We start from the raw sequence: 72,089 nt of genomic DNA, 5'->3' as shown, positions 1-72,089 counted from the left end.
ACAGTATGAAAGAGGTCCAGTGTGATCCTTTGTTAGGAGTAGATTTTTAAAAGATAAAAAAACTAAATCAAGCAACCTGCAAATGAGCAATTTTCAATATGGGAATAGCTCCCGGTCTTAGTTCCAAATAAAAAAGCATTAATTTTTGGAGTTAGAGGACACGCTTTTAGGATTCATATATTTATATTTCCTTGCATAAATATTTGCCTAGAAATTACTATTTATCAAATTCTGAGGACAAAACATATGTTTTGGTACTAATTTTTCCAAGCAACCCTTAACTATACACTAATTTAGTTCCATGTAATCTATCAGCTTATATTGATTATCTAGCAACATGCTGGGCACTCAGAATTAGTTATTTTCTCCTACAATTGCATGTTGCATTTTTGTAAATTCAGGCAAAAACTTGCAGGTAGTTTTCAGAATAGACTTTACTCATAAACTGAATTTGTCTTAAAGAGTGGATGTGATTAAAACAAAGATAATAGAAGGGATATTTTGTGCCTAAGGACCCCTCAATAAAATACAGAAATTCCAAAGGAACTTGTCATCAGATCATTCTTTCAGACAACAGCTTGGCCAACTGCATGGGTGGACAGCAATATGAAAATGTATCTTATAAATAGAAAACAGACATCCTAATTGTGGATGGCCTTGAGTGCTAGACAAGATATTCTGGACCTTGTTCCCTAGGTGATGGGGAACTGAAGTGTGAAGTTTTGTGACTATTCTGGCATCCATGTGAATGTGATGGTAAAGGGGTATCCGAGGGAGGGACACTGGGTACATTTTCTAAGACTAATCGGTTGAGGATAAACAGGAGTCTTGAGCTCATTAATATGCTTTGCTCTCAATTAGACTTAATGTCCTGTGGCTCATTAATTCCCTGTTGATATAGCCTCGGGCTGTGTTTCTTGCTCACTGAGTTGATGGGGTAAAGATTTTCCTCTCTTTTAAAACTATATCAATGTCCAGCTTCATTGGATACTGCAGCTTTGGCTGACTCTTTGGTGAGCACCTCTAACCCATGAGAAAGTTCAATTTCGAACATTAAATGAAACGTTGGGGATGGGGTGAACAAGTAGAGGTGATTAAATCTGGCTTAGAAATGCAGTCCATCTATTTCCGAGAATTTGCACAACCAAGCCACCAAGTCTGTGTGACATTGTTGATCGCATTTACCTACAGATGTAAAGGGTGATGTTGAACTCTGAACTTTCTTTAAACCACCATAGAGTCTGCATGTGTTTTCAATACGCACTGAGGGAAAGAGAAGTCAATAAAATCTGCAGACTGGTGTTTCGTGCAGTGACTGAAGTCAGCATTTGGAAGGCCCACATCCCTTATTGGGGTGGCTGGCTCATGTTTTGTTTCCTCTGCTTCAGCTACAGCTCCTTGTTCATACATGTCCTGGGAGGTAGAAGACAGTGGCTCAAGTAATTTAGTCCATTTCACTCACTTGGGAGGCTCAGATGGAATTGCTGCCTCTTGCTTTCAACCTACCTTCCCCCCTGGCTGTGGGTGGCACTTGGGAGAGAAAGAACAAATGGAAAACTGCCACCTTCTCTGTCAAATGAAATGCAAATTTAAAAGATTTTAAAATAGAGATAAGGTCCCACTTTGACAAAAGCCAATATGCAGAATCACATATTTGTGTTTTAGTTTCTCCAATATCCAGTGATACCCAGGAGAGTATTACAAATTGTCACAAAAGTGGTTCTTCAAAAATACTCTCATAGAAGGCCTTTCCTTATTACTTTTCCCCCCAAATTTTATTGAGTAGTGCAAGGTTGAAATATATTTACATTTAACAGAAATATTATGAGGTTGTATGGGGAAGAAGAGCACATTAATTGTATTTCAATATATAGTTTTCTATAATTTAGCAAGATCTAAGAATAAAGCATGTATTCTGCACATCAGATGACGTTGGTCTCCAGAAAAACTTAGCAAGTACATGACTGGGGTGTGATTGGAGCTAGAGCATTCTTTTATGAACAAAGCTTCTTTGTGGGTATCACTAAAGCAAACTGGATGAAAATTATGCAGTTAAGGAATCAAATAAACTGATTTGGATTTCAATAATATTAAATATTCTTGTTTACTATTGAGAAAGTTCATTAAATTATTTGGTTTAGATTTATAATAACTACTTCATTGTGCTTTTGGATTATTATTTATTAGGTAAATATAAATTGATTAGTTTTATAAATAGAGTTAAATGCCAAACATTTCTTCTGAAAGAATATGAAACAAGAAATGAAGATCTAGCATCCTGGCTGCTGCCAAAGTGGCTGACGGGTAAAAGAGACAGAACACATAGAAACCAAACTTTTGCTCCATAGCTTTGAAAGTGACTGTTGCAATTTACAAAACATGTGAATTGGATCCCATCCAATGGTAGGTAAAAAAAAAAAAAAAAGGGAGTTTTATTTCTTGTGTTCTCTCTTGAGCATTTTCAGCATCTTTGCTGTGGAAACTCACAAAGTTATTTACCACAGGTGTGTCGGTAATTATGATATATTATAAACATTTACTTTGTATAATGGTCCTCAACGTCTTCCACCTGTGACCTGGTACTTGAATACCAAGCAGTCATGCAAAGCAGATAGAAATAAAGGCTGCCAACTTTGGGTAGAATTTTTTTTTCTCTTTCTCAGATATGCTGTTCTCTTAGGGCATTAATGTTTACCCAGGATTTCTTTATGTCTAATTTGTTCCATGTAAATGCACATTTTTAACCTTAAAATGCTAGCAGTTTTAAACAGAAACACTTCTAAATGACAAACATGCTTCATTGCCCTCTTAAATCAAGTTAAAATAAGCTTACATTTATTTTGTAAACGACCCTTATCTTATTGTATCAATAATTGCACTATGAAGCAATGAGTCCCATCATTGAGTATTAATGATGCAAAAGCAGATTTTTGCTTGTGCTAAGTGTTCCCACATGTCTTTGTCTTATGTGCTTGTGACTTTCTTGACTTTATTTTATAAGGGTAATTGATGATTTTCTGGGTTGCAAATCCCATGACTTTGCTGTGATTTTGTTAGTGCTCGTTCCTGTACATGGTATCATTCCCCCAATTTGTCCCCTTATAATGGTTGTCATTTTTCACACCTCCTTTATAGTAAGAAATAGTGACATTCACCATCCAAAGTCATCATCATTGCCTGGTGGGTCTCAGTCATTCTATTAGAAACTTGTATCTAGGACTTCATTTTCCTTCACATGATCATGTGATAGCCATTATTATTATTATATGTCAAGCGAGTGTTAACAATCTAAAATTTTCAAGGGAGCTAATAATATGATTTTCACACAAATATGCACCACTCAAAGAAATTCAATGAAATATTTTTGGAAGGAAATCCATGAGAGTACCTGTCATCCAAGTAAAAGAATTAAAAGAGGTATTTCACAACAGAGAAACTCAATTTTACAAAGAATTCCCTAGAGAAATTTGCACCTTAACAAAAACACCCTGGAAAATTTTATTATTTTTAGATTTTTTCTTCTGTGAATATAATCATTGTCTTAATTCTGTTCTATATAATCTGTTACTAAAATTCCACCAAGAAGGCGATTCTGGATGTTGTGAGCCAGAAAAATGAAGGGGCCAAAATGGGAAGTAAATAAAACTGTTTTAAATGCAGAAGATATTATTACAGAGATTCAGAGATCACAAAAGAAGTTTGGGGCTTAGCGCAGTAGCCTAGCAGCTAAAGTCCTCACCTTGAACATGCCGGGATCCCATATGGATGCCTGTTCTAATCCCAGCGGCCCGCTTCTCATCCAGCACCAATTTGTTCTGTGTATACCAGTTCTGTTGGAAATTTTGGCCCTTTTTTAAATGCACAGTCATCTTGAATCTACAGGAAGACACTCTGTCCTTTTGTATTCCTTTTTAATTGCCACTAGCCCTAGAGACCCCTGCTTAAATGCAACCTTTGGCTTCTCCCCACTGCATGGCGGATGCATTTCTCACCTGGCCCAGGGTGCTACACTGTCCCCATATACACACACGAGTCTCTTGGGGTTTACAAAGGCCCCCTTGTGCCATCCATGTAAACAAGTTCCTACAGCATAGACTGATATCAGAGGCCAGCTTTATTAGGAATGTGTATAGGCCACTGGAAATCCTTAAAGCTCCTTTTTGTTAATCAAACATTCACGCTGAAGTGGCTAAAGGAGATATATTTTGTTGTTTTGGTTCATGTTTTTATCAGTACATTCAGCTATTCTTCCATTTCACAGCTGGGACTACTTAGAAAACCTATTTTTGAAAAATCATGGTTCTTATTTTATACACAGAAACTGGAATGGACATAGGTAGTTTCAGCAAAAGGAAATGCATTAAAGTGTGTAGTAAGCCTAACAGTGGAAAATTCCCACTTTTCCTTCTCCCTCCTGCTCTGTAGCTGACTTTGGTTTTGTTTCATTGTTGTGTTAGAAGCTGTCACAGCACTAGATGCAGATTGAAGCTCCAGGCAACTGCAGTTAAATCAGGAAAAAGATATGCATTCAGCAGAGTTAGCACAACTTGCAGCTTAATCAGGGTAAAATAATAAACAGATCCAGGCACCTCAAAATAAATACAATCATTTAAATCATATTCTTTTTACTTCCTTCTCCAAACCTCTTTAATAACTTGGAAAAGATGCATAACCCAAAGTAGTTTTCAAATTAATATATGTCATAGAAATTTCCAAACTACAAATCTTGCTTGCTATTTCAGTTTATCGGCCATTGATCTCAAAACAAGTCATGCTAGTTATTAAAGGCAAATTTTGATACCATTAAAATTTTTCTACAAATAAATTGTAGACACATATATAGATTTGATGTTGATATAATTAACAGAAAAATGGTTAGAATGAATTCAACTGTTTTAATTTGCATTTGAGGTTAAGTCTTCTTCCAAATACAGTTTGAGACTATAACTTTCAGTAAATACCATTTGGTGTTTTCTGTATAAGCTGACTAGTATCACATGTGAATAGAACTGCATATTAAAAATATATTGAAGATAGTTATTCAAGTATAGTAGACCATATAAACATTCACAATTGTTTCGGCATTGTGTTTATGATAATCTCTTACATTAATATTTAAATAACCTGTTTTATGTGGGTGCTTTCAGTCTTCATAGAAAAACTCTATTACTGCAAGATTCCTTACTATTCTTCAAAACAAATGAACATAATTTTTCTTAGATTTGTGCTTTCGCTCTCTTTATAATATACTGTATCATTATCTGCTTGTCTTGAATACAAAAATTATCCATGTTGTTCCCCATACCCTTGTTTTTCCTGATTAAGTCTCCTTAGGGCTGAAAGCAAAGCCTAGTTTGCACAGTCCCGATGACATCATCCTTGCTTGAATTATTTCCACAGTTGGCAACAGTATTTGTCCTGCCTCCACTAAGATCAGTCTCCTCTCTTTCTCCAAGGCTGAAGTCAGGTCCAGGTTTTCTGTGACGTCCTTCAGTACCTAGTTACTCTGGGTGCTCTATCCACTGTTCTCCAGCAGGACTTGGCTCATGCGTTTTTAAATGGCATGTATTTCTTTGCCTCAGTTTTAGTCATTTACATAGGTATCTATTGATACAAATCTTTGGGATCTCAAGGTAAAAAAATACATCATATCTGTTTTTTTTTTTTATTGTTATTGGAAAGCCGGATATACAGAGAGGAGGAGAGACAGAGAGGAAGATCTTCCATCCGATGTTTCACTCCCCAAGTGAGCCGCAACGGGCCGGTACGCGCCGATCCAATACCAGGAACCTGGAACCTCTTCCGGGTCTCCCACGCGGGTGCAGGGTCCCAAAGCTTTGGGCCATCCTCGACTGCTTTGCCAGGCCACAAGCAGGGAGCTGGATGGGAAGTGGAGCTGCCGGGATTAGAACCGGCGCCCATATGGGATCCCGGGGTGCGTTCAAGGTGAGGACTTTAGCCACTAGGCCACGCTGCCGGGCCCCATGTCTGTTTTTATATTCTGTTGGTCAGTCTTCTGTATTACTACCTGTTAAATTTATATTTATTAAATTACATTTACTTGTACATTTTTCAACAAGCTATTCAATACCTTGCACACTTAAATCCTTAGTTCTTGAATGATGTCCAGAGATAATGAAGACACAGACAATGAACAAGTACTAGCACTTGTGCTACCTGCATGGACATCCTACGCCCAAGGGCAGATTCTAGTAGGAAGTTCACATGAAATATCTGTTGAATTTTAGCTAGAATTAGACCATTAGAAAAAAGGAAGGTGGTGTAGTCTAGCAACATAAAAGTCCACTTTGATAAAGTAATAACTGATTAAAAGCTTGTTTAGGAAGTGTTCACCATTCCAAGGAGGTAAAAGGAAGAATGTGGTGCCAAGTAAGCTATCCACTATACACAAGAAAGAGAATGAAGAAATCTTTAAAGAAAGATTTGTTGTTGTTTGTTTTTAAAAGGTTTATTTATTGGAAAGGCGGATTTATAGAGAGGAGAAACAGAAACATCTTCCATCCACTAGTTTACTCTCCATGAGGCCGCAACAGCTAAAACTGAGCCCATCTGAAACCAGGAGCTTCTTGCGGGCCTCCCACGCTGGTGGAGGGTCCCCAGGCCTTAGACCATCCTCTAATGCTTTTCCTAGGCAGCAAGCAAGGAGTTGGATGGGGAGTGGAGCAACTGGGACACAAACCTGCTCCCATATGCAGTCTTGGTGCATGTAAGGCGAGGATTTAGCCACTAGGCTATCGTGCCAGGCCTAAGAAGGATGTTGTTTATAGTTATTTTCTGCAGGAGAAACGAGGAGAAAAGAATGAAAGATTAAAAATAGGAAGAAAATGGAATAAAACTTTTATGGACAAAGTACTCTTTAGGAGGTAGGAAAACCATTTAAATTCACAATACGAAGCACCATGGAGATAAATAAGGGGATTTAAAAGTATGTTAGTATATCCTGACTTCTCTAAAAAAGGATTTAAGGAAGCTGCTAAAAGATAGTCAAGTTGTAAGTAGAAAAAGTAAATAGTACCTTTCACATCTATGTTAAAAGCCGTATATGCTATTGCCAAACAAGAGTGATTGTTGCTTAATCGGCTGTCTTTAAGAAACTCTGTAAACGTACCCATATACAATTCCCATGTGTAACTACAATATGGAAAACCTAATTGATATCTATTAAGTAATTATAAATATGTAAAATTTTGCATGTCTTCCCAGATGTGTAAAGGCTGTAACACTGTCCACACTGTCTACGTATTACAAAGTCATACTCCAGCTTCCACTTTTACTTCTCTCACCTGTGTGGTACCTAATTTTGCCCTATCAACTTGCAGCTTATATTTACATCATTAAATCAGCTCTCGGGGCACTACTAAGGTGTAAGCATTTTTCTGTGTTGGACATTATTTATCTGTTTTCCTATACTGTCATGATTAGGGTATGAAATTTATCAGAAATTCCTTTAAAACGTTTTTCTTTGGAAACTTCTAGTTGCTTATATTTTGTTTCATTTATCTGAGGAGCTGGAAAGAGAGATGGGGAGAGAGAAAGAGAGGCAGAGAACGTTGTGAGCAAGGAACTCAATTTGGGTCTCCCAGGAGAGTGGCAGGGATTCAGTAACTTGAGCCATAACCTCCTGCCTTACAGGATGTATATGAGAAGGAAGCCGGACTCTGTGACCCACACACTCCAATATGGGCTGTAATCCTAAGTAACAGTAGAATTGCTTTCCCCCAACACCTGCCTCTGTTCTGAAGTTTGTTAATTTGTATAATATAACTGTAGATGTTTATATGTACTAATTCAAAATATGTGCCAAATCGTCTCTTTTAAAATGATTTCTTTAAATTGGGAATATTCAATTTTCAACTATTGGTTTACCTTATAGTCATCTTATAGACTGTGTATGGAACACAGGAAATTCCTCTGGATTGTGTTTTGTTCTATACCAAAATATGCATTTGGTCTGTGCCAATCTCCATCTGTTCTTCCTCCTCCCTCTGCTTCCTAGCTGTTGACAGCCACTTTTATACTCTCTGTATCTATAAAATCATGTGATTTTTTTGCTTTCCTTCCTTCCTATCATTTGCATAATTTTTTCACTTAAGAATTACTTTCAAGTTAGAAGCCATCACCATCAGATGTTATGCTTTGTTCCTTTTCCAGTGCATCTTAATGTGTTTTTACTTGTTTTCTACTATTGGAGGTTTTTGTTGCTTAGGAGGAGTCACAGAAATTAGCAACTTCAGTGTCCTTCCACTTAAAAGTCTTCTCTGTGATTAAGCCAACTAGTGGCCATTTTGTTCTGCTTAAGCAAATTACTGACCAGAGGCTTCCCAATCTCCCATTCATTTTGTAGAGTAATTCATTGTTACAATAACCATTACTTAATGAACTGCAATTTTCTTTTAAAAAGATTTGTTTTTATTGGAAAGTCAGAGTCATAGGTACGAAATATGGTGATAAAGATTTTCCGTTCTCTGGTTCACTCCCCAAGTGACAGCAAAGGCTGGAGCTAAGCCAATCCCAAGCTAGAATCCAGTGACTTTTTCCAGGTCTCCTGTGCAGGTGCAGGGTCCCAAGGCTTTGGGCTGTTCTTAACTGCTTTCTCAGGCCACAAGCAGGGAGCTGAATGAGAAGTAGAGCAGCTGGACTGGGAACTGGCGTGCATATGACAGTCTGGCACATTCAAGGTGAGGATTTAGCCACTAGGCTATTCCTCTGGGCCCGAGTTGTCCTCTGTTAAGATTGTAATTTTTCTCCATTTTGCTCTCTACAAACATTAGGAAAGAACTCCCATTCCTTTCTCACAGAATTCTAGTACTTTAGGATAATCCTTATAACAAGGTTTCCCTTCTAAACAAAATGCGGTACAGATGGTAGCTGCAGTTTCTTGATCCCTTGAGAGTCACATATGCCTAGGTCAACCCCCATCTTCTGTTGCATGAAGGTTTACATGAAGCATCCATATTTCAGGTATGTCATGGTCATCAACATTCTCTGGGAATACCTTTGTCTTGCTCATCTGTTTAGGTTCTCATCCAAATGCGAGAACTCAGTTGTCAGGACACACGTCATATCATGTTTCTCATTCCTTGGTTTCATTTTATGAAAAATATTTGCTAAATATTGGGAATCCAGTGGTGTGTAAGACTGGTTTAATTGTGTATTGGTATCTAGGTATACACTTCAAACCGAACACTTAGCATTCCTGCTCTTACACTTTTAACTAACTCAAGATACTTTTCTGATTCATCTCCCACATCCTCCCCTGTCTCTTTTCTTGTCCTCCCCCATCCTTTCTCCTGCTCATGTTTGTCCTTATCTTCTTTCTGTTTCTTCCTCCTCCTTTCCCTCTTCCTGTCTCAGTAACCAAATTTAGTTTACAGAATATGAGGCTCAAATAAATTAAGTGACTTGTGTAGGATATTGCCTTGTTAATTAATTTACCTTTCTATTTATAATTGTTATTACTCAAGGGGTAATAGTGCACTGCTCTTATTCTTACATTGATTCCCAAATGGTGTCAGTTGTGACCAGTGAAGATCCTTTGAGCTTATTTCTGTATCACTCACTCATCTTTCCTTTTACAATTGCTTAATTTCGTTCATATTAAGAATGTCAGGTTAAATTTTCTTGACCCAGACCTTGATTTATCTTTCTCTCAAGCTATCATAATTCATTTTGAAGAAAAGTTTAACATGAAAATACCCAGAACCTGAGTGACAGGCCTTTAGTTTAGTCTTATAGTTAAGCTGCTGGTAAAGACAATTGGGTGTGGACACATCGCGGTAGCACAGAAGCTATATCCTCAGCTTGCATGTGCTGGGATCCCATATGGGCACTGGTTTGTATCCCGGTTGCTATACATCCTATCCAGCTCCCTACTTGTGGCATGGGAAAGCAGCAGAGAATGGCCCAAAGCCTTGGGACCATGCAGCTGCGTATGAGACCCAGAAAAAGCTCCAGGTTCCTGGCTTCTGATGGGTTCAGTTTTGGTGGTTGCGGCCACCTGGGGAGTGAAACAGTGGGATATACATCTTTCTCTGTGTATCTGCATCTCATTGTGAATCTGCCTTTCCAATAAGAAAATAAATAAATATTTGGGGAAAAAAAGCAGCTTGGGTACCATATCAGAGTTCTGGATTCAGTACAGGTCTCTGTTCTCTGACTTCAACTTCCAGCCAATGCAGGCCTGGGGAGGGAGGAGACGGGACTCTGGTGTTTGAGTTCCTAGCACCCAGATGAAAGACCAGGGTTCCTGTTTCTAACTCAGGGCTTTGGTCCTGGACTAACCGAGATTGTTGCAGAAATTTGGGGAATGAACTGGTAAATGGGAGCTCTGTCCTGGGCTCCCCAACGTGCCTATTGCGACACTTCTCTAAAAAAAATAAAGCAACAGACTAGGCTCTGAATCATATGTGTGTTCTCTGCTGAGAGTGCGAAATTGATATTAAACCCTCTTGGGGTGGGAAGTACAGGACAGGGGAAAATGTGTGTGCGTGTGCATGCGTGTTCTTCCATCTACATTTTTTTTTACATTATGTCTTCATATGCCTTCTATCCTGTTCTCTGATCTCAGCTCTTCAGGTGGAAAGTTGGATATTACCCAAGAGGTCTCTGAAGCTTTATTGGCTTCTCTTCCATCTCTATTTTTTTATTCATTTATTAACTATTCTTTGATTCTGAATTCACTGACTTTTTTCTTTCTGCCTTCACTTTGCTGTGAAACCATTCTAAGGAGGTCGGCATTTCAAATATTCCTTTTTATTTTGTCATTGCTTCATCATTTCCATTTTACTGTTAAGAGCCTCTGTATGTTCATTCATCATGATAATCCTTGTAAAAACTTCATTAATGTGTTTATAATAACTACTTTAAGGTTCTTGTCTGGCGGATTCTTTTAATAATAGACTATATAATTCTTGTTCTTTGGTTTTTTTTTAAAGATTTATTTATTTATTTGAAGGGCAAAGTCACAGAGAGGGAAAGGCACAGAGACAAAATCTTCCATCTGCTTTAAGTGCTCACTGAATATTACTTTTTAGAAACGCTAGGATTATTTTTCCTCTGGAAAGCATTTAATTGGTTAATGACCAAGTTAAATCAGTTAGACTCAAGCCGTAAATTTTATGGTGGGAATAGCTGAAATTGTTCAGTTCTTCATTGTTTTTTTTTTTTTTTTGCTGTTGATTTGACTTGGATTTTCTCCATGTTTATGCACAACTGTATAATGATCAGTCCCTTGGAAATGCTTCGTCATATTTTTGTATCACTCCCTATACCCCACTTTCAAGATTGACTCTTCTTACAAAGATCTAAAATATATTCTCTTACTTTTTCAGCTGCAGCCAACATTCTCTCCCTAGAGAAAGTATTTCATGCTTATCTTCTGCTATGCCAACATAATGGTCATATATATTCCTTAAGGAAACAGTTAAGAAATTATAATTGACATTTCAAGCTGTAATCTTCCACTTGTTCTTTAAAATATGTTTTCTCTGGTAGTAAAAAGTGTTGTTTGAATCCATCTAGTAACTAGCTAGTGTATCTTCATAGATTTAGGTATGCTCCGTAGAGACAAATGAAATAATGAGATTTGCAAGGTTTCCAGGAGGTAACTTTTTTTAAAAAAAAAGAATGAGCTTTAAGTTTAAGAATACTGGAATATTTAGACTTTGATTTGAAAGTTACCCCTGCACATGTGAACTGACCCAGAAAATACACTAAAGTGTGTTTTGTTTTCTTTTTGTTTTTGTTTTGGACATTTTCTTTTACTCAAGGTAGATACATACCTCCAGTCCACCTGCAAGTGACAGAAATCAAAATATATCCCAACTTGTTGTATGTGGACATGTATAAAATGGAGACTGAAATTTCATTGAGTTTGTGCAATTCTCACTACAGTTGTCTTTCTTATTTTGTTTCATTTCCTCCTCTTGATATAAATTGCACAAATACTTCCAAAAAAAAGTTTCAGGCAAGAAATTCAAAGAGAAATATTGGTAGAGCTTCTCCTGTTGTATACGGTGAAGGCTTAATTTCCACCACATTTTTTTTTTAGTGGAAAGGAGGAGCGCTCTCAAGATAGACCCTGCTTAGTAGATCTTTAGTAGATCTTAATAGATCTTTAACTCAACAGTTATTAATTACTATAATCTCGTGCTGTGCTGGGCCCTGAAGTAAAGGTTACAGATAAAATACACAGCCTGAATTCATGGAGTTTGCAGTTTCCTGTAGCTACGCATAAGTACTATTCTAGAAACACAGATATGATACAATGGAATCATGATTATAAGAATACATTCCGATGATTATTTACAGGAGTCTCAAAAACAGTGCTGGTTAATGTGAATTTTTAGTGATTGAAATATTTATGTGGGGGATACAAAAGGGTTTGGGCTAGTTTTATGGGCAAAGGTGGACACGGGGTTGCTCTGCCAGGCTTACTTTTCACACCAAGGTGTGTGTCCACTGCCCCTCACCATGTCATCTCTTAGGTATGGACCACTGAAAGTTTATACCTGAGTCTTGTTGTGGCTTTCTTTCAGCCAAGGAAAAATTCCTCACCCAAAGTCAAGCTCCATCTTTAGAATCAGCATACATTCAGTGAAAGGTACATTTTACCAATTTATTTTCATTGAAGGCAGTATCCAAAATGTTGAGGCCCCAGAGGGTTTTAGACTTGCAATTTATTTTTCAGAATTTAAAATATTTTCATACACTTCACCAGTTCATCATCCCTAATCCAAAATTCTCTAAAGACCAAAATTTTTGAGCATATCGTTAGCCTTCTGAAAGTCTCCAATTTTGGAACATTTCAGATTCTGAATTATGGGGTTAGAGATGTTTGATCTGTATTACCACTATATTCAGCTAATGGTTTCCAATTGCATATCTAAGTGCAGAAAAGTGTGCTTTATCCATATGCAAAACTAAGTCTCATGGATGACTTGTATGATGACATGTTGTAAGTTTCTATTATAAATGTGCAATAAATCAGTAAATGCAAGAACAAGGTTTCAGACCCATTTCCTATGCCTTTTCTAGTGTATGTTCCAGAAACGCTGTGCAAAGAATGTATTCACAGTCACTGCCTTTATACACAGTTTTACTCCATTGTAAGTTTCCTCCATTTCATGAATACAAAGATTAAGATCACAAATTTATACATTAACTTTGGTGCTTCGTATTTGTCCCACTTCTTGGACTGCACATGGAAATCTAAGAATTACTTAATCCCTTTATTGCCTAATACCCAGTGAGTACATCCAAATTCAAGCAGAATGTGACACTCTTTGAAATCTCTTCAGGCAAATTTACAAGTCTAAAGGTTTTTTTCTTTAAATCTAGAATTAACATTTAATGAAACTGTAAAGTAAGAGAGAGTTTACACCATAAGAGAATTGTGTTGAGAATTTTAAGAAAGACAAAATTTTTTTATAAAGATTTATTTATTATTTTTATTGAAAAGGCAGATATACAGAGAGAAGGAGAGACAGAAAGAAAAATCTTCCATTCTCTGATTCACTTCCCAAGTGTAGCCACAATGGCTGGAGCTGAGTCATTCTGAAGGCAGGAGCCAGGTGCTTCTTCCAGGTCCTCCACACGGGTGCAGGGTCCCAAGGCTTTGGGTGGTCCCTGACTGCTTTCCCAGGCCACAGGCAGGCAGCTGGATGAAGAGTTGAACAGCTGAGATTAGAGCCGGTGGCCATATGAGATGCCGGCATGTGCAAGGTGAATACTTTAGCCACTAGGCTACTGCACCAGACCCACAGGATTATTTTGGATAAGACACTAGTTAGCAATATTTTACTTGAGAGTTGATAGATAGGATATATTTCAGTATAATCTGAATGTCTTCTCATGCATACATGCCATAGATTTCTTTTCTTCCTCTTATCAATGTTTTGTGGTACAATCTAGAAAGTTCTGACTTCTACAGTTCTGTTTTTCCACTCTGTGTATCTACTATGTGGAATGGTAATGTAAATTGAAGATTTAAAAACCATAATGGTATATTTACCATTTCTTTATATATATGAGTATATATATATATACATATATATATGTAACTTGAAAGTCAGAGATACAGTGAGAGATGGAAAATCAGAGAGAGAGAGAAAGAGAGAGAGAGAGAGAGAGAGAAAATTTTTCATCTGCTGGTTCACTCCCAGAATGGTCACAATGGCCAGAGCTGAGCTGGTACAAAGTCAAGGGCAGGAGCGTCTTCTGGGTCTACTATGTGGGTACTGTGTGGGTACAGCAAGCTAAGGACTTGGAACATGCTCCATTGCTTTCTCAGGCCATCAGCAGGTAGCAGGATCAGAAGTGGAGCGGTAAGGGCTTGAACCAGTTCTATAGGGATTGCTGGTACTGCCAGCACAGGGCTAGCTTGTTCCACCATGGCAGGAGCTGCCTCCCATGAATTCAAGAGAAATCATTTAATTTTATGAGCTTTGGTATTACTCAATAAAAAATATAAAGATAAATTCTTCTTTATGTACATCTGAGGATCAAAGGTGTTAAGAATATGACAGTCCTGCAAACTTTGTAACCTCATAGAGCCGTAAGGAATGGTAATCACAACAGTAAAGTCCCAGATAAACCAAGTAACTGATTTCACAGCGTTGGATGGCTAAGTTTTAAAGCCTTAAGCTCTGAACATACTATTCAACACTCTGAAAACATAAAGTTGAAAAAAGGGAAAAAGCAAGGAAAGGGCTACGTGTAGCCTCTGAGAACAGGACCTGAATGCCAATTAAAATGCATCAAGCAGAGGATATAAAACTGATGAGAAGAGCAATTTATTTTTACTCCTGGGGCAGGAGTCATGCAACTATTTTTACTAACTGCGGTTGTTCCCAACTCTATCGAAGTATCTAAAATAGTTATGATAGCGGTATCTGCGGAAGACACTGTCTGTCACAAGCAGAAAACTAACCTGGACTGGAATGTGTTTGTTGTCATTTTCTTGTCTGATAAGTAATGCAATGAAAAGAGAAAGCAAAATCCTCAAATAGCGCATCAAGAAAAGAAAAATGAGGGAATCGTGGCACCATGCCAGGAGCAAGAGCTTTGCCAGTTTGGCACTTTGCCTACCTAGACTTGGGGATTACCCTGTAGTATATTAAAGTATCAGCTTTTTAATTTACCGTATTATTTTCCAGATGTTTTTGATAGAAAGGGACTTCTCGGCAAACACTTGAGTGCTTGTCAGAGAATTACACATTTAATATTACACTACTCATTATTTTAATTAATGACAGGAAGAAGTTGCTGGAAGACAATTCTTAGTCACATGAAAAAAGAATGTTAATATTTTATGAAGGGAGGAAATTATCCTTAATACTGATGAACTGGAATATTCAGAAATCAGAATGGGAGGAGTATTGCTGGGGTAAATGAACTGGTTCTAGTGCCATTTAATGTTATACACCAATTTGAACAGAAGGGCATTGTAGGGAAAATTGATTTTAAGGCAACATGATGTAATCTTAAGATTAACATACGCAGGCAGCACAGTAGCCTAGTGGCTGAAGTCCTCGCCTTACAAGTGGCAGGATCTCATATGGGCATCAGTTCATATCCTAGCAACTCCACTTCCCTTCCAGCTCCCTGTCTGTGGCCTGGGAAAGCAGTCAAGACCATCTCAAAGCTTTGGGACCCTGCACTTATGTGGGAGACATGGAAGAAGCTCCTGGCTCCTGGCTTCAGATTGGCTCAGTTCTGGCCATTGTGGCCACTTGGGGAGTGAATCAGTAGATGGATGATTTTTCTTTCTATCTCTCCTTCTCTCTGTAAATCTGACTTTCCAAGAAAAAATTGGATAAATAAATCTTTTTTTAAAAAAGATTACCATATGAAATGAACTTGTACCATGCTTAAAAGGTCAATAGTAACTAGACTTTGAAAGTGAGTTTTAAAATAGCATTGTATACCTGGAACATAATTACCATCCTAAACCTCTTAAGAAAAAACAATAAAAGATTAATTTCTACATTTCTCAGATGAATTAGCTACCTTAGGAACTGCATTTAGTCCTGGGTAGTTTTGAAGTTCTCATTTTGATTGTGTTCTCCTAGGTCCTGCTGCGTGCCAGGCCCTAGGCCAAGACCTGAACTTCAGGATCAAGTACTTACCAAACCTGTGCTTACTGATGGCTGCACAATACTCCTCCTCTTGGACTGGCTAGTGTTTCTACCTAGGTGGGAAGTCCTTTCCTACACAAACATCCCCCCCCAAAATACCCAGACATTCTAGATACACAGTTCTTTTCATAGCAACTTAACCTTGAAAATTGTTCATCTTCCTGCGGATGACCCTCAGATTCTGCCGTTCTGATGGTCAGTCACTGGAATTGTCCTTCTTCCTTTTAGCAGAGCGCCTGTTTGATAGGTACCCTACCTACGCCCACATTGTCCTCCAGCAAAAAGGTCTTAACTGTATTGTTTTTTAAGATTTATTTATTTTATTGGAAAGGTGGATGTGCAGAGAGAAAGAGACACAGAGAGAAAGATTTTCCATCTCCTGGTTCACTGTCCAAGTGGATGCAATGGCTAGAACTGAGCCCATCCGAAGCCAGGAGCCAAGAGTCTTTTCCAAGTCTCCCAAGGAGATGCAGGGTCCCAAGCCTTTGGGTCATCCGCTATTGCTTTCCTAGGCCACAGGCAGGGACCTGGATGAGAGTAGAGCAGCCAGGATTAGAACCAGTGCCCATATGGGATCCTGGCACATGCAAGGCAAGGACTTTAGTCACTAGGCTTCTGCACTTGGCCGGCCTTGCTTGTATTTTGAAGGCTTATATCCTTGGTAACCCTTTATTAATGATGTGAATGTTGTGACATGTGAGTTTAAATGCTAACAGTATGAATGTTAGAAGACAGTTTCCTTTTTATAACAAATTAATACCAAAGCAAGTAGAGCCTCTAATATCATTCTTGCACAGTTAATCCTATGAAAAATTGTTGAAAAGGACAGACATGTGATACCATTATACAAATGCACATCAGTGGATAATAATGGGATATATTTTTCAGAGATGTAAAAATCAGCCATCATTTATTTTCTTTTAGGAAAAAAAATGTAAAAGTAGTGGTACTATCAAAGTATCAAGATTATGTGACATCTAACTTAGTCTTATTTAGTGTTAACCCTTCCAATCACGATAACCACTCCTAGCCTTCCTTGGAGTAGTATCCTGTACCATGCAAATAAAAATACCTCAAGTTCCACTTGATCAGTAACAGCATTATCAAATTACGTTGCGACTCAAGATCATATTTTCATCTCAGTTGCAGTTACAACCTGTGTAGATCTCAAAGTTGTGCCGTATCCCCAGCACAGCTGGTCTTGCTACCTAACCCCTAGTGCTGGCTTGTGTATCACCTTTCTTATCTTAATTACTTTGCCCTTTAAAATGAACTTTTATTCCTTTCAAAAAAATTATTTCAGCATTTGGAAAGAACAGCACGGAATATTCTGTATGGTTTAAGGGATTTCTAAGCAATAAAAGTTTACTTTGAAAACTCGATGTAAGAAAGATCACATTCCCTATTTTGCTTTTGGTGAGTCTGAAGCTCACCATGCTAACTGACTTTTCCCCAGATCAAGAGCCTAACATGGGGATACTCATTAGTATGGAAAAACAAAGAAAAATTCTTACCTTTAAAACCTTAATTTAAGTTCTTTCTAGAACTACACCTTTTATCATAAAGTGCAGGAGTGAAGGGAAATAGTATGACAACATATTACTTAAAAAGATTTTCAGATCATGTTCGAATATATTAATAAAATATTAAAAGTGCTCATTTTAAATAGTGCTCCAAACAACCCATTTGATGTTTGATATAGGTTATTCATCCAGACTTCCTCTGTTTATGCTCACATAGAATATTGACTCTCTTCCTTGTATAGATGGTAGGGGATAACAAAGCAGGTTGGGTGTCACTGTTTAAGTGCTTGCATATTCACAGATCTGAAATTGTAAAATTACTTTCTCAGGGCTCTCTTTGTATGAGAATTTCAGCTTTGCTTTTGATGTTACAAAATTCTAGTTTTCTAGTTCACTTTAATGCCAAGATTACTGATAGAAATTTAGTAGTGAATAGATCTCAGACCCTTTCAGATTGTTCATTTCATTCAATTATTTGAAGAAGGTGAGAAAACAAAATTACCAAGTGAAGGACATGGCATGACATGGTTTGCATTTTCTTTGTGCCTGACAGGAGCTAAGCAATTGTGTGATGACGAGTTTGGTTTGATATTCCATGGGGGGAAGTATGGGCACACCTCAAAAGTACTTTTCATATGTCAACATTATTAAGAACTATTCATACATTTGGAAGTTACTTTTCTGCACTTATTAGCTTCCTCTTTAATGTGTATCTCTTTTATCATTTCTTCATCAAAATAGTTCTGATACCTTAAAACCGAAACACACTGAATAAGGCTCACAATGTCTTGTTCTTGGGGGCACTGCAAATGCCTGGCATAGAAGCATGTAGATTTTTGTGTCACTGCAGAAATCTCAATGGGCATAATTATTAATAGAAAATGGGCTCCACTTCCACAACAATATTTTTCTTTCTTTCAATTGAACATATTTTTCTGATTAATAATTCTCTCTGAACAAAACTATTTCCCAATACAATCATGTTTCTTGTTATTTTTTAACCACAGACAACTAATTTATAGTGATTTTGTCAACTGGACATAGGGTTTGTTATAATTATATGCTTACCTTCTGTAAATGAAACGTAAATGATTCCTCTTGCAGCTTTGAGGAATTATTTTCCATCTTGATAAAATATTGCTTCTTTTAACATGCTTGATGCTTTATATTTGTAACTGTCACAATCGTCATTTTTCTGCAGGTGTTGTTGTTGTCACACAATAAATATGGAGATTCTGTTTGTCACTTGCTTGATTAAAATAATGGAAAACATACAGTGAAGAGAATATTTCAATGCAGTCTGCTCATTAGCTTAGCTTCTTTTTATGAGTATCATTCTTCCAGTAGCTCCACAAAGAATATTAGTCTGTGTGTTCTCAGAGGTGATTTACAAAACTCATTAGAGATACAGAAATTATTTGAGAAACTATCTCAATTGAATTTAGGAGTGATGATAAAACCCATGTATGATTTCCAATAGTATATATATCATGTGAATTAAAGCTACTCAATAAATACAAAGATATGAAATGGAATTTTCTAAGACAGAGTTTCTACTGCTTTTTATGTTTTTTTTTTAATGTTCAGAAAATATGATCATCCTACTTGGAAAAAACATGAGGCTTTCAGTTAGTGGGTCACTTCATTCATTCATTCAGAAATCCTAAATGTATCAACGCAAAGGTGATCTAGTTATTCTTGTATTTATACCAATGGCTAGCTATGACTCTGAAAATCAAGACAGTTTTCTGAGTGGTTCACTATGTGCTTTGTGTAGTTCTGCTTTTTCTTTTGCAGTGTCCATTGCTGTATTCCTTATGGCAATAGTCCCATGTGACATCAAGTGCTGCGATATCTATGCACTGAAATTTTGCAATGTCTGATCTCACTTGATAAACTCCTAATCATATTAATTCTTCATAAATCCTAGTTTCCATAGCTAATGGACTCTGAATTGTTTAAGTCCTTTCCACTTTGTATCACAAGGCTGTATCACATTACATTGTGGATCACTACTTTCTATCAAGCTCTTTTTAAACTGCACAGGAAGCATTGTGAAAATACTAGGATAGATATGAGATTCTTTAAACCTCAGTTGTTGTATAGCACACACACAGACACAAACAAAATAATCAGTGTTAATATGAACTGCTTGACAGAATCAGCAGTGAGACTTCTGGCCTCCCCGCCCATCCTCCCCCAGTGCCAGCTGCACACACTTGACGGTCCCCGCCATCACCATCATGCTGACTGTATGACCAGACAAGCAAATTCACTGAGGCTCAGGAGCAGCTCAGCCTGAGGATTCTTCCTCCCAGGGACCAAGTGAGTCCATCTGGAGAGTCATGGGCTCCACTACTGGGGAGCTTGAGGCAAGCCAACTGGCTGGCGCAAGGAGCTGTTCCTCACAGACCGTACCAGCAGAGCAGGTTCAAATCCAGATGGAGAGATATTGAGCAAGCCCTGGACCTCTTCGCGTCTCCTCTTTTGGAACACTCGCTCAATGTTTTGAGGATTAGCTTTATACATGACTATGTGTTCAATTGTAGAGCAGGACCTGCTGTGTAATGGTGTTTTCCTTTTTTATTAATTTCTTATTGATAGATATTTTATTTTTATATTAAAACCTTGTCCTAGATTCCAAAGACACCCAACTAATCCTAAACTGAAAACATCTATCTGGGCCTGGCATGGTAGCCTAGCAGCTGAAGTCCTGGGCTTGCACCAGGATCCTACCTGGGTGCTGGTTTGTGTCCTGGCTGCTCTATTTCCCTTCCAGCTCCCTGCCTGTGGCCTGGAAAAGCAGTCCAGGATAGCCCAAAACCTTGGAATAGGATCCCTACACCTGCCTGGGAGACCTGGAGGAGGCTCCTGACTTCGGATTGGCTCAGCTCCATCCACTGCAGCCACTTGGGGAGTGAATCAGCAGATGGAGGATCTTTCTATCTCTCCTTCTGTTTGTAAGTCTGACTTTTGAGTAAATAAATAAATGAATGAATAAATCTTTTAAAAATCTATTTTCTAATAGATTCATGCTTTTATTGGAGTATTAGTAGACCATTATTGATTTGACTTGATTTACGTGGTGTTTCATCAAAATTTTATTAGTGTATTTAAGCTTTGGTCACTTCTTGACTACATTAATAAGAAAGTATCCTAAAAAAACATCACCATTGGCTGATCTTGAAATTGTTCCCAGGCAGAATAGGTCCCTTCATGATGTTTATGTCTCAAATTTTTAGGAAAGAGATGTAGTGTTCCACTTGCTGTGGTAGTCACAAAAAAAACTGACATAATCATGAAGTATTTTTTTAAAAATTTCTTATCAGTTGGTTACAACAGAGTAGCCTTAAGATTGATATCTTGTTTCTGATGGTTGAGGCTTTTCCCAAGAAATACACATAGATTTTCTTTCACAACTCAAATTATCATCCTTAGTCAGTATTGATTAAGTATCTTTTTGAGCTCCGTTGCCTTTTACACACTGTGCAAAGCAAATTCATTCAGTCAATTGTTTCTTCTCTTAAAGAGCCTTAAACCTAAAAGACACACCAGTAGTCAACCTGAGGGTTTCAGGGCAGCACACTAGTACTCTGTTGCTCATCCCAGGAAAAGGGTATTAGACTGAACAGTGAGGATGTGATGGAAGGGAATGAAAGATGCAGGTGTTTCCTGACTTTGGTCTTTGTACAACTCTGAAAAGGACGAAGGCAGCCCAAATAAGTGTCCCTGTGAAGAGTGAAAGGATGTGAAGACAAGGAAATTAAAATGCTTACAGTATGACCTGATCAGTTTATGCTATGTACATTTGTTGACATGTTATATGGCCTTAAAATGTATATAAATAGTATATAATAAAATCTTAAAACATGAAAAATGTTTTAAAAACACAATTTATAGCAAATCTAAAGAGATAAAGAACAAAAATATCCTCAGTATCCATGAATATCATTGCAAGAATGTTCAAGTTACTTAAATAAAATGGCATAGTATCTACATATAACCCACAAATTACCTTTCATATGCCTTAAAGCCTTTCTAGATTATTTGCAATACTGAATACAGTATAAATTGTAGATAAATAGCTGCTTTACTGTATTCTTTAAGGAATAATTGCTAGAATAAAAGCTCACAGTGAATATGCACAGAAGTCCCCCTCTCCTAAATATTTCCCATCAATGGCTGGTTGAATTCATGATGTAGACCCCGTGGATTTGAAGAGATAAATCATAATGTTAGAACTGAAAAATATGTAAGTTCTAGGTTAAACTGGTAAGTTTGAGGCAATGTTTTGGAATTTGCTGAACACACACAAAATATTAGGTGAAGACAATTCTTTGGTTTTGCATGTGCTTGTTCATTATTTTTTTTTAACATTTTGTACTTAGGATATTCTTTCCTTATGTCAACTTCAATTAAAACATTTGTGTGGATAAGAGAGAGCAATTAAAATGTTTTCATCACACTTCTTTCAAGAAAGAAAGTCTTCACAATCTAAAACATTTAATGATGTTAATGATAGTAGCAGGGGTGTTTTCAGCACCTATTTGGGCACGTATCATATTCGATACTTTGTCAAAAATAATCTTCAATAATCTCAGAGTGGTTCTTTAATACCATTCCAGATATTCGTATCAACTCAACTATAACACATATCAGAAGCATTTTTCTCAATGTATCACTTTTTTTCGCTGTAAACCTTCAGTTGGGCAAACAGGGTCTGTAATGGTGGCAGACATGGGATGTCCTGACTTTGTTCTGTCTGCAAACAATCTAGCTGACCCTGTCAAAAATCTGTTTGTTTTGCTTGCTGATGACTTGATCCCAGAGGAGAGAATGAAATTGCAAACAAAAAATTTGTCACATTTTGTAGAATTACTTCTCATGGTAGTGAACCATAAAAATTCAATATCAATACTTAGGTTTTCAAAAGCCCAGTTTTAGGGGAAAAATTGTAATTACTTTTCTAAGCATTTATGCAAACAATTATGTACTGTGATTTCTTTACCATATTGTCTTCTTGTATCTCCCCTGGTAGATTATTGGAACCTAGGGTTTGGTATCATTTCTCATGCTTCCAGTGCAATAGTATTCAAAGTATTTTAAGTAATATTATTCACCCATGTGTTTTCATCTGCTTAATGAATAGGGAGAGTTTTGACTTAAAAACAGGAAAATCATGAAGCCTGTACACATAAGAATAATAGCTGATAAATTACAAAATGTCAGGCTATTATTGCCAGAACAGTATGAGAATATTTACTGGTTAAAATAGCTATCACTAGTGTACCACACTGACACACACAAACACACGTCAGTAATTAGAATTCATTTAAAAATAGGCACTCTTTGTCAAAAAGTGAGCAACAGTTTGCTAATCTCTAAAGATACCACCATTTATGGAGTGTTACTATTTTTGAGGGATGAACATTAGATACTGTACTTTTAAATATTTATTATTATATTAACACTTTTAGAAGCCAAACCACTTCATCGTACTTTTATTTATGTTAACTGTGCTATTTCCTTGCTGTAAGTTGTGTTCTTTTAAACTGTGTCTTTATGAGAGCACTGTAACTTTCTGAGTGTTACAAGCTCCTTTGACTTCCCTTAAGGCTAACCAGAAGCACCTGTCGGATGATCACAGTGAGCAAGTGTGCTATGCGTTATGTGATTGATGGACATGCCCCACTTTACACCAAGAAAGATGTCACTGTAAATAAAGTGTATGTTATTTTTGCCTTCCTCAATAGAGTTAAGATCCAAAATGCCAAATATTAGTGATCTAACAATTAAAAATCATTTTCTATGAGTTTCACGTGATTCACTAAAGCAGAAAAATATACCAGTTGGTTTAAATGTATAGTGTCATTTTCTACCCAACAGATATCTAATAAGTGAAACATGGCCAGTAGTGAAATTAAAAGAAATTTTGTGTGTATGAAATAACTTCATTGGATTTTGCAAAAATTTAACTGGGAGTTTAGTATAATGTATACTTTTTAAACATACATGCAAATTGGGTAATGTGTATGGTCTAGCAGTTCTGACTCCCGTATCCCAAAATAGTGTCTGGATTTCAGTACTGGCTCCACTGCTGAGTTCAGTTTCCTGCCCGTGCACACCTTGGGATGCAGTGAATAATGCCTCAGGTAGCTGCATCCGCCGTCATTTGAGGGACCTGAATTGGGTTTATGATTTCCAGCTTCAGCTGGGAATGGGAGCTATCTCAGTCTATCATTATATCTGTTAAATAAATCAATAAAAAATGCATCAGTAAGTAAAAAAATTTTCAAAAGACTGATGGAAATATACTAATTATTTGGCTATTGATTATGAAACTAGCTAGCCCCCAACATCCCTTTTCTTTTTTTCTTTTTTTTTAAGGTAAAATGGATTTTTATTTTGAACTAAATATTAACATATGTAACAAAAGTGTGACGGCAGAATGCTATGTTTTTAAAAAGAAACACGAGCATGAATCATGCTTTCCTTGTCATAAAAAAGACCAACATCCCTTTTCTTATAACCGTGTGGAATGTGATTTTTAAACTCCTATCAAGAAGTGTTATATGCACATTTCCTCACCCACTCTTATACTTACTTAGTGATTTCTGACCAACACAATGTGTCAGATGTAATGATGAGGTATGATGAGGTATGGTGAGGTGTGTGTATCCCTTTACTCCTGGGGATGCTGCTGTTGTCATGTAAATCAGCTGAAGTCAGGCTAAATAGCCATAGAGCAGCCCAGTAACCGCACTGCCCAAATCAACTGCCATCCCAGCCAGGCTCGTGTGAGCCAAACCACTGCAGACTGGTGCATTCTAGGTAGGACTGCCCCTGGTTGCTGAAACATGCCTGGATCTGCCTCCATTGTGGCCATACATTCACAAACACAGTGAATTTATGAAAGAACAGAACTTAATTCATTTAAAGGAAGATAAATATTGACTTAAATAGGTAATCTAATAGAAAAAAAAGAATAAAAAAAGTATAAGCCTCCTTGATGAAGCCTGTGTCAGTTTTCAGCAGCTGCTTTTTTGCTGTGTTATTCTCACTCCACTAATAGAAGCCACTAAGATGGAAGCGTGGCCTTAGAGCATGCATATCTGAAAACTGTGAAGCTGGCTAGGAAAGGCAAGAATTCTGATATTGACGCATTATTTTCTCAAGGTATTAAAATGAGAAACAGCTGTCTTGCTGCTTTGTTTCGTTGGATGCAAAAAGACAGCTGCTGCTCTAAACTTGGACTACCTGTTTGTGTTTATTGATCTAACAGATAATACACTGGGACAAAGAAAGTTTCACTTGCAAACCACATTACCCATCTAGGTGCTGTGAATTCCACAAGATGCTGTCAGGGGCTGATGGGCCTCTTTCTCCGTGAAGAGAAGCTGTAGTGGGAAGGGACATCATTTATCAGTATATAAGTGTGGAGGTCTAGATGGGAAGTTTCAAAGGAAGGTATTTATCATGAGATATTGTCCTATTCAGCTGGCTTTATTTTGGTTGTGTCAAATGATTGATGTGCAGTAGATGTAATCATTTTGTCGAAAAGATGTTAGCCCGGCAAAGTGTCAGCTGTTCACTGTACCATTATTAAACAGCTGTGTTCTGATTGACTTCCAGACAAGAGACTCTCAGGTTCTGTTTGTCAGAAATAGGCTATGTGAAAGCAAAAGTAAAGGCAAATGGAATGACAGAACTACTTGATAGACTTTTAAAGTGTCAAGAGAATGGACCAAATTACATTAAATTCAACTTATCATTAGGAAGAAGGTAAAAATTAATATAATGCATTAATTGGAAAATCACAAACTCTTTGGACTTTAGGCTATAAATGACATTAGTTTATGATCTCCTTGTAGGAAGATAAGTCATCTTGGGAAATTACTGGAGATTTTATATTTTTAATCTCTCTGGGAAAATTAAATAATAGGCTTCATGGGTTTTTTAAATGCTATTCTAACTTTGAATTTTTTTTTCAAACTAGATTTTGTTGATTTACTAACATTTAGAGAATGAAAAACCTCTTCCAAAAATCTCTTCCCTTTGAAGTTTGAGTAAGAATCAAGCAGAAGTTGTTTAATTTTTATATATATATTTGTTGTGGATCTTTAATTTTTTCCTTTGGGATTGTAATCTATGATCTGGTTGAATAAAGGAAGAAAAAGGAAAATTATAAAAAAATTATAAAACAGCGATGAAGAAGTTACCAAGTATACCAAAAATGGAATGATAGTCCTTACTCGTCAGTTGGAAGAATGAATGTTGTTCAAATGTCTGTTATAAGTGATACAATCTGCAAATTCATTGCAACCCTTAGCAAAATAACAATGAGATTTTTTGCAGAATTGTGGGAAAATCCTAACAAAAGTCCTAGCAAAACTGGATGTTCATATGTGGGCAAATGAAACTAGATCCTTACTTCTCACCACATATAAGAATTAACTCAAAATAGATGAAATATTTTAATGTAAAATCATAAACAATGAAATTGCTAGAAGAAAAGACCGGGGAAATAGTTCGATGCATTGGTGTAGTTATTGACTTCTTGAATAATAGTCCCTAGAATAGGCACTAGAAGCAAAACTACACAAATAAGATTCTATGAAATTCAGAACCGTCTATACAGGGAAAGAAACAACAGAGAGGAGAAACATATGACGGAAACGGAGAAAATATTTGTCAACTACTTATTGGGCAAAGGGTTTACTATCCAGAATATATTAGCAACTCAAAAATCTCAACAATAAAGAAATGGCCAGTCTGGTTAGGAAATGGGAAAAGGCAGTTTTCAAAAGAATAAACAAACAAATAATCAAACAAAATAACAATAAATATAAGCAAGAATGCTGAGTATCTGTAGCCATCTGGAAACACTGATGGAAATCATGACAAGCTATCCCCTCACTCCTCTAGACTGACTGTTATTATGTAAAAGATAAAAAGTGACCAGTGTTGGCCGGGATGTTGAGAAATAGGAACTCCTTTTTAATTTTGTTTAGTTTCTTCAAAAATATTTATTTTGGTGCCAATGTGCAGTTCCAGAAAGCATATCTTCACTGTTCTATAATGTTCTACTGCATAAATATATAATTTATTCTTCTGATGAATGTTCAAGAAACATCCAAAAGCAGCTTAAAAACATAAGGAAATTGAATACAGTAGTGTAACAACCAACCAACACAAGCACATCACAGGAAACAGAAGTGAAGCAATGGCTAGGCTGTGAGCACTTTCTTCCTTTGTCCTTCTTTTGGTAAAGCACCTCAATTTCAAATTGTGCTCAGTTTCAAATTTGTTTCTGTGTTCTAACCTGTGTTCTATCCATAAATTGCTTGAAGAGATGAAGAAAGCCAAATTATGCTTCAGTTACTTGTGTCCACAAATCTTAATGGAGGGAGGAGTTAGAAAACTACACATGGAAAAGAAGAAACAACTCACCTTAATAAACAAAGAAAAAAACAGAAAAATATAAGAATGCCAAGCTTATCCATAGGAAGGGTTCTAAAAATTCCCTTAGCCTGTGCAAGTCTACCAATACCCTGTGGACTTACGCTTTAAATGGAGTGTTCATTATGGTGGCTGACTTGGTGTCTCGGGAGGCTTTGGAAAGTGATGACCATGACTTTTGCAAATGTCTACCTAGATGTTTTATAACCTGCGTTGGTTACTGTATTTCCATGATTGTCAGCAGGATGAAAACCTTCCAGGAACAATTCGATGACTACTGTCCCCAGGCTTCCCCTCCTGGAGGGACTGTGGTATCTGAAAAGGGAGCCAAGGTCAGAGTGATTTTCCTGGTTTGGAAGGCAGTCTACACCGTGACCTGGCATGAAATGCTTGATGGTGACAGCACAGAAAACCACCCATGTCATGTTTATTTTGCTGTTCCTGAAAACTTGGGAACATTCTTGAGGCCTTAAAGAGACACACAATGTCTCTTTCTGAATTGCTTGCAAAGGAGCTGTCAATTCAATGAATCACAGAGCCACTTTTCCTTTTAGGCACCTGCAGAAAGAAATCATTGTTCTGTTGTTTTGAAAGATAAATTTTCCTATACTTTTCTCTGCCTTTGTGTTTTTAAGCCCTTAGATAACTAGTATAGCCATCATAGTTGAAACTTGTCCTATGACATAATCTAAGAAACTGTCAACAATCAACATGCATATGAAAATCACGAAAATTGTCAAATGAAAAATCATGAAAATTTTCACTATGAATCCAGTCCACTACATTCTTGTTCTTTTTGTGTCAAAGAAAAGGCAACTTGGTATAAACCATATGTGCTGGCATGGCATTTGGAAATAAATAATTCTACATTCAAAGGTAGATATCTTGTTGTCTATTTTTAAAGGCACTTTAAATGTAGCTTTGGGGGAAAAAGGGGAGTGTGGTGTCTGTTTTTCTCTACTTAAAACAGGTTGAATAATCTTGAAGCATCTGTCATCCTTCTTAAGTAATTTCAAAGCTAGTCTGCTTGCGAGGAAAGAGTAGGATGCTGACTGATTCTTAATACCATCACTTAATCTTAGCACTACAAATGAATAATGAACAAAAGTATATTAGAAGTTAATTTGGTCTCTCTAGTTACACAGTCTCTCTAGTTACATCAGGTTAGATTCACCTAGATGCTAAAAGTTTACCTCTGCAATAGAAGCAGGCAGAAGTTCCTGAGATTGTTTAACTGTAGATAAATGCAGTATTTCTATGTTTCAATGGAGGTTGAGCTCAGTTTCACTCCAAAGTATGACATGTGAGTTCAAACAGCAGTTCTGTAACTGTGTGACCTTGTGCTAGTTTGTCATTCTCACTAAGCATCTGTCTTCTTACTTGTCACTGAAAAAGAATATTGTTTGTTTTGTAGGGTGGATGTGATGATTCAGTGATACAATATATATGAAGTGAATGGAAAATAAATGAGGCTTTTTTGTGTTTTGTGTTATGTTCCCCCTGGACTCAAAAGCCCTTCATGTTCTGTTCCCTCCACTTAGCATGCCCTGAATTCTTCTCCATTTTGCTTATAGAGAACACCTGTATCAAATGATTGCAAGATGAAAGTGTGTGTTTGTAACTATTTTTTCCAAGTGTTGAAAACATTTTGAGCATCTAAATTTACAATTCTAAATTATGGCATTATTAATAGTTCTTCAGTTCCTGCAGTTACTGGTTTAATGTTACCTTCTTTTGGGTAACAAGCCATTAATCAATTTTGAGCCAACCTCATTTTAACAGCTCTTCATTAGTTCCACAATAAGCAAAAGTATTGATTGAAGTTAGTTACTTTTACATTTCCAGTTTCTCTTGCATCCCAGGAAAGATTGCTAAGTGAGAGGAAGATCATATCTCCAGGCCAGGATGGTAATACTGTGTGATGAGTGTGATACCTGATCACTAGCTCCTCAATCAATATTAGGAAAGGATGTATTTGAACAGCCAAAAAGGAAAAATTTCCATCTTCCTAGAATTTACTTTGTATTAGAGAATATAGATCTCATTTTAATTACTGTTGTATTATTTCTGGAAGAAAAAAAATAATAGAATAGAAAATAAACCTAAATTTGGAAGGGCTTTCCTCTCTCCATTTTCTTCGTTCTTAGGACAGAGATCATGGGTAGAAGTGAGTTTGTCCCCTGTGAAATGACCAGAGGTGTTAAATCTAACAGAGTGAAGGGGAAGAGTTAAAGTGGGCTGTATCACACAGTGCTTCTAAGCCTTAATTTTCTCACTTATGAATTGGGGCCAATGATAATTATTGCATAGCTTAAAACTTTGTTGGATAGCAATGATATATTCTTTCTCAAAGGCTTGTATGAATTTCAGTTCCATATATAATGTAGCAGACAACCACATTATAAAAAATATTAGTTACACAGACATGAATATGAGAATAACTTGTAGTATACCTGGGCAAATGTAAAGTGCATGTATGAGAAACTCATGTTTCACATACATGTAAATGAGTTTAAATTTTTCTAGAGCATTCGCTAAGAAGCAGCAGCTTAATGTCTGTTCCACAGCTCACAGGATGATACTTTATCAAGACTTGGAGCAGGGTTTATCTTCAGACCCAGTCTGAGCTATTGAGAATATACCAATAAGAATGAGAATGTCAGCGTTCGTTACATTGGTGCAGACAGATGGTTTGGACTGAGGCAACCAATTAATGTAAAATGTGTTCTTGTTGGCAGTTGCCACAAAAGATCTTTTTTGGAAATACCTTGTTCTTAGTTTTTATTTTACTTTCAGACTAGTATTCCTTTGTGTTGGGAATGAAAGTACTCACAGCATCTACGGGTAACATTTTATGTAATTTTTGTAACATCTAGAGAAAGTTATTTCATGTGAATTATTCTGTTTTCTTTTTTTTTTTTTTAAGATTTTATTATTATTGGAAAGCAGGATATACAGAGAGGAGGAGAGACAGAGAGGAAGATCTTCCATCCGATGTTTCACTCCCCAAGTGAACCGCAACGGGCCGGTACGCGCCGATCCGATGCCGGGACCAGGAACCTCTTCCGGGTCTCCCACGCGGGTGCAGGGTCCCAATGCATTGGGCCATCCTCAACTGCTTTCCCAGGCCACAAGCAGGGAGCTGGATGGGAAGTGGAGCTGCCGGGATTAGAACCGGCGCCCATATGGGATCCCGGGGCTTTCAAGGCGAGGACTTTAGCCACTAGGCCATGCCGCCGGGCCCAATTATTCTGTTTTCTAAAGAATGCAAAAGTAAGACATGCATTTGAAATATTCTGAATTTCCATTAATCAGAATTTTTTATTTCCTAGGAAAATAAATTCAAGTAAATTGCTTTTCAAAAATTGCTGATGAAATCATTTCTTGAGTTCCTAAGTCTAATATTAAATTATTTAGGTGTCCAAGGATATAAGAATTACATAGGGTTATTTGAAGAAAAGAAAAAACACTAACATACCTTGTATTTATGACACATACCCTTTTAGGTCCTGGCTGTTTGCTCAATCCATGGAAAACATTTTCACAGCTAAAAAGAGTTCTAAGATATCTTTGCCAAATGTCCTTTTATTTCATGGTTATTGATGCGTAGGTTCATACACACAGTATACCTTACCCCTTCAGTTGGGCCAAAGCCCAGGAATGGAAAATCTGTCTGTGTGGAATGACAAAAGGTAGAAGCACATAGGGTTAAAATGATATCTTGGGATCATGTCTTTGCATTATATATTGAAAACTAAGTCTCAGAGATTGCTTCTAAGCCAAAATGAAATGAGAATTGTAATTTGTAAGTGGAAGAGCGAGTTTAAACTTTATTTTTACATATTTTATGAACTTTAAATGGTTTCATTTTCTGTATGTTTATGCTATGCATATATATATTCATACAGAAATATCTGCAAGTTATTTATAATTAGATATGCATATATTGGTAATATATGTTTTTGTAGTTTACTAATATGTACTTGATCAAACACACTTAGATATCATTGATCTAAGCAACAGTGAGTCAGTCAAGTGTATCAGACCTGAAGTATCAGACCTTTAGGAAACAAGGAAGAAAACAGAAGAGACTGGAAAACAGGGCAAGGAAAGAAAAAGGGAAAGAAACATAAACTCATTCTCTCATCACATAAATGACATATATTAATAACAAAGAACCTCATGTATCTGAAAGCCATCAGTGGACTTCTAGCATGTGAACCACATAGATTTAAAACAAACTGCTGCCCATATCTAGGTCAAGACCCTTCTAGGTGACATGAACGATAAATAACTTCTAGGCCTCTCGATGCCAGGAATACAGACACTTGACATTGAAGTCACTGCTTTGGATGACTGCATCCTCTACCAACTGCCTGACTCAAGTCCCAGCGACTCTACCTCTGTTTCAGCTTTGGCTGATTTAAACCCTAGGAGACAGCTGATGCTCGTACAAATTCTTAGATCCTTGAAACTTAGGTAGGAGACCGAGACTGAGGTCTAGGCTCCTGGTATGAACTTGACCCTGCCTTGGTTGTTGATGATACTTGTTGAGTGAATCATCAAACAAAGGATATGATTCTCTCTGCCTTTCAAATAGAATGAAGTAAATAAATGCATTATTTTTAAAGCATTAGAAAAGAGAAGGCAGAAAAAAAGGAAGGGAAAATCATATTCTTCATATTGATTCTGTGAACTATATTGAACCTGTTATAAAAATCTAGGAAAAAATGTAAAACAGTAAAAAACATTGTTTTGTAATCTCTCATTTCTGTGCTCCTACTAATTTTTGTGGTTGTTAATGTGTGAAACTGCACATTTTCTTAGCAACACAAAAGTACTGAAATATTCGAAGTGCTAGTGAGAGTTGAGATTGACTTGAAGAAATGCAGATAGAAATAGAGATGATGAATACAATTATTAACTCAAATGGTGAGACTCATTGTGTCTATGATTGTGAAATAAATTCCTTAATGGGAAAAATGTTTAATAGAGAAGGAGCAACTTGTGAAAATTAGGAATAGATCTGAGTTGCAGAAAAAAATGTTTCTGGCAAGTAGAAATTTTTTTACAATTGTTCAATGTCAAAAGTTATCAACGAAAATTATTAAGGAGCAAGTACATTTAAGTCATGTTGTCTCCAAGAAAATGTAAATGTCAGACAGAACATTAAATTGTTATCCAAATGAAAAAGTTTCTGACTCCAAAGCTAGGCACTAGTAGCTGTTAGCTCTGGAAAAGCTACTTAACCTCTCTGATCTTTAGGCCATCATCAATTATATAAGAATAATAAAACCCAGTTAAGAGCACTCAAAATGATTCATGCAATGTCCCCAGCTTGTAGTGTGAAGGAGATCTTCAATAACTGGAAGCTGTTATTGGGAAATGTCTTCTAACCTCTAATCATAATAATCAATCACCATAGTAAAAACATTAGAGGAATATTTCACTATTCCTAAGATTTAGTAGAGGATACAAAAATTGCTAATTCTTTTGCCTCCTTTATGGCTTATTCCAGTAAGTTAGCACGAAATGTAGATGCAATTATTATAAAAGGGGTATAATAACAGTGTACATTTACTTGTTATTTTATAATTAATATATTCTGTTCATTAAATTGGTTTTTTTCAATGTTTGTTTATTTGAAAGGCAAAGTGACAGGAAGGAAGAAAAAGAGAGAGGGAGAAAGAAAGAGAGAGAGAAACCAACCTTCCATATAATGGATCACTCCACAAATGCCTGCATCCTGGAACCGAGCCAGGCCAAAGCAAAAAAGCAAGAGCCTGGGTCCCCATTTGAGTATCCCCCCTGGTCAGCAGAGACTCAAGAACTTTGGTAGCAATCTGCTGAGTTCCCATGTACGTCATCAGGAAACTGGATCAGAAACAGAGGTGGGATTTGATCCCAGTCACTCAGAGTACGCTTAATATCCTGACCCACAACAGCTGGCCTACATTTGACTTTCAAATTATAGTGTTTATGTGATTTCTTCTTCATTTTTGTTAGGATGATCTTAACAAAGTTCTACCAAAAAAAAATGTTTAAGCACACGCAAACATAATAGTGCTTCTACCCTTCTAAGCATACCTCTTGCAGATCATTTAGGATAAGCAGAAAATGCACTGAATGGAAAATGAACTTTAGGAAAATGATCTGTACCATCATCACAAGATGTTGTGGTTGTACTTAAAGAAATGGTGGAACCCTGGATACATTGTTTAAGGCATGCAAAACAAAGATACTTTGAGAGCATCTTAGGTACTCTGGTAAGAGTTAGAAAAAACATGTTTGATGGTTAGGCCAGATTGATAATCTGCATATTTGACAGCAAAGTGAAATGAGAATGAGGGATGTACCTCAAACCTTTTAAATCCCTTTCTCTGCTTGTGTCAGCTCTCATTTTATCATGATACTGTTTATTTGGAATTTTCTGAATTTAAAGTAGTGTAGTTATTTCCTAACAACAAATAAATGATTGAATAAGGAAGATAATAAAATATCCTGGCACCTGTTTTATGCATTGGAAACCTAAACTCACCGCATGCAGGAATGTGTACATGACCTGTGTATGTGTATCTCTTTCCTTCCTGAAAAGAATGGGAAATATATCTTAGTCCGTGCATGTCTATAGATGAAGAGCTACCTCAGGTGTAATGACAGCTCGAAAATGTATTTCCTTAATTTTGATCAAGGGTTTCACAATTGGTAACTGCCTGAGGAGGAGCAATAGTCTACAAAGATGGCTTCTTAAACAATCTCTTCTATTAGTCCATGGCTTTCAAGGACATAGAAAAACAAAAGCTACAAATAGGTATTTAACATAATGCTTCAAAATATTTCTATAAAGAGAGTACTGGAGTGGATTTTAAAGCTAATTGTGATTCTACATGCCAAGTAACTGAGAAAGGCATTACTACCATGAGATAAAGGATAGTGTTGTAAAAAGTGGAAGGCTGGTGTGCAGCAGGTGTGTCCCAAACAAGGATGTGGATAAGCCCCTTCACTCATCCAAATATTCTTTATTTTTCATAATCATCCAACAAGGACACCAAAACATCGTGGTGTCTAAATTCTTGTAAAAGGAGACACTGGTGTGAAATGTTCTAGTGAGAATGCAGCGGGTCCTGAAACTTCAGTATTTACATTGAACATACTAGGTGAAAGTTACCTTCTTTAAGCAAAAGGAAGGGTGATCAACAGATGCCTTCCCGAAATTCCTGTTACCAGTAGCTGATGTCTTGTCAGTTCATTTACTGAATATCCAACAGGAGGTTACATTGGAGAGTCTAGTGACATATTAAGTGATGTAATGAAATGAATTATCAGTGTGAGAGGTAAACAACATTGAGGATTGCCTAATGTGATTTTGATATTTGTAAAGCAATGTGACATCTGAAGACCAGAGGCTCCAGTGTAACTCGGGGACCTTCAAGAAATGCAGCATCCCAGCCCCTTGAATCTGTCTCTTAACAGAAACCCTGAGTGTTTCATGTACACAACAATTTTAATAGTCTGATTTTAGAGGATCCTCTAGCTTTGAATGAATAGGTTATAGGACTCTGGCTAGACCTTGGAGGTCCAGATTTATGCTAAATCCCAGACATGTTTAGTGTCCAGTCTTGCCTTTTGGATTTTGTAAGCTCAAAGTTGCGTTCTCTTCAATCAGTCCTTCTAATCAAAATCATGGTAATGATCATGATGATGGTTATACCATAACTGTAAACTTACACTCAATAAAATGATAGACTTACTAAATACCCAGGGAAATTCTAGCCTGTTGACTGCTGCTTTAGTATAATTGTGAATGGTATTCCATATTACTTTCAGATATACTTGGATTTAGATTGCATGATCATGCTGATAGCAGTTAACAAATCAATGATAGGATACTTCAGATTAATGTAAAAGTGGAACTAAAAGATAAACTTTATTTTGTTGAAAAATATTTGATGATCTTGTATAAAAACAGTTTTTAAAAGTTCATAGTAGAATTGGTGCCGTGGCGTAGTAGGCTGTGTTTCCGCCTGTGGCACCAGCATGCCATATAAATATCGCATTTAGATCCCAGTGACTCCACTTCCAGTTCTGTAGACAAGCTGATGTAACATCTCTCTCTAAACTTCTCTCCATACCTCTGCCTCTCAAATAAAACATATAAATGGGGGGAAAGTTTGTGGTAAATTTGCTTTATAAAAAATAAACCTGATGCATGGCTTTCCCAGGCCATAAGTAGGAGCTGGATCAGAATCAGAAATGAAACACCCAGGACATGAACCGGCACTCATATGGAATGCTGGCACTTGCAGGTGGTGGACTAACCAGTTGAGTTACTGCACCACTGCAGCCCATGCAAGAAAACTTTAAATTCTATTTTCCATGAATTTTTGAAGTATTTATATGTGTATACTCACCAAAAACAGTAAAGCAAAAAACTTCTTTCATGTGCTTTATACAAACCACACACTCACACAAATCATATTGGTAGCAATGTAACAGAAAGCAGATGAGTTTGATAGAGAGAGGGCTTCTCTCATGAGGACTGGCTGCCTTCACATTTGTGCACCTACAATTGTTTTCTAGCTACAAGTGACAGCCCACCCCAAAGGAACATTTGAGCTTCTGACTCTTGCAAGACAGATACACACTTCTGATTTTGAAATGACATTTCTTTTCCTGATTCTTCACAATTTGACCAATAAGGGCTTAAAGAATGTGGGGTCAAGTTTTATCCAGAGTTCAAGGCAAAGGTGTTGTGTTTGTGTCCTCAGCCTTCCCCGGGGATCCGGAGAGGGTGGGGGTGGTGGTAGGGGGGAAGATTTGCTAAGTGCTTGACCAGGAAGCTCAGCATTTGAAAATGATGAAGATAGCAGACAAGGTTTTATGTCTAACCTCTTCTTCTTAGAGTAGAAACACTGTGGTGATGTTTGCAGTGCTTTGCCCTGTCCCTCTCCCCAACCCCATTGCTTCAGATGCTTCAAAACAGCATCTCTACTCACTTAAGAACCAGCATCGCCACCTTTATTCTTTCTGCTACCTCATACCTTTGTTAGGATTTACATGCCCTTCAGTGATAGTCTTATCTATTTCTATCCCCTCCCAGTGACTATTTCAACACCCTCCCAAAAAAGTTCAGAAGTAAAATAACAAAGGCAACTCTAGTATCATCTATCTTTAGTGAAACACATCAAAAGAGAGTATTTTATAAACCAAGCATTTCCAATTCAATGATCTTTTGGAGTTCTTAAATATTCTACATACTAAACTCAAAGCACTCTTCAAGGGAAACAAACACATAGCCAAATGATAAGGATATTTTTGTAATAAATAAAAAAAGTTATGTTTTCCCCTGACAATGCCAGAAAAATAATAAAGCTTTCACGGAGAAAACTGTGAAATGATAATCAATAAAATTCATGTTGTTGTTCATGTAGTTGCCCCAAAATATTGTTAGCAATGATTTCCAACGCAACGCAACATCACCCTCCCCCTGCGATAAAGTCAGCAAAGAGAGTGAAATAAAGAGAATCAGATCACCATTCTGTTGTATCCTTTGAAATTAATTACAAGCTCTTGTGTCTGCTTCACAGTGGCTTGGAATTAACAATCCGCTGCTGAAAGACACTTGACACTGTTTATAATAAAGTCACTTGCACATCACTGTAAAGGGCATGGAAGTATTCAGAAAAAACTAGACAGATATCACTAATAAAAAGTGAGGATTGTACTGGGAGGCAGTGCAAAAAAAAGAGTTGTGAAGAAGATGTAGGACGAGGGAAAGGAAGGGAAGGAGAGAAGGAAGGCGGGAAGGAAACAAACCACATGGCTCTGAGTACATGAGGTAAGATTCTCTGCCTCTGTTAAGAAGGTGTTACACAAAGCCCAATGTGTAAACAAGATGGAACTATCGACTGCCTGGTCAGTGTTTCCATGTAGCTTCAGCCTATTATTTAATTTCGTTATACATAACTAAAATTTATGTTACAGCATATGTATTGCCAGAAATATTTCTTGCCTTACATATTTCACTTCACGGTTCATTACTCACATTGGATCTTAAATACAGTAGTTTTAACAGCTGTCTCTAGTTTCTATCAAAGTACCCTAAAAAAATCCTATAATAATATTTTCCACCTCATTTCCTCCTTTCTTTTGACTGCGTTGTGATAAAGCACTGTGTCCGATAAGAGAATGTGACAACCTTGTCAAACTCTAAGCAAGCATTTGCATACTGTTACTTTATTCAGACGATTAGAGCAGCTACCAGAGGCTGAAGGAATCTACTTTCCCCAAATAATACATTTTCACTGATTGAGATGTTTTATCCTATAATCTGTCACTCATAAACCGCCTTCTTTGGAATCTCTTTTCTTTAATTAGAACAATTATTTTTTATCTTCTTCATAAAAGTTGTGGAAGAACCCAATATCAGCATAGGAACACCGATATCATGCTTATTTTTGATGATGGAATGAATAATAGTCATTAATGTGACTGTTATGATAAACTCATGAAATACTTTAGTATCTTAAATCCCAGAAGATGAAAGTGCTTTACAAACCAGTGGGAATTCTTGCAAATGTCAGCTCTGCTTCGGCAGAAAACTTTAATAGCTGCTTCAGAATAATGTCTTTATTTCTTGTAAGTCAATTACTGTCATACTTGTAAGGGAAAATAAAATAAATCCTTCGTTCAAAGGTTTCAATATGAATCCTCTCAAAAGGATAAAGTCTTTTTAGTGTTTTTCAAAATTGTCTATTTAGTTACTTTAGCTATTGGAAGACAGAGAAAGAGATATTTTCCCATTCAATTGCTCCATCCCCAAATGTCCACAGACTAAAGCTGAGAGCCCAGAAGTCAACCTGGGTCTCCCTGTCATGGGAAAGGACCCAAGTGCCTGAACCATCCTCTGCCACCTCCCAGGGTAGAGCCAGGTTCAAACCCAACCTGGGCTATGGTCTTTTCAAGCAGCATTTTCTACTAGCGTGCCAAATGTCTGCCCCTTCTTGATGTTTAAGAGCTTCCTCTAAAATTCATTCATTCAAATGACATAATCAGTGGATAAATCATTTTTTTCTCCTCAGCTTACAGGAAGAACTGTTGACCATAAATCTCTGATGAAAGAGATGCTAAGAGCTAGTTTTCTCCTATTTATTATATGAATTGTAGAATGCTTAATCCAAGAAAGGATAATTTCAGAAGAGATGCAAATTTCAAAAACTGTCCTATCACAGTTGATTAGAGTCACAGGGTTCATTAGCAGCTGAACTCATGTGATGTGACTGGTCTTAGGCAAAAGGGCACAGCAAAGAATTATATCTGGGACAGGACCTATCTGCGTATGGATTCTCAGCCTCTCCTTTCTAATTCTGTTGTCTCAGGAAAGCCACTTAAATATTCTGATGTGTTTCTCTCTTTAAATGGCAAAAGATACCTAGCATCATTTCTCTGACTATTCTGTTAAGAGTTTCTTTTGGACAGTTGGATTGGCCGAACATTCAGAAACTCTGTCCTGCATGTATAGCAGCATTTTCCTTTACATTGAATAAGGACTATCATATGTTGCATGCTTTCTATCCCATTTCTCATTATGTGGAGATACTTGACATTAGTTGATTGGGTAGGAGCTTTACGCAGGACATTCACATCCCACAGTGACTTTCAGCTATTTCCCCATCAGCAAGCTCTGCCCGTTAGTGGCTTCTTAGAGAGTGCAGCAATGTTGTCCCAATGCTGAAGACAGATCTTTGAAGTTTTCTGATTCTGCCTGATGGTATTGGAGGGGTGTGCCTAAATCAAGTGGCTGTGAATCCTGCCCCAGCTCCATACTAGATAAGCTGTGTTCAACAGCTAATATAAGCACTCTGAATCTCATTTTCCTTGTCTATGAAATAGGGCAATTGATAGGTAAATATCTGTATATCTGTTTATATCTCTATAGATAGAGATATAAGGTTTTATTTATAGATATAGATATAGATATAAGGTTTTATATCTATATATATGGAGTAGTTCTAAGGTTTCATTTTATAAGTTGTAAGTTTTCAGTTTAAATACTAATTTAACTTGTTATAAGGTTTTAATTTAAATACTGATATTTATAAAATATAAAATATGAAGTCAGCATATTAGACTTATATTCTGTAAGATATCATAAACTGCAGCCATGTGATCTGTGTGAAGCACTCAGTTTTAATATTAGATCCCTTTGAAGATGGAATCCAAAAGCTCTTTCCTCATGCCTCGAGGGCACCTGTCAGACATGTATTTATGGCACACCAATTGAACTCTCATACTCTGCATCTTCTCATCCCTCAATCCTCCATATTCCCTTCCCATAATTCATCGCTGTTCATGAGGATTTCCCTGAGTGAAGCTGGAAATAACTTCTGTCCCAGAAATGGGCAGAGAACTGGAACTCTGCATGCAGTGTCGGCTTTGAAAAAATGATTTAGTGAAAAAAGAGAGTTAGGCTGTGAAAACTCGTCTTATAGTTCAATTTCTGTTAGGCACTAATGATTTGCTAATGACCCCCTTCTTAACGTTAGTGGATCTAGTGAGTCGTTTTTACCCACCGAGTCTCTTGTTCTGATAACCAGCCCATGGAATTGGAAGCTGAAATTGTTCTGTTATTCATTCGTACAACGCCACCACCTCTGGCCCACAAACGGAGATGTGTCCCTGACAATGATGAATAGATGAGAAGATCCTTTCTTGACCTAATTTGTACTAATTAGGAATATTAAAATCTGGAAGAGAATTTAGAACAGTGCTGTTCTAACTGGTTGATGTTTCCTTCTTCCTTGTTCAGCATTCTACATGAGAGAGAGGGGCAATTCAATACACGATTATTTCTTCAAATTCAGAGTCCACCAAACCTTAAATGTGCAATTGATACTTTAAAATGAGAACATTTTAGGCCCATGGCTCATTACATTGGCGGTGCCAGCACTAGACATTCACGCAGCTGGCAGCCGAATCCTCGACTCGGGAAGCCACCTTGTCTGTTGCCTCTTCCACGGTCCTCGCAATGACGCGGTGATCTGTCTGCTACCTCCTCTGCCACCCCCACCTCTGCTCACTCGCCTGCCAGTGGCTGTAGCAGCTCGGTAGCAGCTGTGCTGGCTCCATTATGGCAAAGGCAGGAACGGGGTTTAGAAGTTTAAAAGTGGACACCCGTCCTTTCCTCAGAGGAGAGTACAAGTCAGAGACAGAGAGATCCAAGGTAACATTTTTAATATGGCCAGACAGCCCTTCTTCTAGAAGTATTTGCTGTTGGGCTCAACTCTCCTTTTTGTCAAGACAAAGCTATTGGCAACCTTCTAAGCCCCTCGTTGCTCAGTCTGCAGCCACTTGGCACAAACCTGGTTCAGAAAGACTTTTACAAGGATACGAAGGGTGTGATCTTGATCTGTGATGTTGAGCAAAAGGCTCTTTTGAGACCCTTGATGCATGGCTAGCAGACATGAAGCAAGAGCTTGGTCCTCATGGAAACATGGAGAATATATTCGTAGTGTGTGACAGCAAGAGCAACTGCGCCAAACATTACTGTGTAGGTGAAAATGAAGGGTGTTTGTGGGCTGAGAGCCAAGGGTTCCTGTGCTTTGAAACTTTGTTATAAACTGGAGAAGGAATTGATGAGATATTCCTGCAGTATAATCTACAATAGCAACAGAGATGGCCTGGAAACAACCCAAATGCCCATCGAGAGAGTGGATAAAGAAACTGTGGTACATCTACTCCATGGAATACTACTCAGTTACTAAAAAGAATGAAGTTCAACCATTTGCAACCAAATGATCCTAGCTTGAGCCCATTATGCTCAGGGAAATAATCCAATCACAAAAGAACAAATATTGTATGTCCTCTCTGATATAACATAATATTCTTGTAAAATATAAGATTAATATATATAAGGGTAAACATGAATGTACATATAGTAATCTAGATGAACAGTATGATAGAGACTATCATATCAAGATGTGAAGATACAATGCAGTATGCATCTCTACTTCCAAATCAAAGATGGACTCCCAATGAAATAGTTACATCTGTCTTGACAATAGGATACTGAATTTCTACCATTGTCTATACCTACAATATCAGGATACACTTAAGTATCAGAATGAATGACTCATGACTGTTTTTGAAGGACTATACTATTGCAATAATGGAGGGGTAATCAGTGAGGGTGAGAGCCTTTGAGAGGAGCAAATCCCAGAACCTGTGGAGCTGCATTGTCAAATAAATAAATTTTAAAAATTAAAAGTAAAAAACCAAATGAAAAACATTTTAAAATTTTTATTTATTTTACTTGAAAGAGTGATAGAGAAGCAGAGTGAGAAGAAAGAGGAAGGGGGAGAGAGAGAGAGAGAGAGAGAGAGAGAGAGAGAGAGAGAGGAATTGAACCATTGCTCTGATATGAGTTACCAACACTTCACACAGCAGCTCAGCTCACTACTCCCTAATACTGGCCCCTGAAGAAGTTAGAAAGATTTAAGAAAGATCTTGATATCCAGAATTTGGGGATTATGAATGTTCAATTCTGCTTTTATTCATCATAATAAAATGTCAACAAAGGTGTTTGACAGGATATTTGAATGAAATTAGGCCAGGTATCACTTTCAAATTTACTGACATCTGAAGACTTATACAAGAACTGAGAAGGGACTACTATATTTCCTTAAAATTATCCTTAACAAAATCTGAAGTTTCTGATTTTATGTCAGATGGAAATCTTACCTTTTACATCTCTGAACTAATAGCTTATTTTTTCTTTACAGGTGTGTAATTGTAATTCTGTTGCGATTAAATATGTAGCAATCAAAATACAATTATTTCCTCTCTACTTTTAAAGCTCAGTTGTATTACAGGCAGATTTCAGAAATAGTGTTGTTTCGCTAGAGTCAGGGCTTAATTTGTTCAAGAACATAAATGTCATTGTAACACATGCCTTTTTTTTGCTACTAAGCAATATAAAAATATAAGAAACAGTATTTAGATGCTATTTAGACGAATAAAATGTGAGAGATACTACTTAGAGATATAAAAATGGACAAGGCAATTGAATTAGCCTTATAATCCCAACAATCATGAAAAGAGAAATTAAGATTTTATTTTCATCCTATTTTTTTCGAGAGGTGAAGACACATAGTTACTTCTTTGAGATTCCAATGAACACTGCATGCAGTGTTCTGTATATTTTATGTATATATGCTGTTTGTCTCTCCTCAGCATCCCTCTGTTTGTCTCAACATGACATGCCAGAGGCCTTTATTCTTGCTTGGGGGCAAAGAGCATCTTGCTCATGTTGACCATGAGGAATATCTGTTATTATCGTCATAAAATAATTCCCTAGTCTTCAAAATTCCCTCAGGCAGCAGAATTGTCCTTGTTTTATGAGACAGAGGACTATACATCCTGATTAACTTAAAGCTAACTAAAAATAATTCACCAAGAAATTAAATAATAGGATTTTAAGCCAACTACTGAATACTTTCCAAATTCAAATGAGTGGGTAGGAAGAAATAAGCACGATGGAGTTTAAGCTTACTTCCAAAGCCAAAGAAATCCAATGAAATTTAGGGTTGGAGAGCAGAATTGAAATGTAATGCTTCAGAAGCAAGATGCTAACAAATTACAAATCTTAGGACTCTTGTGGCAAGATGTGGAACCCAGGTAGTGGAGTGAAGTTGGAGATCAGTAAGTTTGAGCTTTCAAGTCAGATATACTTGGGTTTGAATTTCAGCTCTATACTGTCTTAGATTTGACTTTCACATATTATACAAATTCTCCATAGTCTCAGTCATGCATAGAAGATAATAATAGCATTTGAAAAAGTAAATTAGAAAATGTGAATAAAATGTCTGGCACAGCATCACTAGCACATGGTGATTCTGCAAATACATTCCTTCCTTTCCGCACTTCTCTCAGAAAGTGGCATTAACTAATACTCCATGTTCTTTGTATCTAAAACACTTTGCAGGTGCTTAATGAATCATCTCTGTGTTAGTTCCTGCCATAATTCGTTCTTATTTCCCAAATATTGATTGTATATTTGTCTGTCTGTGTGTGTGATATGTGTTGTCTGTATTTTCCATGTTTTTAGACATTCCTGACATGGGGTATGATGAACCCATGAAATTTACATTTTCAGGAAAGAAAATGAGAGGAAAAATTGCAACTCATGTATTTTTTCATCAATAAGTTGCTGATATGTTTTAAAATAGTCTTTTTCACTATTTTAAGATAAGTGGTAAGACCTATTTCTTGAATGTTGCCAGCATTCCATTATGAAATTCATAAGTTTTGGACAAATCTAATAGGTAAACATGTAAGCAGAAAGTTTAGTGTAAGCTAATGTTGTTGCCTCCAAAATAGAACTACAGTGCTTTAAAGGAAGCAGTAAGAAGGGGGGAGGCCTCCGTGACTGGGCATGTCCGGGACCCACCCAACACCCTCATTGGGTGGTGGGTGAACGGGATTGGGGAGGGGCGCAACCTCGGGCCTGCAGGATTTAACTTCCGGCTGCCAGAGGCGAGCCGAGGGCTGCGGGAGAGGACGTCTAGCTCGGATCCCGAACCCAGTCCGCCATGTGCCCATGGCTCATGGCGGGCTGGGCCCGGACATGCCTGGGTGCGGCCTGCTTCCTTCTGGGGTGAGTACGCCGAGGGGGGAGGCCTCCGTGACTGGGCATGTCCGGGACCCACCCAACACCCTCATTGGGTGGTGGGTGAACGGGATTGGGGAGGGGCGCAACCTCGGGCCTGCAGGATTTAACTTCCGGCTGCCAGAGGCGAGCCGAGGGCTGCGGGAGAGGACGTCTAGCTCGGATCCCGAACCCAGTCCGCCATGTGCCCATGGCTCATGGCGGGCTGGGCCTGGACATGCCTGGGTGCGGCCTGCTTCCTTCTGGGGTGAGTACGCCGAGGGGGGAGGCCTCCATGACTGGGCATGTCCGGGACCCACCCAACACCCTCATTGGGTGGTGGGTGAACGGGATTGGGGAGGGGCGCAACCTCGGGCCTGCAGGATTTAACTTCCGGCTGCCAGAGGCGAGCCGAGGGCTGCGGGAGAGGACGTCTAGCTCGGATCCCGAACCCAGTCCGCCATGTGCCCATGGCTCATGGCGGGCTGGGCCCGGACATGCCTGGGTGCGGCCTGCTTCCTTTTGGGGTGAGTACGCCGAGGGGGGAGGCCTCCGTGACTGGGCATGTCCGGGACCCACCCAACACCCTCATTGGGTGGTGGGTGAACGGGATTGGGGAGGGGCGCAACCTCGGGCCTGCAGGATTTAACTTCCGGCTGCCAGAGGCGAGCCGAGGGCTGCGGGAGAGGACGTCTAGCTCGGATCCCGAACCCAGTCCGCCATGTGCCCATGGCTCATGGCGGGCTGGGCCAGGGCGGCCAGTGCGCCATTTGGCGCCAGGCTGTGCCTACTGGCCGCCCGGCCGGGGAGCTCTGGGGTATTGGACATCTGAATCGCTGCTGAGATAGCTCTAGAGTGACCCCACTGTTTCTGGGATCTGAGTCAATCCTAAAGATTCCCAATGCCAGTAACTCTTCCTTTGAAGAACTTCCAATCCCTTAATAATGCTGAGCTTTGAACACCTATCAAGTAAAAGATAAGCTCCGGCTTGTGTAGCAGGCTGGCACCTAATGGTCCTTGGAGCAACCACGTGCAGGTGCGTGATTTACAGCTAGGAACGGTCCCAATCTGGGAAGCCACAGCTGGGACGAGGTTCCCACCAAGGGGTGTATGTGCTGGAATGGGGGCTGCGTTCTATCTAGGAAACAGTTGCAGTCACCCGAGGCACTAGTGTGGGCTGGGATTGGATGCACCAGGCCGGTTCAGATCCCAGCACCATCTGGTGTTATGGAGAAACAGGGTAGATGTGGGACTGACTAGGCTGGGTCTCAATCCCCTTCTGAGCCATGTGTGAGCTGTATGTGGGTATGGACGAGCCATGGCTGGGCTGAAACATCCAACAACAAGAGTCAGAATGGGGTGAAAGCCAGCCAGGAAAAGCCACTGTTCCTGCTAGGACAGGAGGTGAACTGAGTAGGGTTGGCTCAAGAACCCCCTGGCAAGCGCAAAATCTGGCATTGGGAGGGGTTCTGATGGAGGAGCCTGGGCAACTCCTCTGGCAGGACACAGTCCCTGCAGGTAAGCGCGAGAAGCATGATTGGAAACAGCCCAGAATAGGCCATGGAAAGTTTCCCACTGGCATGCATTCGGCATGGGTCAGGAGCAGGCCAGGCTGAATCAGTTCATGTCATCCTCTGGCAAATCCGATCACCAGAACAGAGTGTGGAATGGGCCGGGTTTGGTTGCGACAAAACCAGTACACATTCTGGAACGCCAGGGCGTGGTTGCCTGTACTGGATATGAATGCAACACCCATCCAGCACACGTGAGATCCAGGAAGGGAGGGGCAGAGCTGGCGGGGGGGTTAAGGGGCTGGTCCCCTCGCTGGACAACCACTCCCACTGGAGAGTGTTGGCTGGGATAGAGACAGACACGACTAAGCAAGGCTACAACACCTGTGCGCTGCATGTGGACAAGATCAGGGCCACAGCATCAGCTGGCAGAAGCTGGCACTGGGGACTAATTCTGTCGAGTCAAATCACAGGACCACCTAAAGAGTGCATAAACCGGGACAGAGAGACCTGGGAGGGAAAAAGTGGGTTCCCCCTTCTTGGGTCACTATTCCCGTGGGAGGGCATGAAAACTAAGACGGGGGCTGGGATGGCTGGACAGAGGCACTCAACAACATCTGTGAGGGCTGGATGGTTGAGTCGATTAGATAGAACTAAGCTTTAATACCCATTGACAAGTACCAGAGCCAAATGGGATGGGGGACAGACTGGTCTTCTGCTACACAAATTGGCAAACCAGGGTAGGGGGCAGGCTTGGTGGGGGTTATTGTGGGTCGCCCCGACTAGGCTGCAGCTCCCACTGGTTGATGTAAGGGCCGAACCAGACTGGACTGCAACACCCATTGGTTCCAGTGCAACTCGGGACTGAAAACAACCAACACAGCAATTGCAACCACCAGCTGATCAGGGTGATGGACTGTGCCGGGCCCTGTGCTTGCTAGAACATACAAGAATCTGGTCTGGGAATACCTCAAAGTATCTTTGGAGATCTCCCCACTTGAACTGCTGGACTCAGAATTCTAACCAAGAAAAGACAGAAGACAGAATAGGACAATCATTCATCTCAGCTACATGTTGGCAGCGAAATATGGGACAAATGGAGACTTCATGATGGACCATATCAATCAGTGGACCACCTCACCGAGCGAAACTGGCAGTGACTCATAACTGGAGAACTATTAACTCCACTTGAGCACATATCTCAGAGCATGCCCCACATATGGGACTTGGGGTGGGCGGGAAACCGGGTGGGGCTTCTCCCTCAATACCCCCTTTTACCTCAGATACATGATGGAAACAATATGGACATAATAGCATTGCCCACCTCCCTATCCCCCTGAACCTTTTTTTTTTTTTTTTCCTTCTCTTTCTTGATTTTCCTTCAACTATAGTTAACTATGTAAAGACTGTCAACAATACAATAAAATGGATTATATATAAGAAGGACAAGTCTTGGCAGGCCCTACACGGTAGCCTAGCAGCCAAAGTCCTCGCCTTGCATGTGCAAGGATCCCATATGAGCTTCAGTTCTAATCCAGTGGCCCTGCTCCCCATCAGGCTACTTGCTTGTGGCCTGGGAAAGCAGTTGAGGACAGCTCAAAGCTTTGGGATCCTGCACCCACGTGGGAGACTGGAAGATGCTCCTGGCTCCTGATCAGTGCAGCTTCAGCAGTTGCAGCAACTTGGGGAGTGAATCATCAGATGGAAGCTCTTCCTCTCTGTCTCTCCTCCTCTCTGTATATCTGACTTTGCAATAAAAGTAAATAAATATTTTTTTAAAAGGACAAATCTTTTTTTTATTAATTACACTGCATTATGTGACACAGTTTTATAGGCACTGGGATTCTCCCCGCCACTCCCCAAATCCTCCCCCCATGGTGGATTCCTCCACCTTGTTGCATTACCACGGTTCAAGTTCACATGAGATTCTTTCATTGCAAGCATATACCAAGCATAGAGTTCAGCATCTTATTGTCCAGATAAGTTCAACGGCTTCTTGGCGAGACCATCTCTGGTCTGAAAGTAGAGCCGGCAGAGTATCATCCCAATCAATTAAAAGCCCCAACATAGTATCAGCAACAATTTATAACGTTATGGAATTAATTGACATAGTATTGAGTAATCAGTATGTTTAAAAAATGCAAGTTCTTTACCACATCCTGTGACTTCTTCATTAACATTTCAATTTTAGTTTATATACAACTGGGTTCTATACACCTTAAAATGGCCATAGATTACTATTCAGCTTTCTCGTGTCTATTTTCATTATGCTTCAACACTATAAAAGGATAAATCTTTTATAACAGTATTTAGAGATATTTCTATACTTGCCTTCTAAATGAACAAGGATTTTCACTGTTACACCTTAGTGTGGGTTTGGATGCCACTTTTGTATTCTAATGATGGCTTTGAGGCAGTAGGACCTTATATTTTTACTCATTACCTTGCTCTTTCTGCTTCCACTTTCCTGAAAAGTGAGATAATCTAATTACTTCAAATCCAAGATAGAAGCCAAATAAATGGTAGTCTATTTATACATATACCAATGGGTTTAATTCTGACAACAGGCTCATGGAAAAATGGATTCTAATTCTCAAATTTTCTGGTTAGGAAGTTAGCAGGCTTCATTAATGCTAACACATTCATATAGACAGTGAATAGTAGGACCCAGGTTTGAATCGGGCATATTGTCTTCATACTACGGAACTGTGAATGAGCTACTGAGCAAGTTGGCATGGGAATCCTCCTGCTTGGTTTGTAGACAACACAGACAAGTGGGCACCAGTCAAATTTTCAGAATTTCTATAAAGCAATATTATAAATCAAACTTTTCATATGATGTCTATATATGATAATCAGGAGGAATAATACACATAAAAGCAAGACAGTATCCACCTACTAAATATGAGCTCTATTATGAACTGCTTAATCAATGTGGTTCACAATGGGATGTGAGTTGCATTATGTGTATTTATAGTATTTGTAGAAGGAACTAAATTATGTGTTACATTCACTAAGAAATTTGTCGCTTTCCTATGTTTCCATATATGATTTTCATCAGTTATGTAGTGCTGAACACACAACTACTTCATCCATAGCATACTTATAAAAATGTCATGAATGAAATCTAGTCTTGGCCATAAGAATGCTAGACTTTACACTTCTTGTTGCCATCAGTTGTCCCTTGCTTCCACATCATTAAATCGGGGTTATGGGTCCTGGCCCCTAGCATCTTCTTGGAGCAGTAATCATTGACATCTGCCAGTCAACTCTCTAGATTTCGCACTGAGAAAGATACTATTTCTGACTATCTTGAAGAGATAAGGAAAATGTAACTAAAATAATTTTTCTATCTTCTCATAATGCTTATTGTTTTTTTCCCATGATTTTCTCTTGCTTCTAGACCTTGCAGGAGTTTTGAGAAGCTTAGACGGTAGGGTGAGAATAAGTGGCTGAAAATAAATTATTCATTTGTCAAGTATTCCTAAGCTTGGAAATGTTTATGAAGTGGGAGTTAGGAGATAGAATTTTAGGTAAAATTGACACTTCTATTTTAGGCAAATAGAAATTTGGTTTATTGACAAATGAAATCTTCCTACCCTAAGAAAGTAATGACTATCAAAAAATATAATGAAGATTCTTAGCTGTGTCATTACGTTACTCAAGACATTTTTACAAAGCATATAGAAACCCAAATTGTAAAAGAAACCAAAGTGATTTTGTAAATAAGTTCTCCAGCATATCTTTTGTCTTTACAAAATGAAATTAATTTCTGTAAACATCTTTTATTTTCCCTGCCACTATAGGAGCAAAACCAATTCCACATCCATTTTCTTAGGATCCAAAATGCATCCAGAAAATTAAAGTGATAAAAGATAGAATAGCAACAGAAAATTATACAGATTTATTTAATGTATATTTTAGATAGCCAAGGAACCGTCATGAAAAAATAACAACCCATGACAATTATGCCCCCAAATGACTCTGTCATTCCTATACATTTTCTTGTGTATTGTTTAACCCTCCCTTTAATCCTGTGGAACTGGAGTCTTCCCACTTGTCCAAAGATGTGATTAGTGGCAAATTGAGGTAGTAAATATGGAGTGGATTAAATTATGTCTTTTCAGGAAGTGGTGCTTAGAAGGAAGGAGAGGAAGTGAGTTGGAGGAACAGGGGAATGAGGGAAGTGTGGTTGTACTCTTGCAACTGTACCTGTGAAACGCGTGAAATCTGTTGCCTTTATATTAATAAATAAAACACAGAAACAAGGAATAAGATCCAAAATACTTGTTAGAGTCGCTGTGATCAGATAAAGAATAGTAAGTTGCAAAGAAACAAATTATGTGAAAAGTATTATAAAAAGAAGAGACTTTTTGATTTATTTATTTTTAGTGGAAAGGCAGATTGTACAGAGAGAAGGAGAGACAGAGAGGAAGATTTTTCATCCACTGGTTCATTCCCCAAATGGCCACAATGGCCGGAGCTGAACTGGACCGCAGCCAGGAGTCAAGGGCCTCTCCTGGTTCTCCTGTGTGGGTACAGGGTCCCAAAGCTTTGGGCTGTAGTCCACTGCTTTACCAGGTCATAATCAGGAAGGTTGATCAGAAGCAGAGCAGCTGCGACATGAACTGGTGACAATATAGGATGCTGACACTTGCAGGTGGAGGATTAGCCGGCTGAGCCATTGTGCAAACCCCCCAAAAAGAAAAATTTTTGTAACTAAGTCTATTCAGTGTCCCCTTTCTTTCAACTGCTAATCTTTGAAAGGAAACATATTTCCTTTCCTTCTAGTATATAGTATAATTTATGAAAGATTTTCATCTTCTGCTTTTAAGAAGCAGCAGGTAAGTCAAAGTGATATTGTTGCAATTGTCATTGTTTCAAGTGTCTTTAACTTAATTAGAATACCATATTTTAAGCCTTTTCTATGAAACCATTCCTTTACTCAAGAATAATTTTCCAATGGTCTGATCTTTTGCTACTTTGAGAGAATAGTTTGGCCCTATTTTCTGCATTGTTCAGTTTATGGTTAATCACCTAGAGAGGGGCTCTTTTAACTGAATGAACATATTTTATAAACTTATATGCATTATATTGACACATTCAAATGTATAAACACATTATAAAATGTTCCAAAAAATGTAGTTTCTGAAAACAGCATTTCTAGAGGAATGATCTAAAATGGATATCTTTTAAAATGTATTTTAGAGTTTTAACATCTAGTATGTATGTATGGAAGTCACAATCAGGTAAATGCTGGAGAAACTCTAGGAAAATGACAAGACATTTAGCATGCATGTCTCTTTAGCTTGCATCGGTGTGGCCAAATGGTCACTTTTTAGTTAGTTCGTTGAATTTCTCAAATCCCCTGCTGAAGTTAGCTACTCTAATTTCAATGGAAGTTTAATTTGAAAACATTATAATTGCGTTCCACTGGTTAGCTAGATTTGCCTTTGTAATACAGAAGATTCTTTCTATTAGATAACATGAAAGTTTTTACTAGAAAATGATCACACCTTTGTCATCTGTGAGAGTCTCTGATGCAGATGTGGCATTCTTATGCAAAATGTAATAGATAATTTTTATAAAATACTATCCTGAAATTAGGCTGATTATTCTATTTGATTTAAAATGTCATGTAGTAAAGGTTATTTTCACTCATTAAGTTTAGATGCATGTGGCCATATGCTAGAACATTCTTTTGAATTGCAAGTATGTTCAGCTGAAAATTGTCAACAAACTGAAAAATATCCAAAGACAAATAGCTTTCTTTCACTTTGCCAAAGCATCTTCTCTCAATTAAAATGTCATTATGTTGCACTCAGGGATGACACTTCATATGATAAATCTGGTACTGACAGCAGTAAATCATTCTATATATAAATTTGATGTCATTTTGATGTTAAAATGTGTAAAAACCTGTCAATACTCTAGAAATGGAACATCAGCAAAGAGGATTATTGGTCTACTTAAATAATAATGTAGCCATTAAAAGGATAACACTTTCCAATTGCAATTACATGCACTAATTTTAAAGGGGATATCATTTACAATAATTTGGCAGATTTGGTCCATATTTCTTTTAGAAATTCATTTCTTCATTATGCCTCAAAACAATTTATGGTACATTTATGTTGGCGCAGATAATTTGCTTATTTTATTGTGAATGGAAATCAGTAATTACATACAATCCCATTTTCTGCAGACATAAAGTTAATTCATGATAGTAATTTTGAACAGAATATTAGCTTGGGTTAGTGATGATGAAAATGTAACTGTGGCAAATGCCTCTATTATAACTGAATTTCCTTGGACTTGATGAAGAAATGGAATGTTGGCTTAGTAATAACAATTCCAAGACACTTTTCTGACAAGGCTACAGATTCTTTCATGCTGGTCATAGTGTTTAGGCAATGATTCCTACACATATTCTTGCTTTTAATGGAAGTGGGTTTGAATTGTGACTTCTCAGTTGCAGTGAATGTTATCAACTGCAACTTGAGAAAAATTTTGCCATGCAGCTCTATGCGTATGGTATGGGAAAGCTGTGGAGAATGGCCCAGGTCCTTGGGCCCCTGTACACACATGGGAGACCCAGAAGAGTCTCCTGGCTCCTGGCTTCATCAACTCAGCTCTTGCCATTTTGACCATTTAGGGAACGAACCGATGGGTGAAAGGCCTTCTATCTCTCTCTCCTTTTCTCTCTGTAAAATCTGGCTTTCAAATAAAAATAAGCACATCTTTTCAAAAGGAATTAAATTTAGTTTGATCAACCTTTTTACACTCAGCCTAGTTTTAAGTTTCATGAGATGCCTAGAGTAAACTTTATTGTGAGATTCCATCACTTCTATTTGTAATATTTTCCTGAGTTTTACCTTGAAAGAATGCATTTTTAGTGGTATCTCTTTGTAAGATTGTTTAGGATGCCAGTCCTCCACAGTCCTTGTTGGCTTCCTTACCCAGTCTTCCTCCAGTCCTCCCAAAGTGTAATTCTGCCAATCTGAGTTTGTTTTGAGCCAGATCCTCAAGCACATCACTCTTCCTTGTCTGTGGCTCTGTCTTTGCCTCTGTGTGTAACTGCTCACTTGCCAGGCCTGTGTGCTAATTCCCATGTCTTCTCCCCAGTGAGACCACTGCTCTCTGTTGGGGTCTTATTCTCTTACAACAAAGTATGGAGAATACCTCCAGATAGACAAAACTCAGTCTGATTGCACAGCTCTAGTGTTCAATGCCTGAAAATAACTGCTTCCTAAATTTTATCCACTGGCCTGTTGGCTTATGTTGGGCGTGTATAGAAGCTATCCAGAACTCTGTCTTCACCAGAATTGGAACTCCATTCAAAAAGCCTTCCTTAACCATCTCCTTTTGTTTATAGAAGCAGAGCAAAACTAGATGTTTGGGCCCGCATGAATAAGTTTTTGTATAAGCGTTAGTAATGGCCAGTTTAGGATATTTGTATGGATTGAACATACAAAGAATCTTTAACTTTGGTAAAATGAAATTGCCATGTTGCTAAATGATTTTTTGCTGGGATTCACAGGATATGTTTATGAAAGACAGGTCTGAGGCAAAAGACTTGGTGTTTCCAAACTGACTTTCAAAGCCATAATCTGGGCTATTTAGTAGGGCTGAGAAATAATAACTATCAGGCAGTAAAGTCGTTGGAGTATGCCAGCGTCATCATAGGATTCATTTTAAGTGTATCTCATTTTACACCTTGTATTGTCTCTGTCAGCACTGGTTGAAGGATTAGCCATTTAACTCTGTGGTCACCAAGAAGAGAAAGGCATCTACTGTAATATTCCCAAGCAATTTGTCACACAACAGCTTTGGCTAGGGAGTATTTTCATTTTGTTGTTAAATATACTTAAAAGAGAGAGCGTTTGGTTCAGTAGTTAAGGTTGCGCTTTGGACACTTGCATCAGAATGTCTGGTCAAGTTATGTGTCTGCTTCTGGTTCCAGCTTCATGCTAATGTGCACTCAGGGAAGCAGAAAATGATGGCCTAGGTGGTTGGTGCCTGCCGCTCATGTGAGAGACCAGAATTGAATTCCAGGATCCTAGGATATTCTGACGGAACCCAGGTTATTGGTGGCAGGTGGATGGTTAATCAGCAGAAGGAGGGTTTCTGTGTGTGTGTGTGTGTGTGTGTGTGTGTGTGTGTGTCTGTCTGTCTCTGTGCCTTTAAGCAAAAATAATTAAATAAAATATGTTTTAAAAGGCACCCGATGCCACACATACGTACCAAGACATATTCTAATACAGAGTCATTCTTTTATTGTCATTTGGTTACACTAATCAAAAGCAACAGGTAACTTAAGGGCTTCTCATTTCCTCATTTATTTAATAACTTTGAGAAGTACTATTAGGAAAAGGAGTTAATTATCAATTAAAAATAAATGTGTTTCTTCAAACAAAGAAGGATCGCTCTTGTATGACATGCTACTGTTGCAAACTGTTTCCTTTTTCCCCTTGAGAAGTACTGATTTACATAATGTTTTACTATCATACGTTTAATTCTTTTAGCTAGAAAATTTCGATGCTAGAGTTGAATGTGTGACATTGAAAGGCTTGCAGTTCATTTCTTTTTCAAGTTACTGTGAAGATTTAACAAACAGACTGACACCAACTACTTCAATGTTGTGCTTAGAAATGGAGCGATGGGTTGTGCACAATGCAGCTCATTCGTGTTGGCCAAAAACTGAACTCCTCGGGGACCCAAAGGAGCCGCATGTTCCTCTGTGCAGTTTTTCATAAACCCTGGCCCTGGATTAAATAAACTTTCTGACACAGATGCCCTTGAAAAATCCCCAGGCCTTTGATCAGCATAGTTCTGAATTGTTCTAATTATCTTTTTAAATTTGTTTAGCAATTTGAGGGGCTTGCTTTTCTTTTCTCTTCTTTTCCTTTCTTTTCTCTTTTCTCTCTCTTTTTTTAAATCCTGAGAATCTACCAAACTAGAATGAATGGTTTTGCCACAGAATATGATAACTTGGTTAGGAGAAACCATTTATGAAGAGTTCTTCTGAAGGGGGAAAATGTCCCTACAAACCTTTAGTGGATGGCTGACTCTCCTTGAATACATCTAAACGGGTTTTATCAAGAGCTTACCTGAAAAATCCACTCCACTCTGGCAAGATATTTACATAACAGAGCTTATGTGACACAAAGTAAAACTTTCTAGTTCTTTCTAATTTTATACATTACAGATATATAGAAGAAATGATTGTTGTATATGTATTTCTAAGTTTAAAAACATCTGCGGTCTGGCCTTGTAGCCTAGTGACTAGAGTCCTTGCCCTGCATACACCAGGATCCCATATGGGCACTGGCTCCTGTCCTGGTTGCTGTACTTTACTTCCAGCTTCCTAATTGTGGCCTGGGAAAGCAGTGGAGAATGGCCCAAGGCTTTGGGACCCTGCACCTGAATCAGAGACCTGGAAGAGTCTCCTGGCTCTGGCTTTGGATCGGCTCAGCTCTGGCCATTGTGACTATATGGGGAGTGAGCCAGCAGAGGGAAGATCTTTCTTTCTGTCTCTCTTCTCTTTAAGCCTGATTTTCCAATAAGAATAAATAAATGAAAATTTGTGTTCATTTGTTTCAATGACCAGAGAGACAGATGGAGAAATCTTCCCTGTAGTGTTTCACTTGCCAAATCTACAATAGCAGAGACTGGGCCGGCCAGTTATCAGGAACTGAATCTGGGTCTTCTAGTTGAGTGGCAGGGACCTCAATACTGGAGTCATCATCTACTGTCTTCTGGGGAGTGTGTCAGCAGGAAGCTGAATTATGAATGGAGCTGAGACTTGGATCCTAGCCTCTAATGTGGGCTGTTAGCGTGGAAGTAGGCTCTCTTTTTTGTTCCTTTTTGTTTTTGGAAAGGCAAATATACAGAGAGGAGGAGAGACGGAGAAGATCTTCTGTCCAATGATTCACTCCCCCAAGTGACCGCAATGGCTGGTGCTGCGCTGATCTGAAGCAAGGAGCCAGGAGCTTCTTGTGGGTCTTCCAAGTGGTTGCAGGGTCCCAAAGCTTTGGGCCATCCTCGACTGCTTTCCCAGGCCACAGGAAGGGAGCTGGGTGGGAAGCAGGCCACCAGGATTAGAATCGGCACCCATATGGGATCCAGGTACATTCAAGGTGAGGACTTTAACCACTATGATATCGCGCTGGGCCCTGTTCCTTTTTCTGAAATTTTTAATTATTATTATTATTATTATTATTATTATTATCATAAACTTTTCCCTCCTCCTCTTACTCCCTCCCGTTTTTCCACTACCATCATTTTTTCTCGATATTACCACAGTAACATAGCCCTTTAGTAATGGTTACAAGTTTAATTTTATGCTATTTAAGTGTTTCATGGCATTGTAGGCATAGGCAAAGGCAAAATATGTAGTATTATACTGCCAAGGTGTATCTTTAACTGTTTCATGAGAGTTCTTTATTTGGGAGTGGAGATGCATATTGCAATGTGTTTATGGTTGTGCCAAAATAGTGTTAACCAAGCATTTTTCAATTATTAGTAAGTATCTTCAAAGGGCTAAAAACTATGGAAATAAAATAATTGTCTCATCTAGTTATAGTTCCACTTTGTATATGAAGAACAATTTCTGAAAGAATGAACTTTTAAAAGACACTTGTATGCCTGAACTGCTATCTGTTTTGCATCAAAATAAACTCACATTTTAGTTCCATTTTGCATGAACTTTGTGAAGCCCTCTCACGTATTTTCAGTGTGATACTCATTTCTGAAAGGAGTGAAGTCTGATATACTCTATCACATCGATGGACCGTAGGACTATAGTGAGAAGAACCAACCATAAGCCCCAGGTGGGGATCATTCCATTTATACGAAACATCCAATTCAGGAGATTATGGAAAACATAAACAGATTAGTGTGTGTCTGGGGTTGGAGAGACTGGAGGAAACAGCTAGTGATTGTTCAAGGTCATGAAAACTAGAGCAAAATTCTAAAATTCTTCAAAGAAAATTTAAGAGTAAACATACATTACCTTGTGTGAGGTAATCACTTCTTAGCTTGACACAGTGTGGTATAGAACAACTTAAATAAGACAAGACTGCTTTCAAAGGTGGTGAAGTGTTCCAGGATTCCTGTTGGTATTCACAGCTCTGTGATGAGTATACTAAAGAGTATAGGCTTGCATGCTTTAAGCTGGTGAGTATACAGTGTGTGCAATATGTTGCAGTAAAGCTGATAAGTGGTATTTTAAGTAGTTCTGTTATATTAAACAGCTAGATATACAAAACCATAACCAATAATGATAAGGAAAATACAGAGAAAACAGACAAAAACTCTGTGACTAAGCAGCTTTACATACAATAAAATAAACAAATAAGCCAATATTTCAACCTCACCATTTGTTTTCTTCTTTCAGTTATGTTTCTGTGGCTGGTAAAATAGATTTTATTCCCTATAATCATTGTTTTTATCTCTTTGTGAAATATATTGGTCTTGGCTTATTTAGTGTTTAAGTCAAGAGTTCTAGAAACTTTAGTGATATGAGGAAAGCACTCTAGAAACTTTGTCTAAGCAAGTTAAGTCTGAATTCATCTTGCTGGTGCTAACAATTCTATTTGATTTACAACTTAATCTGAGCCACTCCTGTAAAAATAACCTTTGTTATAATGTGTGCCTCCGGGGCCAGGTCTGTTGACAAAACTTGTCTACCCACAGAAAATGAAGAAGAATGAATAAGTAGGGACAGAAGATTTCAATTTATCACCCATGCCACATCTCATGCTTTCAAATGCCTTTTCAAGTTAAAGTTGTAAATACATATATGTCTCTCTGTTTTAAGAATATAAAGACATTTCAGTGAATATGAGGTCATAATTTTTTAATTGAAATGCTTTTTTTGTTTGAAAATACATTTGCAAATGAATTAAACCCATTAGTATATGTTTCCCATTTAATAATAAGCACGCTGATATTGTTGAAGTTTTGCATGTGAATCTTTTTTTAAAAAAAATATTTTATTTATGTGTTTGATGTTTAAAAGGCATACTTACAGATAGAGAGGAAGAGAAAGGTCTTCTGTTTGCTAGTTCATGCACCAAGTGGTGATAACAGCTAGGGCTCCACCAGCTCAATGTCTGGAAATAGGAGATTGTTCTGGGCCTCCCAGAAGATTTCAGGAGCCCAAGCATTTGGGCCATCTTCTGATGTTTCCCCAGGCACATGAGCAGGGAGTGTACTGAAAGTGGAGCAGCCAGGTCTGGTGCTCATATCTGATGCTGGCATTGCAGGCAGTGGTTTTACTCACTGAGCCACAACGCTAGCTCTGTGCGTGTTAATTTTATACGTTGATTCTACTTTCCACCCTCTTGTTTTCTATAAAATCTGGCTTTGTTTTAATTTATGCAACTTGTCAGTAACTGCTGCAATTCTTAACTTATGTTCAAGGAGTTCTTCAATGTATTAATGACAATATGCATTGGTATGCCATGTCAAAATAGTTTGAACTGCTACCTCCCTCTAGCATGAAAAAATAGAATTTTTAAAAAAATCAATTATAAACAGTAAATAAAATCTTCAGTGTCACACAATAAGCACAGGTTTTGTGATCTGACAGAATAACATAAACACAAACAAAGCAGAAGAGAAGCAGGAGTTTAATCTAGTACCAGTGGTTAAGACACTTTCCACATCTGTGTATGTGAGTTCAGTTTCTGTGTGAGTCTCACGCTTCCTGCCAGCTCAGAGCCCAGGGGGCGACAGGGATAGTTTCAAATAACTGGGTTTCTGCCACCTGCCTCGGAACGGAGTTAGAAATTCATGCAGGCAAGTGGTCTTCAAAAATTTCATGAAAATGTGTATGATGAAAATAAAAGTAAGCAGGAATCTCAAAAATTTTGCATCGAAATGAACATCTTTTGATAATTCCAGCATTGACTGTCTAGATGAAGTACTCTTGTATATCCATGCACATTTAATGGATTTTTTTTGACTATTGTGAGTGGAGTCATCATAAATATTCATGCCCTTTTTTTCGTTTTTTGCTGGACATGAGTTTTTATTTTGGGGGATGTGGAGTATGTGGTTAACAATGAAGTCCCTGGCATATAGGAGTTTTCTGAAAAAGCCAAAGGCAGTACTTCTCAGCTGTTGAAAGTCTTTGTGTTACTACTTTATAGTTGGGGTCTTGAGAATATCCCATGTTTCTCGTGGGGACATTCTCAGTTTGCAAATGGGGCTCTGCGTGAAAGAGAAGGTTCCAGTTTGTGTTTTCTGGCATGAAATATCTACCCTAAAAATGACAAGATAATTCAGCCTTGATATGTTTAGCTTGATGCACTCGGGGTAGGACTTCTATTTTTACAGATTGTTGAGTAGAAAAAGGGGCCACAAACCAGCTAACCATTCTTAGCTTTAATAGAGCTGCTAATGTGGAACTGTGGAGAATGAAAAAACTGGTGGTTTGGTCTTCCTACAAGTAAATAACAAGAGGTTGGCAAGAAAGAGAGCCCTGTGTTCTGGTCTTCCCCACTGAGGAATATATCTTCCCTCACACTATTGCTACCTACTGGGGGAAAAGTGTGATGCTGTTCTAGTGCTGTAGAAACTCAACGGATCTTTTTTTAATACATTTTATTATTATTGTTATTACTTTATAATACAGTTTCATATTCCCTTATCCCCTCCCCAGTTCCCTTCCCCCAGTTCTTCTATATTATTACTAACATATAGTTCTTCATACTCAGTCATATGTCCATCATTGCGGGCAGACAATGGCAGAGAGTCCAGAATCCTATTGTCAATATATAGTAAACAGTTTCATTGTGAGTCCATCTTTGTCTGGAAGTAGAAATGCATACCACACTATATCCTCACATCTGAATGTTAGTCTCCATTTCGCAGCTACTGTACATCTCCTTAAATGAAAAGTCATGATTCAAAATCAACAATAGAAAGAAAAGAAGAAATTTACAATGCCATGAAGTTAAATGACATGTTACTAGATATGACAGTCTCCATTACACAACTACTGTACATCCCCTCAAATGAAAAGTCATGATTCAAAATCAACAATAAAAAGAAAAATAGAAATTTACAATGCCTGAAGTTAAATGACATATTACTAGATATGACAGTCTCCATTACATAGCTACTATACATCCCCTTAAATGAAGAGCCACAAAACAAAATCAACATCCGGGAGAAAAAAGAAATTAACAACATCAAGAAGTTAAATAACATGCTATCAAATGACTAATGTGTAGCTGAAGAAATGAAAATCAAGAACCTTCTTGAAGAAAATGATGCCACTGCATGATCTACGAGTCATTGAATGATTTAATCAGAAGGAAATGTTTTGAAGAGATGAAACTAACAGAAAACAACAAAACCCATGCGATATAGTTTCCGCTGATTTTTGTTGGTGAAATGTGTCTCTTTCTAGACAACAAATGGATGGGTTTTGTTTTTTAATCCAGTGTACTAATCTATGACGTTTGATTGAGCTTAAGCTATTTACATTCAGAGTTTAATATACATGGGGGTTACTTTCGTCCTGTATACTACAAATAGTTTACCCAAGACTGTGTTCCCTGGGTGGGATGAAAAAAAGTATTCATGAGCAGGGAACTTTTTTCTTCTATTGTTGACCCTGGAATTGTGGAAAGAGCTACCAGATACTGCTGTCACCCAGACAGTGCCCCATGAACAGACTGACAATGAGCTGATTGGCTGTGGCTGTAGCTTCCTGCTAATAAAGGCCTTGGGAAACAGAAGGTGCTATTTCAAGCAGTTTAGGCTCACCCCTTACTTAGAAGACCTCGATGGCATTTCTGGCTCCCTGCTTTGGCCTGACACAGTTGCACCTGTTGCAGGCATTTGGAGAGTGAACCAGCATTTGGGAGCTTTCCCTCTTTCTGTCTCTCTGTTTCTTCAAAGAATACAGTAGGGTCTCATCCCTCATCTGTGGCACCGGCATTCCATATGGACAGCAGCTCCAGCCCTGCTGCTTCACTTCTGATCCAGATCTCTGCCAATGGCCTGGGAAAGCAATGGAGGATAGCCCAAGGCTTGGGACCCTGTACCCATGTGTGACACCTAGAAGCTCCTGACTCCTGGTTACAGGCTCCTGGTTCCTGGCTCCTGGTTCCTGGCTCCTGGCTTCAGGCTGGCTCAGCTTTGGACATTGATGCCACTTGGGGAATGAACCAGGGATGGGAGATTTCTCTCTCCTGCTCTTTGTAACTCTGCCTTTCAAATAAAAATGAAATAAATCATGAAAAGAAGAATGAAATTAAAAAGAGGACAAGATCATTTGGCAGCGGTCTATAATAAATTAGTTCAATTCAAAAGAGAGTTACCATAAAATAGATGCATATGAATCAAAAATAAGACGAAGACTGTAATGATTAAATATGTATTTATCCGACAAAGATTAAGAATATATCCAGCTTCATGTGACATTAAAAAGAAATTAGGGCATTGCTTGTACTTTAAAGAAAAGCAAATACAAAAAACCAAAAGACCATTTGGTGACATGTCATCAAATGATGACATATGAATGACAGATCTGTTTTTCTTCCCTAAAGTTCTGACTCATCAAGTGAAGAACTCAGACTGGAACTGGGAGATATTGGAAGTGAGTGATAATAAAAAGGAAAAATTTTTCCTGAAACTGAAATTGAGCTTGAAAACTGGGAACATTGCAGAAAATGTGAGCAGAAAGTTACCCAGATAAAGTTACAGATGAATATCGAAATACTTTCACCATTCAACTTTCATGTTCAATTGTTGAAATACAAGTGTGTATATTAAATTTTTTCAATTTTGATGTCTTGAGATAAAAAAATTATTTGATTATAGTCATATCATTCTGGACTTAGACTATAAAAAAAGAAAATACATCAAAAAAGAAAATACAAATGCATTGTATTTAAAGCTGTACTTTTTGAAAAGGATTTATTAGGTGTTTTGAAAGAATTACAGAGGGAGGGAATAAAAGATAAAGGGACTGAGAGAGAAGAGAGATTTTCTGGTTCACTCCCCAGATGGCCCCAACAACTGGGCTTTCCAGGAGCCAGGAGCTTCATCTGTGTCTGTCACGTGGTGACAGGGGCCCCAAGACCTGGGTCATTTTCTGCTGCTTTCCCCAGTCTATTAGCAAGGAGCTGCATCAAAGGCATTGCAGTTAGGACAACAACCTACATCAAAAAGGGATGCCAGCATTACAGGTGGTGGCTTAACCTGCTATGTCACAATGCTGGTCCTGAAAACTGTATAACTTAAAATATGTTATTTTTTCTACTTATCTGAGAGGCACAGAGTGTGACAGTAATAAAAAGTGTTCCTTCAATGTGATTTTGATCTACATATTGAATAGAGTATGTAGGTTATAAAACTTAAATTTTTTTCTTGTCTCCTCTTGTTTTTTCACTTCAACAAACTTTTGGGCTGTTGTTATTAGTGATCACTGCTACTGTTTTACTAGATTTCTCCTGACTTTTTTCTACATTTTCTGTATTCTATACAACTGAGTACACATTAGTTTCCTGATTTGAGTCAACTTTAAAAAAATATTAATGAAAATGATGTGGATGATTTAGGATAAATCAACTTCAAATGTCAAGTGCTATAACTGAACTAATTGATAATGTATTTGCATTTGTGTGATGTGGCATATTTTTATGGCTTGTTTTTCTTTCTAATAATTCAAAATCAATTAGTCTTTTTGCATTGATTTCTAAACCTATTGATGCAGAAACATTTAAAAGACTTATTTTATTTATTTGACTGGCAGAGAGAGAGAGAGAGAGATGTCCTCCATCTACTGGTTGCTTCCCCAAATGGCCACAAGAGCCAGAAATGTGTCAGGCCAAAGCCAGAAACTAGGGGCTTCAGAGGGGGCTCCTGAATGAGTTCAGAGAACCAAGTACTTGAGCCATATTCCACTGTTATCCAAGGCACATTAATAGAGAGCTGGTTCAGAAGAGAAGCAGCCAGGGCTTGAACCAGGTGTCCATATGGGATGCTGGCACTGATGGCTGAAGCTTAACCTATTATGCTACAATACCGGTCCCTGTGTAAGGACTTTTAAAATCAATTGATCACCATTCTTTTCAGAAAAAGAAGACTCTAATCATACCTTTTGTGTAATTTTTTTTTTCTGAATGCTGCAGACTAGAAAGTTGTTACCTAGGGTAGATGATAAACATCACAAAAGGGAAAAATGGCAGGTTGCTGTGTTCCTGAATGAAATCACAATTTATTGAAGTCTTGTCTAGAGACAAGTAAAATGTTAGAATATTATTTCCTGTGTTGATTTTATTCAGCACAAGCCCCCAAACTTGTCATCTAAACTTTCCACATTCTTTAAAAATGCAAACATTTAGATAAACAATAATTTCCATTATTGCTAGAATATATTTTTTTTTCAAAATTCAAATAAAAATTACTAAGTTACCAAAAACTATTATGTACTTAGGCTATTGTACTACATTAAAAATTCAAAAGCAGTCATTATTCAAATTGGGCGTAGTGAGCAGTTTTATAACCGCTGAATGAGTCTGAGAAACATGAAATATTTTTCAGCCACTTCTTTTCTCGCAAGTAAAAATTCATTGTGAAAGTAATACATTTTAAGAACATGTAATCTGCATAGGAAGCACCACCAAGATGCTGATTTTCATAAAAAGAAAAAAACATACTCTATGGAGAGGATCATTACTATTGAGGTTGAATCCTTAGATACAGGAGAAAATGTACAGATCAAGATCGGGCAATAAATTGCTTATTATCAACAACAAGTAGCCTTTGTTCACACACAGCTGATACATGGAATACTTATGAAAGCTTTTAAGGATCGTCTCTCCTGAGACTTCATGGTGGTGCCAAGGAAAGAAGTGTTTGTAGCACTCACAAGAAGAATATGTGTAAGAGAGTTGAAGCGATGGGAGTGCAGGGGGGATCCGCAGACACTCTAGCGTGGATGACAATGGTGGGCTTAGTCTTCGCAGGGAGTGCCCTTCAGATGAATGGGATGCTAGAGATTCTATGTCCAGACACTTCAACAGAAATGATTGTGGCCAATGTCATTTGACTCACAGCTTTAGCAAACCAGAAGGCAAAACACTGGGTATCAAGGAAGAAAAGGCACGAACTGGCAGCAACAATAAAAGCAGTACATGTTACAAAGTCTCCCATATTTCAGGATTTTCCATGTAATTGACCAAGAGAGATCTTTTCCAAAAATCTTTACTAATCAAACTAACAGCACACAAAGACCAACAAGTATAAGATGGTTTATAGTTCTTCTTTAAAAAAAAAAATTTGCACTACAGAGACTTGAGAAAAACATAGAGGCTGTGAAATCATTCTTTTGTCTGCTGTTCCTCATGATTCCAAAGTTATGCTTAGGTTGATTCATTGTGAGATAGTCAGAAACGTTTTCCACACCAGACAACACCAATTTTAAAAGAAATTAACAGTCCTTCTACACGAAATATACATCTTATAGGGAACTTTTAAAATACTGACTGACAGAGCAGAAGCCATTGTAATGATTAATTAGCCACATCTCGATTTTTATTTAAGAGTTGTTGAACAGAATCAGGAAATTTATTAATCCTATCTCCAGCATCCACTTGATAATAGATATAGCTCTCCCAATAATTTCGTATTGTACCTACAAGCATCTCCCATAAATTTCCTTCACTACCTATAAATAAAATTCAAAGAGTGAGTTTAGAAGGGACAAGGTAATAAGTTCTGTCACAGACGAAAGAAGACATATGTTGATTTAAATCACACAGGATAGATGGCAGATATAGGCAGGCGTCATCTGAATAGAAGTCAATTTGCAGTTTTTTTTGTCTTTAACAAATAATATGCATCCTCAAGTAGTTGAACTATCATCTGTTTAATAAAAATATCATTTTGCTCCAAGCTTTACTGGTTATAAGTTGCCTAGAGATGCTCACGTGTTAACTTTAGAGTCTTTATTGTGTGGCATTTGCTGCTATTTCCAATGAAAGTAAGATGTTTATTCACAGGTCTCCTCACACCACTATGTGCCCTGAAAGCCAAGTTATACTTAGATGATGTAACCCAACAGGAGAGAGAAGTACGCATTGTAACGTTTAACTGTTTACTCCTATAAGCATCCTGAACATACAGAATTTTTTTTTTTTTTGCATTTTGGCATCAACCTAACACAAGATGCAATATGTTTAATACAGGAGACCAATTACTTGAGTTTGCTCTTGGGAAAAAATGTGCCCTTACAAAGATAAATAAATGATTCTTTTCTGTGTCTAGGAACTGCAGAATTATACATGGGAGTAGTGCCATGAAACACTTCATCAACAAAGTTGATTATTTGTCAACAGAAAAAGTGTTGAACAAGAGCCTTAACAATTTAAATTTGCCCTTGACAACTTGCATGTGTTATATTTTAATAAACTGTAGGTTCTAGGTATATTTATTTTTTGAAGACATTGAACTAATTGTAGTGGTAAGCTAAATAAGGAAATGAGGGGGAAAAAAACAAGGCGAATGGGTAATGTTCGTGCACATACTTTCAAATAGGCAATCATCACTCAAATGATGCGATTAAATGAAGCCGCAATTCAAAAATGTGTTCCCTTTGATTTGCTAAAACAATAAGAATAATCATTTCTTAACTATTCTAAAAAGGTCACTAGTTGTGGTAAGGGAGTTTTGCTAGTTTTCTTTCAATTGTTCCATCATTCCTCATTAAGGCATATTATATGTAATTGAAGTTTCGGGTGAAGCACAAGTGGATTGTTTTCTTACCTGCTTCTTCTTAAATTCCTACATCTTATTCCCCAGTACTTACAGCCACTTACGTATGGCTCTTGTTTTGTGATCACACACTCTGCAGAGTTTGGAGATCGTTAGAGCACTAGCCATGACAGGAGCCTTCAGAGTTCTGCCCTTTCTGAACAGCAGCCCCCAAACCAGATAAAACACTAGCAGTGCCCTCACTTCCAAGAGGCACCAGCACCCCCTCCCTCCCTAATTCACTGGCTTTCCTGTGAGAAGAGCTGAGTTGGTCGACTTCCCAGTTTCCTTTTGGGACTCCAGTCCAGTGGGAGGCTCAAGCTGTAGAAGAATTATCTTAGTAAACAGTATGTTCCGTGTTTGGCGGGAGAGGTTCTTTTAGAAGCTCTGTACATTCAGGCTTTAACCGTTCTGCATCAATCAGCTTGAGACTGTCTATGTCTTTTCTGTTTGTTTGTTTGTTTTGTTTTGCTGCTCTACTTAAATCCTAAGTGCAGGAACAAGCACAACTTGACACTCACATTTTATATATTTATTTTGAAAACTAATGAATTTCTCAGGGTAACCATCAATGGTTTGAAATCATGGTGTATTGTTATCTGGGCTTATCTTCTGGAAGAATCAACAGGTGTGAAATGAGATCACCCACACATAATCCCTTAGCCCAGAGTCCTTCACAAGCATTGAGTTCAAACTCAGTTTAAAAGCTTAGGGCAACATTCATTTCATTAAGGAAATTCCAAGTAGAAAATGTGGAGGGTGATTTTTGATAAAAAGAAAAATACTGCTTTAAAAAGTAGTCCCTGGATTCTTCCTGGTTGGGAAAAAAAAAAAAAAAAAACCTGATACAACAGCCATCTAAGAAGTAAACAGTGAGAATGTCATCTTGGGAAATGAATGAAGAGACTGAGTCTGAATACTGTTGGGGCTTGGAGAATCCAGTAGACCACAGACTCCTCTGTGATTTTAAACTTGAATTCGAACTCTGACATCTGACACTGAGGAGGGTCCCCAGAGTCAAGCTCCTTAGGTTTTTATTCTAATGGAAGAGGGACTCCTATTTGCAGGAAGGATACCTCAACTGGAGCTCTGCCAGGGTGAGAAAAAGGGGGACAGAAGGACAGAAGGACAGAAGGACAGACAAGTTGACATCTGCATGTTTACTTCCTTCTTTTAAGTAAGAAGGGGTTATGATTTACCAACATGAAAAGGCCCAAGGCAGAATTTCTATTGTAATTCCATGTGATATACTATGTATCGCATTGTTAGAGTAATCATATGCTCAATAAATTCTACCTATAAACAATAACCAAAATTATAGTAATGATGATTTCTATTACTATGAATTCAAAATTCAATCACCTATTATCTCAAATTCAACATTCAGTCACTTAGGTTGAAAAGGAAAACAAAATCAAAATAGCTCTACTCTGAGTGAAGAATCATTGTAGCTAAAGGTAATGAAAACTGAAAAGCATTTATGGAACCAAATTGGCATCTAATTTAACGAAGAGTGAAATCTGTCTGAAATATCATCTTTATGAAATATTTACTTTGCCTGCTTTGTAAAAGATCTAATTTTTTTATTTTCCTACAATTTGGAGATAAATATGGTTTAAATAACTAAAATTATTTGGAGCCACTATTTTTTGATGTAGAGTAACAAAGCTTTTTCCCTATGAATATGTCCATCAATGTACATTTCGGCTTCCACATAGCTAATGTATTATGTGTGAAATTCAATGATATGGTATAAATATAATTTAAAAAACTATAACTCATTTGTTCAGACATGTTTTACTTTTTGGTTACTTTTTTAAATATTTTACCTTTTGTCAGCTAATAATAGTAAAATATTAGAATGATTCTGCAATGCCTGTCAGTATACGGATATCTGAGCTCATGGAGCAGTATCCCTTTTCAGATTTGCAAAATATATTTTGGAATGAAATATTTTCAGCTAAATTTTCTTAAAAAAACAATTATTTCCAAATGCTCTTCAAATAATTTTCCCGGCGATGCCGCATGAAGTGTTATCTGGCAGGTTCACACTTACTCTTCAATATTCCCTCCTCTGTGTTAAAGGCATTAAAAGTCTTCAAACTGGGGCCAGAGCAGTTGCCTGGTAAGCTTCTACACTGAGTGCCAGTTCCAGTTCTGCTATTCCAATTCCAGTCTAGCTCCTTGTTTGTTGTGGGAAAAAGGCCTTGGCCCCCCTATACCCAAGTGAGAGACCGGAGAAAGCTCCTGGCTCCTGGCTTCAGATCGGCTCAGATCCATCCATTGCAGCCATTTGAGGAGTGAAACAGTGGATGAAAGATCTCTCATTTTGTCTCTCCTTCTCTCTGTAACTCTGCCTTTCAAATAAAAATAAGCCCTTTTTAAAAATTCTCCAAACTTCATTAGCTCAGCTGGAAGACAAGGAAGTGCCAAGTCTGAACTCATGTTAGATTTCTGTACAACAGTAGTATGAATTTCTATTTATTTGCATTAAAACTTTTCCTCTCCTCTTTTCCTCCTTCAAATACTCCCACTTTCTCAATTTCCCTTCTGTCTACAGTTGGTTTGTAAGATGTCTTAACAGAGGCGAAAATACGTATTTATACATACAAAAATGGAAAGTAGACCTTTACCACAAAGAATGTTTTAACTAAGAACTTCTTTGAGGAACTAAAATTGATTTGTTTAAGAATAGCTGTGAATCCTCCTGGAGAAGTGAGGGTGCTGAGAAAGCACCTGAGGCACCACGTGGGCTGCAGAAAACCGAGTGTCTTAGCGTCGGTTAGGAGTCGAATGTCTTCTGTTAAGATCAACATGGAGACTTTGGAAAGCAAATGAGCATTATGGAAGAAGACATGTGAAAATGCTTATTTTGAAAAAAACCGATCCTAAATTGGGCAATACTTTTGTGCCAACATAAACGTTTCGTTTGATTCTATTTCCCCATAAACTTGCTGAAGCACCCTCTAACTCAAAATCAAATGTCGTGACCCAGAGCATGCGAGTCTTTATCACAATCACAGATATACTCCTTTTTTCAGTCTTGATCCCCACAATCTACTGACCATGACTGCAAGAACTGAGCAGGTTGACCACTTCTTGCTACCATCCATGGACATATACAATCTTATTAAACAGAAACCATTTGTTTAATATGATTTCTACTTTACCTATGACATGTTCTCTTTAGGATATTAATTTCCAGTGCAAAGAACCAATTGAAAAATGCTATTTGTTTGTTATCTTTCAGGTGTAAGCTATTCTCTATGCTAAAATCTCCCAGTATGGCACCTGCAGGAGTAGGTACAATTTCTTGATGCTGACAGAGAAGCATGTTTTAAATCCCCTGACAAAAGTAATGCTTTACTCTGTATTACTGGAAAAGCTTGTCTGTGTGATCCTCAATTTTGTCATAAGCAATGCTGGGATTAGAAAAGCAAAAACAAAAACCTTCCTTAAAGTAACCCAATCTTAAAATGCGAAGATGGTTTTCTCTGGGTTAAATCAAACGGGCATCTATGCCCCATGCTGTACCTCGGGGAGAGGCTGGTTCATTGCATCTGCTTAGTTCTACTTTCCTCTCACCTTTCCACTTGGCTTCTGAGTGTTGAAATGACATTAGAGATGTTAATGCTTGGAGATCAAATTAACTAGTTAGCCAAATTACCAAAGTGAAGGACAGAATGCTCAGAAGTAAGCATTTAATTTACAAGACGCACTTTATCCAGTGCAATAAATGATGATAGTGTGTCTTTAGGCCCTAGTTGTTCCATCATTTGAGGAAATCATAAAGACGTTTTGTTTTCTCTCTTAGATCATAAGTGCTGTATTATTAGTGCCATCTCAGCGTTAAACCAGGTTGCAAGCTGCTTATTCTTCAAAATGAAGTTTTATTTTTTAGTTTAATTGCTTTTTCTGGAGCATTATTAACTTCCAAAGGAAGGGGAGGGAAACAAAACAAAACAAAACAAGACAAACTAAAGCGACTGAATCTGTGGTTCAGTATATTCTAAACCAAGAAACACATTTCAAAAACTAACGCTACAACACTCTGCCAATGATCAAGAATATTATTAGGGAAAATATATATAGGGTGGTAATTATAGAAAGATCTTTTAAATACCAGGTGTGAGAAGCATCTGTAGTTTTGTGTTAGGTGCTTCTAACATGCTGAATAAAGAATTATCCTGTAGTACCAGGAGACCAGATAATGCCTCAATTCTGTGAGCTTTTACAAAATAGATTTCTACAATATTTTAGATTCACCATTTTTATTGTCTTCCTAGTTCATCATCTCCTTTGCACAAACCTTCACCTTCTATAAGAACTGGGACGTTTGCAACTGCTCCCAAATCCTCCCAACCAGCTGGGTTCCCTGGCTTCCAGCTGAATGTAAGTTGCAGGGTAATCTTTCACCAGGCCTTCTATTGTGTTCCCTGGAGGTTTTAAACACCTGAACAAATTCTGTTGTAAATAAAGTTACAACAAAGATGGTAGTGCCTATAATTGCCTTGCTCGGACTCAATCATCTGTGTGTGTCTCCTATTTTTAATAGAAAGGTCAACTACTCTCTGATGTGTGTCTTTTTCATGTAGTCACTATATGTCTCAAACAATTAAGTGGCATATGGGGTAAGACTAGGAGACTGTAATATGGAGGGTGTGGGAAGAAGCATACAAATTTAGGCATAAAAAGGTTGATTCCTGTAGAGGAGCCACATAATACAGGTTAATGACTTGTAGCAAAATGGGGAAAATGTGTTGGGGGTGGGAGTTTGGGGAGGCATCCCAGTCTATACGAAATTGCACCACATAATTCAAAATTTTTTTTAAATTTTAAAAATTAAAAAAAATTTAAAATATGATATATATTATATAAAATATAAATTATGTTATATATATATATAAAAGACAGTGAATAAAGAGAATAGAATGCATCAAATAGTACACATTAGATGAGCAAGTCTCTTTCCTAGGCTAGTGCTTGTGCAATGGAATTTTTCATGCAGTTGTCACAGTGACAACAAATTGCATTTGGTGAGTGAATCGTGAGAAATCCTTCCTAGTAGGAGTCCCTTGCATCAGATTTGATACAAGCACTTAACACATCAGATCTGATCTAGCTCCTGCTGTGTATGAATACTAATTAGGCAGCCAACCCAAGTTACATTGTGCCACTGATAGAGGACCATCCTTTCAGGAACCCAGCCAGTCAATGAATGGCAATGTGATTACATGGAGCTCCTTTTTCTAGAAAGGGCAGTGACTAATCCAAAAAGATACTGGCACATCTTCCTGCTGACTTAGAGATTCACTCTTACTAACATAAATAATGCCATTCAAAAGTTGTTTCCCTGAAGGAATAGGGGGATTGTCTTTATGTAACTGAGGCATCAGATTTGAGATGATGCTGCCTGAGTATTTGAATCTCTTGGAAAGTGATAGGTACATACCTTAAACTGAAATAGGAACCTTAAGAGATGAAAAAATGTATATGGGAAACAAGGTTTGCAAGGTAGAGGGACCACTATCACCATCACTTACCCGATCATTTCAGTTATTAAAAGTTTTCTGCTGCTTCCCTAAGTGTAGCCTCTGTGGTTCTAGATGTTCAGGTACAACATCACTTTCTACCAAAATACATAGTAAAGTATTCCACTCAACTCAATGCCTTGACTACCACCTGGTAATTTGTACTACTTTAAGTATCTATGATATGATTTAGGGTTGATAAGAATGGGTATGTTTAATCCTCAGGTCATCCACAGAGTCACACCTTGATATTCATATATCCAAGTTTAGTTGTGAATAAGCAATTATGTGACAATAATCTGATACAGCATAGTAAGCTGTACCCCAGGCCCTTAAGAATTGGGAGTCAGTTATTTCAACTTGAAAGTCTTTTGAAGCACTAGAAAAGGAGGAGGTGAATTAAAAAGGTTAAAAAAAAAAGGGCAGATGATGGTATGGCTTTAGGCTCTTTACAAAGTTACAGGAGTTTGTCTAACCTGCCATCCTCTAGGATGGTGAGCAACCTGTACTTGGAAAGGCTGTGCTTGGATGGAACAAGCTTAATGAGGAAAGTGAGTGATTCCAGTAGTATAGAGAGGTCCTCTCATGCTTTCCTGGATGTTGTCAGTGCCCATCGAGCGTCACTTGGAATGGATAAGTGTATTCCTGCTCAGCTGTGCTGTGCATTCACTGCAGACAGAACTCTTCCTCTGTAAAGGGCTGCCTTGAGGAGATACCTCACAAGGAAGTGCCTGAGAACTCATGTCCTTCCCTTAGGCTGCTTGGAGGCAATAGTTGAGTGACACTGTAAATCAACTTAGCTCTTTTATCTCTAGGGAGCTCAAAATTGTGGGACTGTTTAGGATTCAGCACTTGCAATAAAATCAGCCTGAAACCAGACCCCCAAAATACTATGAATTTTTCTTTAAATTTTGTTTTCCTTCCCCATCCTGCTTGCTGTGAGCTTTAAACTCTCCTGCAATGAATGATTTTCATAATGGGTCTACTTCCATTTTTAAAATGATTTATTCATTTGTTTATTTGAAATGCAGAGTGACAGAGAAAGAGAGGTCTTCTATATAGTTGCTTGCCTTGTAAATGCATCCTAAGCTAGGGCTGAGCCTACTTAAGGCAGGAGCCAAGAAAGGCATGTGGATCTCCCACATGGGTCGCATTGGCTTAAGTATTCGAGCGACCCTCTGCTGCCTTCCCAGGTACATTAACAGGAAGCTGTGCACTCTTATAAGAATTTTTAGGGGTGCAAGTGACAGCTTAACTGATGGCCACAACAGTAGCTTGTTAGGGTACACATCTGTGAAAACTTTTTAAGGATACCTTATCTTTACACTACTCAATACTTTCAGTCCTAACAATACTTTATTGTTACTTAAACCACATTGCCAATTCCTCATGGTTCTTAATCATTTGCATTGAGTGTTCCTATTGACACCCAAGCTTACATGACCCTCATGGGGATTCTGATTGTCATTGATTCTCTAAACATAGGT

This window comes from Ochotona princeps, chromosome 16 (genome assembly GCF_030435755.1).
Source record: "Ochotona princeps isolate mOchPri1 chromosome 16, mOchPri1.hap1, whole genome shotgun sequence".
In the NCBI taxonomy this organism is placed as follows: Eukaryota; Metazoa; Chordata; class Mammalia; order Lagomorpha; family Ochotonidae; genus Ochotona; species Ochotona princeps.
This window is presented reverse-complemented; position numbering follows the sequence as displayed.